The sequence below is a fragment of the Zingiber officinale genome, chromosome 11A, assembly GCF_018446385.1.
Source record: "Zingiber officinale cultivar Zhangliang chromosome 11A, Zo_v1.1, whole genome shotgun sequence".
Taxonomy (NCBI): Eukaryota; Viridiplantae; Streptophyta; class Magnoliopsida; order Zingiberales; family Zingiberaceae; genus Zingiber; species Zingiber officinale.
Window position 1 is genome coordinate 4,771,233 of NC_056006.1, and position 72,089 is coordinate 4,843,321.

Consider the following 72,089-nt stretch of genomic DNA (forward strand, 5'->3'; position numbering starts at 1 on the left):
TTAACCTAGATAAGGATAATACTAGAAATGTCAACCCTAGAATTAACCCATCTAAGGCTAAGGAAAATCTAGGTAGAAATCCCAAATCATCTAGACATATGCCTAGGAATACCTCAAAGAAAAATGATAAATTAAAGCTTGAGGTATTAGAGAAAGAAAATCAAGTCTTGAGGTCAAGACTTGACTCTCTAGAAAAGGCTCTTGAGGATTTGACTCTAGAGTCTAGGGGTCAAAAACCCAAGTCCAAGGACAAGGAAGGTTTGGGTCACAAACCTAGGTCCCAAGTGGTCAAGCCCACTTACCATGATGTTCCATTCGATTATGGAACAAAACCTAGGACTAGGAAGACCATCACCAAGGTCACAAGGGGAGTCACCCCTAGAGTTGATCTTGATGAGTCCCAAATGGCCAAGGCTTCAAAGCCTAGGAGGGTCATTAGGAAAGTTGCTAGGGAAGTCATTCCTAGTGAATATTTAGTGAACCCAATGAGCTCAAATAGGTATTGGGTTCCTAGGAGCGTGATTTCATTACGCTAGATGAGTTAGGGTGTGCCAACCTTACTTGAATAGGTAGTTAACCTAATCATGGCAAAAGGTGGCACTTTAGGAATTTTCAAGGTGTGATCAAGCCTTGAAAATGAAATTAAGAATTATTCCTAAGGTGATTAGAATGTGCCAACTACATTTGAGGAGTTCTCTTAGGTCAGTTTAATTGGCACATAGTGATCTAAACATCCTTGGTATATGATTTTAGGTCTATTACTCTTAGGAATATAGAACCTATGGCAAAATGATAAAAATTATCAAAAATGGCAACTAAGACTAGAATTAGGTATTTCCTATACCTTTACATGTTATTTGCCATATATTGTTTGTCATATGTCATGTCATGACATCATATTTAATTTAGTATCATTTGAAATGTCATGATAATGCTTAGGTTATTTATATGTCATGCCTTAGTTAGAGTTTCACACTTTATGCCATGACATCATGACATTGGCACATGTTCCATTTATGATACTATTTTATGCCATGTCATCATCTCTTGCATTTATAATCAATTAAATTGGTTTAAGGACAAAAACATAATTTGATATGGAGATCAAATTGTTGTTTAGAAAATGCATGAGAACCTAGCCTAAGACGACCTAAACCCATATCTCACATCAAAATTGACTTGGATGTGTTTGATACACCTTAGATGTGTGTGAGATATTAGGATGATGAGTTAGGATCAAGGTGCATAGTTCTTGTACCTAGATGAGCCTAATTCTAATTGGAGGATCATAGGGAAAGCTTGTGTACAAGTCATGTACATTTAGCCCTAAGATTATGGTCCTAAATTGAAGGGTTTAAAATCATTTCAAAATTGATTTGAAAAACCTTGATGAAGCTTTTCTAGTGATAACATTCATCATTGAGCAAGTTGATACAAAGTTGAACTGAACTTGAGCTATTTCAAAGTTTTTCAAACGTTGTGTCAAGATTTAAAAATGGAAGTTATTTTCATAGAAAATTATTTTTCCGTGATAATATATGTTATGAGGAATGTATCCTCAAAATTTTACAATTTTTGAAATTTTATGTAGTTTTTGAGAGGTTTCTGAATTTCAGAAGTAGAAAAATCAGAAACTTCTGATATCAGAGTTGGGGACCGATCAGAGGGGATTCTGATCGGTCCAGGGCACTCTGGATCGGTCACTGGACCGATCTAGGGAAGTGTGGATCGGTATGGTGACCGATCCAGGGAAGGTCTGATCGGTCAGGTGACCGATCAGCACGTGCCAACTTGCTGATTTTCGACTGTTTTGTCTGAAATTTCAGCTGGGAGTTGGTGTTTTGGATTTCTAAAGGCTTGAAACTCTCCAAGACATTGTTGGTGCAATGGTCAAGGGGGAGTTTTACCTATTAGTAAAGGGGGAGTTGACTTTTAGGGGGAGTTTTTACTCCTAAAGACTTGAGTGATATGAGATTATCACTAAGTTAATTGTTGACCTTAGTATCAAGGGGGAAATTAAGGGTTTCAATGAAAGGTATGAGACCTTCATTAGAAAGAAACTCTTGACCTTGATTCACTCTTTTTGATGTGTGTCAAAAAGGGGGAGAGTGTAGGTTTGGGGAGAATGTTCAAGGAAGAACATTAGAAAACCTAAGTTAGGTTATGGTTTTGTCAAACATCAAAAAGGGGGAGATTGTTGGTGCAACCTTAGGTCAAGGTTGACCTGGTTGACCCGACTCGAGTTGACCTGACTCAAGTTGTATTTTGATGTTTGACGAGAACAGAAGAGTTGTATTTTGATGGGAGATTGTTGGTACAACCTTAGGTCAAGGTTGACCTGGTTGACCTGACTCGAGTTGACCTGACTCAAGTTGTATCTTGATGTTTGACAAGAACAGAAACTTGGGAGGTTGTGGGTGCAACCCTTGGTCAAGGTTGACCTGGTTGACCCGAGGTGAGTTGACTTGGCACGGAAAAGTCCAAGCAGGGACCTTGGCACGGGAAAAGTCTAAGCAGGGAGCTTGGCACGGGAGAAAGTCCAAGTATGGAGACTTGGCACGGAGAAGTCCAAGTATGGGAACTTGGCAAGTGGAAGTCGGAGAGGGCTCGGTAGCTCGTTCTCCGGACTAGGTCAGAGAAGGCTCGGTAGCTCGTTCTCTGGACCGGAAGTGAAAGACGGAGAGAGCTCGGTAGCTCGTTCTCCGGACTATGTCAGAGAGGGCTCGGTAGCTCGTTCTCTAGATCAGGAAGGAAGATGGAAAATCCTGGTGAATGAAGCCAGGTGAAAGTCCTGGTGAGTGAAGCCAGGCAGATGGAAAGTCCTGGTGAGTGAAGCCAGGCAGACGAAAAAGTCCTGGTGAGTGAAGCCAGGCAGATTGGAAATCCTGGTGAGTGAAGCCAGGTGAAAACCCTAGTGAGTGAAGCTAGGTGAAAGTGAAAGTCCTGGTGAGTGAAGCCAGGCAGTTGGTGAAAGTCCTGGTGAGTGAAGCCAGGCAAGGGAAAGTCCTGGTGAGTGAAGCCAGGCAGTTGGGAAGTCCTAGTGAGTAAAGCCGGGCAAGGAAAAATCCAGATGGATCAAGGCTGATCGGACATCTGGTGTTGTGAAGGTCAAGTAGGTCAAGGGAGTGACCGGATACTTGGCACGAAGAGAAAAGTCTAAGTGGGTCAAAGGGATTGACCGGACACCTGGTAGGGAGTCTTAGCAGGTCAAGAGAGTGACCACATGCTAAGCATGAGATACCAATAGGTCAAGGTTGACCAGATATTGGTTTGGAAGGCATGGGACTTGGTTTGGGGCAAAAACCAAGAGCTGGATCGATCAGTGGATCGATCCAGTGATACACTGGGTTATCTGATCGGTCTGGTGACCGATCAATAACCAAACAGTATGCTACTGTATGTTATCTGATCGGTCTGCAGACCGATCAGAAAGCGAACAGAAGTTCGGGAGAAAAGGAAGGGACATGCATGCTGATCGGTCCCTGAACCAATCAGAGGAAACTCTGATCGGTCCCCAGGACCGATCAAGGTCTTCCTGGACCGATCAGGATATGTCCTGATCGGTCCAGGTATATCCGTTGAGATTCAACGGGTATCTCCGTCTTCTTCGCTGTCTGCTTTGCAGGTGCAGTTGCAGGTTCAAGCTATATAAAGGAGATCGAGGGCTGCTACAGGATACTTTTCTACTGGTTCGAAGCTTCTGCTTCTTCTTCTTCGCTGCTGTGATTTGAGCTCGCTTCTGCTTGAAGCTTCGTGTGAGCTTCATCGGCTGGTTCCTGCTGTTGTAGGCGTCTTGTGAAGCTGCTGCTTCATCCAGTCGAAGAGAAGAAGGCAAGCTAGTGTTGTTACATTTATGTTCTTAGCTTCTTGCTGTACTTGTACTTCTGCTTGCTGTTGTAAAGTTTGTGGCGAGGTTTCTCCACCCAGAAGGAGTGTTTATTAGCCGGTTCTCCGGGGTCTCATCCACCGACGGATTGGTAGGCTTCGTCCACCTTACGGACACGCCGAGGAGTAGGAGTTTATCTCCGAACCTCGTTACATCGCTGCGTGTTGAGGTTTGATCTTCTTGTCTTTGTTTCTTTGTTTTATTTTCCGCTGCGCTAACGTCAACTTGTAGAAAGAAACGAAGATTTGGGGTCGGCTATTCACACCCCCCCTCTCTAGCCGCGACCATCGATCCTAATACGGAGGACCAATATTGGGGACCCTTTCCCTGGCCCGACACTAACACTCTTTATGTTGCAAGACAGTGCGGAATCTTCGTCGAGTCAACATTGGAGCCTCGTTTTCAACTTTAACGTCTTTACCGTTTTCAGACAGGATCAAATATGAATATTGAATTATCAAATAATAATAATAATAATAATAATAATAATAATATAAACTAATTTTATTGAATTAAACACAAAATTTATTTATAAATATTTAATTTATTTATAATCCTAAAAAATAAAAAATAGTGAAGATAATTCAAACATTTGTTTTTTCAAATGGAACTTTATTAAAAATCTCAAATTTTGTACAGAAATATTTTCATCAACTTAATCAAAGCTCAATAACAAAGTAATTATCTTCAGTGGCGTGTATTATATAATTCATTCAATGAAGTTCAGGACATCCCTTGGGGATGTAGGCGTCGGGCTCGGTGGGGCATTTAGCAAGGGGACAATAGTCCTCGGTGACACCTCCCCACCAGTTGATAGAGTAGATGTTATAGTTCCCGAGGGCGAAGAAGGCGACGACGCCCATGAAGCTCGTGCCGGCGTCGAGGGCGGCAGACATGACATAGGCGTAGCGCCCCCACCACTGCTTGTGGTGCTTGAACACCCAGTAGTTGACGACGAAGCCGACGATGAACCAGCAGTTGTAGTTGATGGCCTTGTTAGGGGGCATGCTACCGGAGGAGCCGAAGATGACGGGGAAGTTGATGAGCGGGATCCACTTCTTCTCCGGGAAGAGGCGGTGGAAGAGGTAGACGACGGCGGGGGCGAGGAGGCCGAGGAGGAAGAAGTAGTTGAGGCCGGCGTAGATGGAGCCGGGGCCGAACATCCGGGCAGGGCCAACGACGCCCCAGATAACGGAGGCGCTGAAGAAGACGGAGTCGCTGGGGCACGTCCATGGGGTGTCGTCTGGCAACTGGTTGGTATCGCAAATGTGGGGGACGTCGGTGAGCAGCCACCACGCCGTCCAGAAGTAGCTCGCGTTGGCGATCACCGAACCCACCAACTGAAACAAAAATAAAGGTTAATTAAAAAATAAAATAAATAAAAAAAAGAACATATCACCTTAATTATATTTAATTACCTGAGCGATGAACATGGATCTAGGAGGAATCTTCATGTAGTAACCGAGCTTGAAATCGCTGAGAAAGGTGATGGCTTGGGACATACTCATATAGCCGTAGGTTTTGAACACCACATTGGCCAATGGCTTTCCCGGCATTATGTAACCGATCACCATCTCTGTTATTATGTTCAGTCCAGGCGTCTGCATATATATATCATCCACAAAATATATAATTCATTTACTACTGATCGATCGATCAATTCATCATCGATGAATATCGGAATTAATATTTCAATTAATATAATAATGCTTATGAGTAATTACATACCGTATTGGTGGTGGCGGTGATGATCCCGACGGGCAGGGTGAAGACGAAGGCCATGGCCATGGCGAGGAAGAGGCCCCAGTAAGGCAGCTGCAGGGCGCGGCCGAAGCCCTCGCAGGTGTAGATGGAGAGCGCGGTGACGACGACGAGGAGGAGGTGGAACCACCACTGCGGCACTGCGGCGTAGTTGGCCTTCATGATCCGGCCGTGCACGTCCAGGAAGTTCACGTTCGCCTTGGACGTCGCCTGCCGCCACAGCTTGAGCATGTACTGGCCGTCGAAGAGGAAGACGTGGGAGAGGGTGGCGGTGAGGGTGGCGAAGCCGATGCCGTAGGCCATGGCGAAGAAGGTGCTGATGTAGATGCGGCTGTAGTTCTCGTACTCCTCGACGTTGAGGGTGAAGGTCTTGGTGTCGAGGACGCGGCTGAGGTCGTAGGGCTTGCCGGAGCGCTCGAAGAGGTGCGAGCTGAGCAAGGTGAAGCGGCGACCGTCGTAGAGGTTGTTCCAGTAGCAGAGGGGCATGATGATGTAGACTAGGATGACGTAGCCGGCGAGGACGTTGAAGAGGACGAAGATGGGCGCCGCTATGGGGCTGCAGATCATGGCGGCGGTGGCCCAGTCGAAGGCGATGGCGCCGACGCCGAGGCCGCTCATGCCGGAGCCGATCTGGTGGATGGTGATGGAGTCCTTCCAAATGAAGCAGAGGATCGAGATGCAGGTGATGGTCGGGAAGAAGTAGTTGGGGACGACGTAGTAGCAGAAGCTGCAGGCCATGCAAATGAGGAAGAACTGGAGCCGCGTCACGCCGCCCTTTGGCCGCCGTTCTTCTTCGTTCAGCGCTCTGCATTATTTATATTCCACACAGCAGATTGTATAATTAAATAGGGATGAGCAATTAGTTTAAAATATGAATCAATCAAATCAAAATCGAACTAGTTAATTCGATCACTCTTGACATAAATTCATATACACACCTGAATAGAGAGACCTGAATGAGATTGGCAGGCCACCACATGTAAGGAGAATCCACCAAGAATTTTCTGAACAATCCAGCCCAGCCGAATCCTAACAACTGAACAAAAACAAATACAAAATTTAATCGAAAATAATTCGTTTTAAATTTATAGATTTGGGTGTACGTAGAGATGATTACTTGAGTGGTTTGTGTGAGGAGGATGGCGGCCATGACGTTGATGCCGCGGTGGTAGAAGGCCTTCACGATGGTGACGATGCCGACGGCGTAATCGCCGCCGGCGCCGGCGCTGGCGATGATGGTGAGGAGGACGTGCTCCTTCATGTTGAAGGGGCCGGGGTTGAGGGAGAAGGACCAGTTGAGTAGAGGGATCCGGATGATCGCCGGCGGGAGGACGCGGGCCATCCAGCGGCCGATGGGCAGCGCCAGGATCTGGACGCAGACGCTGGAGATGGAGAGCTGGTTGGTGCGGTAGCTGAAGAACTGGTTGACGAAGGAGAGGAGGACGCAGCTGAAAACGCCGATGATCCACGTCCGGATCGTCAGGCATGGCAACGACGGATCGTCGGTCGTCGGCACCGTCATCCGCACCTGCTCGATCGGGCTGTCATCCTTGTTCTCCACTTCATCTGAGCTCAAACAAGAATCAAATTACGATATCAACGACGACGAAGAAGAAGAAGATCAAATTAAGAGAGGCATTCGATTGAAGAACACAGATACCATTCGATTTCTGAGGATTATTATCGGAAACTGAAGCAGCCATGCTAAGGAGATTGAAGTTGAAGGTTGATTGAATGGAGATGGTTCTGGGGAGAGCAGAATTTATAAGGCAGTGTGACAGTTTGGATTCTCCAAATAAAGGGATTTTATTTTGGTCGCTAATTTAACTGTCCAAAACAACTTTTTGATATTCTTGCAATTGTCCCAACGATCTTCTTAACCGGACGACTGTCTTGTAATATTCATATATTCACTAAAAAAAATTTAAAATTTAGGGACGAATAATATTTATTCCAAATTTACAATAGTTTTTTGAACGAAAAAAATTCGTCGCTAATTAGCAACGAAAATAGCAACGAAATAAATTCGTCAGATATTAGCAACAAAAATATTTTTGTCACAAAATTCGTTATCAATCGAAGTATAAATTTTGTTAGAAAATTTATGCAATTATGTGATTAGGAGATCGATACGAACCTATAGGAACTTGTTTCATGTGATTCCGAGCTCTCTAGGTCAATATTCCGCATTTTAAACGTATTTTTTTTTTTATTTTTGAAAAAATTAATTTTTGCCACGAACTTGGAAATTCATCCCAAATTTGGGACAAACCAGAAGTTCATCACAAATTAGGGACGAAATTTCAAATTCGTCCCAAAATTTTGTTTTTTAGATTAAACTTTTAAAAAATGGGAAGATGACCCCAGAGTGCTTGGAATGACACGAAACAAGTTTATATGAGTTCGTATCGATCTCCTGATCTTAGTAATCAGCTCAAACATAATTTATAACCAATACACTGACGTTTATAAATTTTTGGAACAAGAATAAAATATTTATATGTCGTTCGGGGTAAAAAATTTATAATAATTAGTATATTTGTTAAAAATTAGGTTTGCCCCCATTAATAAGATCAAGAGAATGATATGAACCCATAGAAACTTGTTTTGTATCATTCCGAACTCTCTAGGGTCATCTTCCAATTTTTAAAAGTATAATTAAAAAAAAAATTGGGATGAACTTGTAAATTTGTCCCAAATCAGGGACAAACTTCTGAGTTCGTCCCTAATTTGGGACGAATTTTCAAGTTCGTTGCAAAAATTAATTTTTTTTTTCAAAAATAAAAAAATTACGTATAAAATACGGAAGATGGATCTAGAGAGCTTGGAATCACATGAAACAACTTTCCATGAGTTCGTATCGATCTCCTGGTCATAATGATGGACTCAAATAACTAATAAAATTTTGTAATCGTAATAATAATTAGATGGAGTCTCTAAACCACATAGACTATTTGAGAGTTTAATCACATAGACCATATTAGAACATCCAATCTATACTTAGAGAAAATGGTTCGTGCGACAGTAAACATACTGGGATATAATTGCTAAGAAAATTGTTATGCCTTACATAACTGCTTGCTGAGCGATCAATGCTAATAAAGTTGTTACACTTTACTTAGCCGCTCAAATAAATTAGAGACACACTCTGCATGACACATAGTCTCTTTCCTGGTAGCATATAGCCTTTATCCAGGATTCATCCAATCTCCAGTGGCCCACAACCATTATCTTGGAGATATTCATGTCTTGCTATTTACCCATATTAAATAATTTTCATTTACATCAATATGAACATCTCTAATCCCTTATAATGACCATTATGTCAAGAGCATGTTCCATATCCAATATTCACATTCATTTCTATACATAATTATATAAATATGTCGACCAGTGAATAACATCTAATGATATAAATATATTTAATCTTCCTTTTTAGCTAGAATCTATTCATACTTATCAGTCACTTTCCTAGTTATGTTCCATAGACCGAATCATACATAGTCATAGGATACATGCTAAAGTAGCAGATACTGATTAGAACTTCAAGTAAATGTTGGTGCGGGAAGCATCCGACGATCGAACATTAGTTTTGATAATGGCAAAGGATTCAAAGTTAAGTTAGTGTGTGATCTAATACGTTTGAATAAGTGTTTCATGAAAGTCCTAGCTGCGGTTAGGCAGGTGAAAAACCCTAAGGGGTGGTAACCTTAGGTCCTAGGGGGTGGTAACCCTAGGTGGAGGAAAACCCTAAGGAGCGGTAACCTTAGGTCCTAGGGGGCGGTAACCCTAGGTGGAGAAAAACCCTAGGGGGTGGTAACCCTAGGTCCTAGGGGGTGGTAACCCTAGGCGGTAAGTCCAGTCGGTCTGGAGGATCGGACTGGCATCAGGTAATCTCTCCTGAGGGGAGTAGGTGAGGACGCGTTCCCCGTAGAGGGAACAGTAGGCGTCGGGTCGACCTAGGGTTTCCGGTTGGAAATCCGAAGTCAGACTCGGACAGTCCGAAGACTGTCAGTTATTCCTTACTTTGTTTTATCAGATTCTAACACTGTCTTGCAGGGTATTTTGCTCGGACTAACCTTTGTTTGCAGGTGAGGAACTTGCTGGAAAAAGGTGGTCCGGGCGCCCGAAACAGGTCCGAGCGCCCGGGATCAAATTTTATCCCTGCCGCGACTTCGCCACGTGGAGCATCCTGGTTGGTTGGCCACGTCACACTCCAGGCACCCGGAAAGGATCCAGGCGCCCTGAATGTCATATAAAAAGAGGGTTGAGGTGCAGCTTCAAAACAACGATTCAACAAGCTTTCCTTCTGCTTTGTGCTGCTCAAGAAACGACTCTAAAGTGCTGTTACAGTCGCCGACGACCTAAAGCTTCAGTTATTATTTTGTTGTCGGTATTATTTCAATTCTAGTTGTACTTATTTCCTTGTACTTATTCATGATATTATAGTTGTTGCCCACCGGAAGCGATCAAGGATCGCGGACCTTCGAATAGGAGTCGCCTTAGGCTCCGAACGAAGTAATTCCCTGTGTCTCTGTGTTTGACTGTCTTTATTCCACTGCTTATTACTCTATTAGTTTCACGTACGATTTACGGATTTCGAAAAATGAAATAGCCATGAGCGCTATTCACCCCCCCCCCCTTCTAGCGTTTTCGATCCATCAATTGGTATCAGAGCGGGGTCATTTTGAATCGGTGCAACCACCATTCAAAATATTTTTGTCGTGGTATTTTTTTTCGGAGTCGATTAGAATTTAGCCTCATAGCTATATTCTAATTATTTTTCCGTCGAATCGGTTTTTCTCGGAATTGGTGCAACACCACCCGAGTTCGTGATTCATTTTTTTCCTTCCGCACTACTAAGCCAGGACCAAGTCCTGGGACATTTTTTTTGTGGTTGTTTTTCGCTTTAGGTAAAACTGAAATGGCCCTTCAAGAAGGCTACAGTACTGCCCGCCCGTCGCTATTCACCGGAGACGACTTCGGGTACTGGAAGAGTCGGATGGAGGCGTATCTCCAGACTCACTTTGAAGTCTGGATGATCGTCAAAACCGGGCTTCAACTGCCAATTAACGGCACCGGCAAGCCACTACCGTACGAGAACTGGGACGTGAACCTTATCAAAAAGGTAGAAGCAAACGCAAAAGCAACGTATACACTTCAGTGTGGCTTAACGAATAAGGAGCTGAATCGCGCCGGCCCATTCTCAAGTGCCAAGGAGCTATGGGAGAATCTGATTGAGTTACACGAAGGTATTCCTGATACAAAAACAGGTAACCATGTTTTAATAAATAAATTATTTGAGCAGACTAATACTAGTCCGGCCGAGGAAGGTGTTGCGTTATTTGCAGGAACAAGCAAGACGAAGAAGGCACTAAAGGCAACATGGGACGAGTCTTCCTCCGAGGAATCCGACGACGAAGAACTAGAGCAGACTAATTTTCTCGCATTGACAGCCCGGGACTACACCAACGAATCCGGAAGCGAGGACGAATCGGAAGCCGAGTCCGAGAGAAGCCACGGATCCGCATTCGTTTCCGAAGGGCCAAACCCCTCTGTAAGTCAAAATAGGTTATATGACATAATTAATTATTTAATGCATAAAGTAGCTAAGTCCAAAATTCGAATCAAGTCGCTTCTAAAGGAGGTAACACTCCTTAAAGAGACGACTAATAACGAATCCTTGACTGATCCAGTTCAGACTGGAACCTCAACTCAAGTTCAAAAACTTGAGGAAGAGAATTCTAACCTGAAAAGTCAAGTCAAGGATTTGAAGACAACCTTAGAACGATTTTCCTTGGGATCCAAGAATCTTGACATGATTCTTGGAACACAAAGGGCAATCTACAATTGAACTGGACTAGGATACAAAACAAAAACCAAATATAGGTCATACCTATCTCTCATACAAAGAACAAATAGAAAAATGGTCCAAGCATGGGTTGCCAAGTCCAACCTGATCAATCAAGTTGGACTTGGACATTATTAGGTCCCTAAGGATCAAATACATTACCTCAATAAACCTTATCGAGGCTATGATCCAGGGGGAGCCAAAACAATAAAAATTCGAAATTAATTTAAAAACTCAGATTTTAAAAATTCGAAATTAATTTTAAAAACTCAAATTTAAAAATTCGAAATTAATCTAAAACTCAAATTTAAAAATTTGAAATTAATCTAAAACTCAAATTTAAAAATTCGAAATTAATCTAAAACTCAAATTTAAAAATTCGAAATTAATTTTAAAAACTCCAATTTAAAAATTCGAAATTAATCTAAAACTCAAATTTAAAATTAATCTAAAACTCAAATTTAAAAATTCGAAATTAATCTAAAACTCAAATTTGAAAATTCGAAATTAATCTAAAATTCAAAATTCGGAATTAAAATTTAAAATTCAAAACTCAAAATTCGGAATTAAAATTCAAAATTAATTCAAAATTCGAAATTAATCTAAAAATTTAAAACTCAAAATTCGGAATTAAAATTTAAAATTCAAAACTCAAAAATCAAATAGAAGGAGGGTCCAGAATAGCTGGCAACTCCAAAATCTATTTACCCGACAGGGTAACCGAACTTAACCTACCCGAAATGGGTAAACAAGAGTAGATTACCCGGCAGGGTAATTAAGGTTAGATCAAAATGGGCTAGGTTTAACTTGACCCACAGTACTGGTAAAGTTTTTGGATGATAGTACGTTAGGGAAGCTTGGGCATCGCATGCCTAGGAAGATATGGCTTCGACCTGGTGCATTTGGCCAAGTGGAACTGACCGAAGCTACCCTTAAATGAATCCTAACTAGTTAGACCAAGGTTTAATATTAAGTTCAATGGGTAGGACTATTTGGAAAACCTCGAAGGCATGGTTACTTTAATGAGTTCCTTGTGACTCACCATAGCCCAGAAGTTTATCCAAAGAACGCTTACTTGTTGAACCCAAAGCTAAACCTGAATCCAACACAAAGTTAAACCAGACCCTAAAATTCAACCATAGCTCATCTCACAACAATTATAGGATTCCCTGATTGAAAATTTAGATGGGTGAGATGACTAAGGAATTCTAAAAAAATTCAAACTGATAGTTATTCAAAAAAAATTTTTAAAAAAAAATTATTTGAAAAATCCAAAATCAGTTCAAAATCTTTAAAACTTAATTTCAAAATTCTTTTAAAAATTATTTGAAAAATCTTTTCAAAATCAGTTCAAAATCTTTAAAACTTAATTTCAAAATTCTTTTAAAAATTATTTAAAAAATCTTTTCAAAATCAGCTCAAAATCTTTAAAACTTAATTTCAAAATTCTTTTAAAAATTATTAAAAAAAAAACTTTTCAAAATCAGCTCAAAATATTTAAAACTTAATTTCAAAATTCTTTTAAAAATTATTTGAAAAATCTTTTCAAAATCAGCTCAAAATCTTTAAAACTTAATTTCAAAATTCTTTTAAAAATTATTTGAAAAATCTTTTCAAAATCAGTTCAAAATCTTTAAAACTTAATTTCAAAATTTTTTTAAAAAATTATTTGAAAAATCTTTTCAAAATCAGCTCAAAATCTTTAAAACTTAATTTCAAAATTCTTTTAAAAATCATTTGAAAAATCCCTTGAAAAATTAATTTCAAAATTATTTCAAAAATTATTTGAAAAATCATTTGAAATATCCTCTAAAAAATTAATTTCATAACCCTTTTCAGAAGTTATTAAATTCTTTGAAATTCTAAACTCAATTAATTTTTAAATCTTCAAAATAATGGTCACCTATTTGGAATTCTAACTGATATTTTCAATGTTGTAAATTAAAGTAAACTCCATCTCACACTCACTCATATGCTAAACATGCTTGTTAATCTAGAATGAGTGAGATGGAAAATTAGGAAAATAATTTTTAACCTCTCATGCTTGAACTCCTGAACTCAAAAATTTATTAAGGCATTAATTAAGGGGGAGTGATTTTGAGTCGGTTTTAAAATTAGTTTTTCTTTAAAAATTTTGACTTGACCTCAAAATTAAAAATTATTTTTGGCATATCTTCAAAAATTCAAACTTTTTTTTAGCTTTAAAATTAAAATTATTTATGACCTGACCTTCAAATTATAACTTCTCTATAAGCTAAATATTTTCAAAGCTAAGTACTTAATTAAGTTTTCTCTAACTAAACTTAGTTAAATTAGTTTTTAAACTTAGCTAATTGGCAAGATGTTCTCTAGAGGCAATATTAAAGTTTAAGCTTGTTTGTACTTAAGGGCTCTGATACCTGATCAAAACCAAATCTTGACTCATACTTGGACCTTAGGGCTCTGATACCTTACTAAAACAAAATTTGTAAACTATTAAACACTAAGGTTATCGCTTCTCCTTTGCCTTAAGTATTCTTGAAATTCATTTCAAAAACATGCCTTAAACAACTTTTCAAAAACTTCTCCAAATTTAAAACTTTCAAATGTCCTCTATTTTGAAAATTCTTTTTGGAATTTTGTTAGAAAATTATTTAAGCTGAAACTTTTTCAAAAATTCGTTAAGTTAAAATTTTTTTATTAAGATTCTTTAAAGTTTGAAAAATTTTGTTAAGCTGCAATTAACTTCTTTAAGTTGAAAATTTTCCTTGGAAATTTTCTTTAAACCTGAATATTTTTCCAGAAAATTTCTGAAGTTGAAAATTGTGTCTTGAAAATTTCTCTGTGAAAATTTTTGGAAACTCCTCAAAATACACTAAGTTAAAAAGAGCTCCTTTTTGCTATATCTCTTTAAGCAAAATCAATTCTAAGGTGTTGCCTTTCACTTGCTCCTTGCCTAAGTTAAAATGTTTTCTGCTAAATTCTGTCTTGAAAAGTTAAGTTTTTCAAAACTAGCTCATTTTTGATATATGGCAAAGGGGGAGAGTAGAGAAATTCAAAGAAAAATTCAAAGAAAATATTTTAAAGGGAGCTTGTATTAAGGGGGAGCTATGGCTATTAGTAAAAAATTCAAAGAGAATAACTTATATTAAGGGGGAGCTATGTTTATGCTTATCTTGCTATCACGCTTATCGTGTTTCTTGTGCTTATACATAACTACATATTTTTTACTTAACATTGAATTTCGGTTGCCATTATCAAAAAGGGAGAGATTGTTGGTGCGGGAAGCATCCGACGATCGAACCTTAGTTTTGATAATGGCAAAGGAATCAAAGTTAAGTTAGTGTGTGATCTAATACGTTTGAATAAGTGTTTCAGGAAAGTCCTAGCTGCGGTTAGGCAGGTGAAAAACCCTAAGGGGTGGTAACCTTAGGTCCTAGGGGGTGGTAACCCTAGGTGGAGGAAAACCCTAAGGGGCGGTAACCTTAGGTCCTAGGGGGCGGTAACTCTAGGTGGAGGAAAACCCTAAGGGGCGGTAACCTTAGGTCCTAGGGGGCGGTAACCCTAGGTGGAGAAAAACCCTATGGGGTGGTAACCCTAGGTCTTAGGGGGTGGTAACCCTAGGTGGTAAGTCCAGTCGATCTGGAGGATCGGACTGGCATCAGGTAATCTCTCCTGAGGGGAGTAGGTGAGGACGCGTTCCCCGTAGAGGGAACAGTAGGCGTCGGGTTGACCTAGGGTTTCCGGTTGGAAATCCGAAGTCAGACTCGGACAGTCCAAAGACTGTCAGTTATTCCTTACTTTGTTTTATCAGATTCTAACACTGTCTTGCAGGGTATTTTGCTCGGACTAACCTTTGTTTGCAGGTGAGGAACCTGCTGGAAAAAGGTGGTCCGGGCGCCCGGAACAGGTCCGGGTGCCCGGGATCAAATTTTATCCCTGCCGCGACTTCGCCACGTGGAGCATCCTGGTTGGTTGGCCACGTCACACTCCAGGCGCCTGGAAAGGATCCAGGCGCCCTGAATGTCATATAAAAAGAGGGTTGAGGTGCAGCTTCAAAACAACGATTCAACAAGCTTTCCTTCTGCTTTGTGCTGCTCAAGAAACGACTCTAAAGTGCTGTTACAGTCGCCGACGACCTAAAGCTTCAGTTATTATTTTGTTGTCAGTATTATTTCAATTCTAGTTGTACTTATTTCCTTGTACTTATTCACGATATTATAGTTGTTGCCCACCGGAAGCGATCAAGGATCGCGGGCCTTCGAGTAGGAGTCGCCTTAGGCTCTGAACGAAGTAATTCCTTGTGTCTCTGTGTTTGACTGTCTTTATTCCGCTGCTTATTACTCTATTAGTTTCACGTACGATTTACGGATTTCGAAAAATGAAATAGCCACGAGCGCTATCCCCCCCCCCTCTAGCGCTTTCGATCCATCAGTAAACAGCTAAATAGTTACTAAGGTAAAAAATTGAGATTAACTTATAATCTCAAAGGTCTCACATAGTAGAGAAACAAGAATCCATTCTCTTATTACCTTTATTGTCGCAATAGCACATGTGGTATGAATTACGTGTTACGATGTTATTCTCTTTACTAAAAAGAGTGCATGTTTTTCTCAAATTTAACATCGTACAGATTTTGATCTAGACATACCAATGTTTAATCCTGAATTCAACATATGAATTCTAATATGACCTTCAACAGGTTCAGTAAATGGTGGGTTCATTTTACTTCGATCATTATTAACATATAAATGATCTCATCTTGATACAATTATTAATGCGACTACAACTTATAGATCTGTCTTTAATTTCAACTACATAAGCTATTCCATAAGTAACGGTCTTACCTCTATTTGTAATTAACAAACAGATATAATTGTCTATGTGAGTAAACCAATCTCAACCTGCCAACATGCTCACTGAGATCTTATATGAATGTAACAAATATAACATATACACTGAATAAATTATAACAAATGACATAATCAAATCACAAATTCTAGTTGTTATTTCAATACTGTTACATTATATGAAATCCCAAAGACTTTACATGTTCTTTAAATGACTCTTTAGTCATTGGCTTAGTAAAAGAATCTGCAAGCATAGCACGTGTAGGGACATACTCAAGAATTACTTTTCTTTTAGCCACAATATCACTCACAAAATTATATTTAATTTCTATGTGCTTGCCTTTGTTGTGATATTTGGGATTCTTGGAAAAAACTATTGCAGCTTGACTGTCACAGTAGATAGTTACTGGACTCCCACTATCCTTAGTACTTTTTAGATGCTTCAGGAACCTTCTCAACTAGATTGCTTCTTGCACAGCAGCTGAACATGCCACATATTTAGCTTCCATAGTCGATAAAGTTACACAAGCATGTTTCTTGCTGTTCCAAGAGATGACACCACCATTCATCAAGAATGCATAGCCTGATGTGGATTTTCTATCATCCAGATCCCCAACCCAATTTACATCTGAATAACCTTTCAGACTCATATATGATCCTTGAAAATAGAGACAACAATCTATTATCACATTCAAATATCTGAATATCATTTTCATCGCCTTCCAGTGTCTCGATCCTGGGTTTGACTGGAAGCGATTGGCCAAGCCCACAACATAGCTGATATCGGGACGTGTACACAACATAGTGTACATCAAACTACTAATAGTACTGACATATGATTTTTTTATTCATCTCAGCTATTTTCTTTGGAGTTTTATGACACATACTCTTTCTCAAAACAGTACCTTTCATAATAGGTGTATATTCTACTTTGCAATTTGACATGCTGCAATGATGTAACATCTTATTTATATAAGACTCTTGTGATAGACTCAAAAGTCTTTTAGGACGATCTCTTATGATCTTCACTCCTAAGATGTATTCAGCTTCTCCCATATCCGTTGTATCAAATTGTGATGACAACCACTTCTTAACTTCATTCACATATCTTATGTCATTTCCGGCTATCAACATATCATCAACATATAATGACATACTTTCTTTTTTCCCTTTTCAGGAAAATACAATGATCCTCATTGATCATCTTGAAACCATAAGATAAAACGACTTCGTTAAATCTTATATTCCATTGTCTTGATGCTTACTTTAGCCCATATATAGACTTTCTAAGTATACATATTTTCTGCTCTTGGACTTTAGCAATGAAAGCTTCTGGCTGAATTATATAGATTTCTTCATCAAGATCACCGTTAAGAAAAGTGGTTTTTTACATCCATTTGATATAATTCCAAGTCATAATGTGCCACAAAGGCCACAATAACTCATATAACACAAATTTCACTACGGGAAAAAATATTCTTCAAAGTCAATACCCTCCATTTGGGTATATCCTTTTGCAACTAAATGAGCTTTATATCTGTTAATCGACCCATCAGTTTTTCTCTTTATTTTAAGAATCCACTTATTCCCAATACCCCTTTGGCTTGGAGGAAGATCGACTAAGTTCCAAACATGATTCTGAATCATGAACTCCATCTCTTCAACCATTGTAGCTTTCCATTTTTCTTTAACTCTACATCCCAATGCTTCCTCAATGGATTGAGGTTCGTCGTCGTCAATTGGAAGTGTAATTAATGCCTCATTCTTAATATCAAACCTCTTCTTATGTTTGATCTTATGAACACTTCTTCGTAAGTTAGGTTATTGAGAAATCAACTCATGACTTGGCATATCACTCCCACTCGGTTGACTAGACTCAGGTATCCCTTTTGACACCTCTCATATTAATAATATCTCATCCTCCTCAAATTGGGAACTCTGCTTTGAAAGTCGCATCTCTCGAGTCTATTTCGGATATGGTTCCATCTAGTCGTTCATCTATGAAAACATAACCTTTGAAGGTTTCATGATATCTTGTAAAGATACATTTCTTACCCCTACATCCTAGTTTTTCTTACTTGTGAGAACTATCATGAACATGAGCAGTTGACCCCCAGGGTCTCAGATTACTTAAATATGATTTTCTGCCTATCCAACGTTCATATGAGATAGATGGAATTGACTTTGAAGGTACTTTATTAAGTATATAGGTTGTAGTTAATAATGCATCTCCCCAATAGAAGATTGGCAAATTAGCTTACGCCATCATAGATCTAACCATTTCAAGAAGAGTCCTATTTCTTCTTTCAGCTACCCCATTTTGCTATGGAGTTCCATAGATTGTCAGTCATTTTATAATCCCTCTATCATTACATATTGTCTTGAATATATCAGACAAATATTCCCCTTCACGGTCAGTACGTAAAATCTTAACTTTACATTCCGTTTAATTTTCAACTTCGTTCATATAACGAATGAAACAATCCAATGCTTCAGATTTGTGAGAAATCAAATACACATGACCGAACCGAGAGAAATTATTAATAAATATAATGAAATAGGAAGCTCAATGTCTAGCCTTCACATTCATTGGACCACAAATATCTGAATGAATTAATTGCAATGTTGATTCAGATCTAATAGTCTTACCAAATGGTTTCCTAGTTGTTTTCCCACCAAGATAATGCTCACATATGGACAAGTGAATCTTAGCTCGAGTGCCCATTAGACCCTCCCTAGCCAACCAATTCATACGTTCTTATCCTATGTGTCATAATCTAGCATGTCAAATCTCATTAGTTATATCTACATCACTAGTTAGAGAAATGTTTGAAAAATAACCACCAATAGCATAATTGACATCTGGTTCTGTTGGGACTTTCGAGCCGCAAAAAACGCTTTTTGCGTTGCGGAAACCCCGAAGTCTTGGCACCGGATCCGTGCGAAAGTTAAAAATTTTACATATACATGTTTGTAATCCTAGATCTACCTTAGATCTACATGAAAGGAAGTATACCTTTGAAGCGAAGCCCTTCGTAAATCCTGCTCGTCCAAAGTTCTTCGGATCTCAAGTGTGTTCAAGTGTACACACCTTTAGAAGTATCCACACGGGACAAGAGATGGAAGAAAAACACCTAGGGTGTGCTAGCACTCTTGGATGTTTCAGCCAAGGAGGATGAGAGGGAGAGAAGAGAAGAGAGGAGGAAGAAGGAATGAATGAGCACACAATGCTCTTAATTCCTCAATTAAAGTGGCCGACCACTTATTGGAAGGTTATAAACCTCTATGGAATATCAAGAGTCAAGGCTCTTGATCTCCCTCATTAGGTGGCACACCTTGATGATGTGGAACACCATGATTGGCCAGCCCATGCTAAGTGGTTTTGGTCAAGTCAAACTTGACCAATGAAGTGACATTTGGTCAAGTCAAACTTGACCCTTCACCTTCCCTCTTAAGTCAAGTCAAACTTGACCCATTTATCTCCTATGGTTGATCAAATCCAACCATTGATTCAAGCCAATTTGATTTAATGAATCTCTATTCATTAAAGTAAATTGACTCAACGAGTCATAATCTAAATTAGACTCATTCAACATATGAATCAAATTGAGTCCAACTCAATTAGCCTAATTTGGATTACTCTTAATCCAATTTGGTTTATCATATGAACCTAATCCTCTTGGTTCATCATATGAACCCATTCTCCATCTAATCGCCTTTTGTGTGTGACCCTATAGGTTCTTGTAACGTTGGCAATGCTCCTAAACCTATTTAGAAGCATAAGTAATGAGCGGTATCTAGCAACACATCATTACTACCCAAGTTACAAGAATGTTGAGATCCAACATCACCTTGTGACTATTAATTGTAACCCTTCACAATATATGATAATGTCCTTCTATCCTTGACATCTAGATTGATCAATGTAAGGCATAGACCTGTAGGACCGTTGCGGCCGGCTAGAAGGGGGGGTTGGATAGCTTGTAAAATCAAAAACAAAACAACCCTTCTCGAACTCTTAAACTGACACTTGCATAAAATTAACTTAAACAAGAAAAAGCAAGAAAAGGAAGAGGCACCGGATTTGACTTGGTTACAACTGGGGTGGTTGTTAATCCAAGAAAGATGATCGCACTATCAATCTCCTTCAGGCGGAGAAGCCTCTTACAGCAGTGAAAGCACAAAAGACTGAAGCTAAACTACAACAGAAGCGCACAAGTGTTTGGAATGTAAATTTCTGAGTTTATTCAAAGCTTCTGGACCAATGCTATATTTATAGTATTGATCGGGGTGCCTGGAAGGATTCCGGGTGCCCTGGGGGGATAAATTTTATCCCCCAACGTTTAGATCGAGTCAAAGCTCGATCTGGTCAAAAACTGACTTCCGGGCGCCCCGGGCTTGTCCGGGCGCCCCGGATGCTGAGTCAACTCTGGTTAACTTTCATCCGGGTCCTCTGCTCCGGATCCGCTTGATTGGGTGATCTCTACTATCCGGAATAGGGCTCACCCGAACCCAAGTTCCGATCTTCTCGAGCGGGCTTCCCTCCAGCTTCTCGTCCCTCGGAATTGCCGTGTGTTCCCTTCTCGTCCGCCGGCGTACTCATCCGCAGTCTTCATCCCTCGGACGCACCACGTGCCGTCCTTCTCGCTAGCTGCGTCTCTTGCTCCCCGAGTAATCTTCTGCTCCAGCTTTCGTCCCTCGGAACCACCGCACGCCTCCTTCTCGTCTGCCAGTGTACTCTTCCGCAGCACCTCGTCCCTCGGACTGTCGTCCTTCTTGCTAGCTGCGTCTTCCGCTCGACTACCTGTGCTCCTAAGCTCCTGCACACTTAGACACAAGGTTAGAAACACACAGGACCTAACTTAACTTGTTGATCACACCAAAAAAACCTTGGGGTTCCAACAATCTCCCCCTTTTTGGTGTGATCAACCCAAGTTAAGATAGGGTAAAATAGACATTAAATAAACTTAAGTAAATTAACTTAATTTGTAATGTAAGTGCAAAAATAAAATTAGTTAATATTTTGGTCTACCTCCCCTTAGACTTATACTAATCCTTCTCCCCCTTTGATCACACAAAAAATGGGGTTTCAAGAAAAAAATCTAAGGGTTAAAGACTTAGAAAATTTTGAAATAATTTGCAATAATTGGAAAAAATAAGTAAAATTTTCTAAGGGAAATTATAAGAAAATCTAACTTAGGCATTTTTAAAAAAAAACTTGAAGCGAAAATTTTCAATTTCATTATAACCTTTAACTAAAGACATCTTCTGAGAATTTTTTTAAGTGTTAAAGAGAATTTTCAAAAAATTTCTAAGTAAAAAAAATTTTGAAAAAATGTTTGAAAAAACTTTGAAAGCATTAATTAATTCTAAATTTAATGCTTTGACAGAAAGTTAATTAAACATTTATTTCAATATTTTGGCTTCCAGGTCGTGGCGAGGCACTAGGCTTTCTTGGTTATTGGAGCAACAACCACTTCCTTAGATAAAGCCTCATAAATAAATTTATTGTTTAATTTTCTCACTGAAAGCGCTAACTTTTATTTAGATTAAGCAAGATTTAGGAACCCAATAAAGGTTCCAGCCTACTGGGTTGATTAAAAATTTCTTAGGGACATATTTTCTAGAGATATTCTTAATTTGTCCCTGGTGATATCTATAGTACCAATTTAAATTATTAAATCTTCTAACATTGGTTTTAGATGAACATGCATAGTTTTTCAAGTTATTTACTTGACTTTTCAAATCATCATTTTCAAGTTTCAATTTTTCATTTGCTAGTTTTAATTTATCTAATTCTTCTAAGGGACAAGACTTAGCTAGAATTACTTTTAAATTTTTATTTTCACTTTCAAATTTGCAGCAATCTTTTGTTAAAAGTTTAACGAACTTAAATATTTTATCGGGAGGAAGAGATCGTACCTGACTTACCTTGTCGATCTCGTTATCCGTTTCTCCCCCTGAGCTGCTGCTTTCTTCCGATGAAGCTCCCCCTTCATCGATGCTTTCGATGCTCATCTCGGAGGAACTTGAATCGCAATCGTCGTCTTAATGACTCGCCATCAGCGCGAGTCCAGAGAATGCTTCGACTTCCGATTCGGACGATGTATCATCCCACGTCGCTTTTAGGGCTTTGCGCTTTTGAACAGGCTTTTTCCCTTTATCTTTATCCTTGTTCTTTAGCTTGGAGCAGTTGTCCTTGACGCGCCCTTCTTCGTCACAATGGTAGCAGCGGATCGTTCTTTTCTTTCTACCCTGTGGATGGTTAGTTTTTCTAGAATTGTATAACTTCTTAAATCGTCTTACCATCATTACCATTTCCTCGTCGTCGAGAGAAGATTCCGACTCAGGCTCGTCTCTCGACGCTTTGAGGGCGATGTTGTTCTTGGGCTCCTTCGAACCTGCACATCTTGATTCGTGCACTTCAAATGTCGAAAAAAATTCTTCTAAAGAAACTTTTTCTTGGTCTTTTGAAATATAAAAGGCATCTACTAGTGATGCCCATTTTGAATTTCTCGGAAAGGAATTTAAGCGTACCTGAGCGAATCTCGGTCACTTACCTCTTCTCCGAGATTCGAAAGTCCGGTGATGAGCTCTTGTATCCTTGAGTGTAGATGTGCAATTGTTTCACCTTCTTCAAGACGGAGGTTGGTGAGCTGGTTGCGAATTAAGTCCCGTCTCGCAAGCTTGTCTTCGGATGTTCCTTCGTGTAGTTCAAGGAACTTCTCCCAAAGCTCCTTTGCCGAGTTGTAAGTGCCGACACGGTTGACTTCTTGTGGCGGAAGTACGCTTAGCAAATGGAATTTTACTTTCTTGTTTGCCACGTACTCGGCCTGCTCTTTCTTTGTCCATGAATTTTTTGCTTTGCCCTCGGGAGCTTCAAAACCGAGTTCCATTGTAAGTAATAAATCGTATCAGTACCGAAAAATACCTCCATGTGTTTCTTCCAGCTTGCAAAGTCCCCCTCGAATTTTGGCGGGTGGATGTTAGATCTGGCCATCTTGTTGCTTCGTTCGGCGGTTAGTCCTCCTGAAGCGTCTCGGCTCTGATACCACTTGTAGGACCTTTACGGCCGGCTAGAAGGGGGGGTTGGATAGCCTATAAAATCAAAAACAAAACAACCCTTCTCGAACTCTTAAACTGACACTTGCATAAAATTAACTTAAATAAGAAAAAGTAAGAAAAGGAAGAGGCACCGGATTTGACTTGGTTACAACTGGGGTGGTTGTTAATCCAAGAAAGATGATCGCATTATCAATCTCCTTCAGGCGGAGAAGCCTCTTACAGTAGTAAAAGCACAAAAGACAGAAGCTAAACTAGAACAGAAGCGCACAAGTGTTTGGAATGTAAATTTCTGAGTTTATTCAAAGCTTCTGGACCAAGACTATATTTATAGCCTTGGTCGGGCCGCCTGGAAGGATTCCGGGCGCCCTGGGTGGGATAAATTTTATCCCCCAACGTTCAGATCGAGTCAAAGCTCGATCTAGTCAAAAACTGACTTCCGGGCGCCCGAAAGGGTTCCGGGCGCCCCGGGCTGGTCCGGGCGCCCCGGGCTGGTCCGGGCGCCCCGGACAGTTCCGGGCGCCCCGGATGCTGAGTCAACTCTGGTTGACTTTCGTCTGGGTCCTCTGCTCCGGATCCGCTTGATTGGGTGATTTCTACTATCCGGAATAGGGCTCACCCGAACCCAAGTTCCAGTCTTCTCAAGTGGGCTTCCCTCCGTCTTCTCGTCCCTCAGAATCGTCGCGTGTTCCCTTCTCGTCCGCCGGCGTACTCATCCGCAGTCTTCATCCCTCGGACGCACCACGTGCCGTCCTACTCGCTAGCTGTGTCTCTTGCTCCCCAAGTAATCTTCCGCTCTGGCTTTCGTCCCTCGGAACCACCGCACGTCTCCTTCTCGTCCGCCGGTGTACTCTTCCGCAGCACCTCGTCCCTCGGACTACCGTCCTTCTCGCTAGCTGTGTCTTCCGCTCGACTACCTGTGCTCCTAAGCTCCTGCACACTTAGACACAAGGTTAGAAACACACATGACCTAACTTAACTTGTTGATCACACCAAAACAACCTTGGGGTTTCAACAAGACCGTGTCATCCTCTAATAAATCTAAATCTTGAACTCCAAGTAGACTCACTCTAATCAAATGAGCTCAATATCTCATATTGACTCATTTGGGCATGGCCATGCACTTAGTGGTCTCACTCTATCAAGAATAATGATGTCACTCTCATCATATAGGAGGGATAGATCCCATCTACATCACTCACATCCCTCCGCATAATTTGTCACATACCCAGTAATCGCCTTTATGGTCCACCTAGTTACGGGTGACGTTTGACGAAGCGAAAGTATGTAACTCCTTATGTAGGGAACCATGGTGACTTCAGGTCCAAGGACTAATAGTCATACTAATAGCCACATGAGAAAGTATATGACACTCATATAATGATCCATGATACTTTTTCATGGCGGGTCATTCAGTATACATTCTCCAATGCATACCTATGTGTCAAGTTGATATCTCTATATCCATGACTTGTGAGATCAAGTCATCGAGTTAACCTACATGCTAGTCTCGTCGCATTAATATTGTCCCTGAATGTTAATACTTGACTAGGAATGATTAAGAGTAGTGTTCTCTATATCATCTCACTATCGATTCAACCAATCGATTGATATAGATAAGAACCTTCTACTCAAGGATGTTATTATACTTAGTTATTTGACACCAATACAAGTAAGTATAATAACCATAAAAAAATATCTTTATAAACATAGGAATATGATACAATGAGTCTATACAACAATCATCATATGATTAGCTCTAGGGCTCTAACTAACAATCTCCCACTAGCACTAGTGCCAATCAGTGTAGGGTCTAATACCCAATGACCTAGTGTGACCATCATGCTTGCTCTGTGCCAAAGCCTTGGTCAAGGGATCAGCGACGTTAGCCTCTGTGGGTACTCTGCAAATCTTCACATCTCCTCTATCGATGATCTCTCGAATGAGATGGAAGCGTTGTAGTATGTGTTTGGTCCGCTGGTGTGAGTGAGGTTCCTTAGCCTGCGCAATTGCTCCATTGTTGTCACAATAGAGCTCAATAGGATCTGCAATGCTAGGAACCACCCCAAGCTCAGTAATGAACTTGCGGATCCAAACTGCCTCCTTTGCTGCTTCTGATGTAGCAATATACTCGACATCTATTGTAGAATCAGTAACTGTTTCTTGCTTCGAACTCTTCCAGCTCATAGCACCACCATTCAAGCAAAACATGAACCCAGACTGCGATTTATAATCATCCTGGTCACTTTGGAAGCTAGCATCACTGTAACTCTTTACAACTAGCTCATCATCGCCTCCATATATCAAGAAATATTTTTTAGTCCTTCTCAAGTACTTAAGAATATTCTTGACCACTATCCAGTGACACTCACCTGGATCTGACTGGTATCTGCTCGTCATGCTCAAAGCATACGAAACATCAGGACGAGTATATAGCATAACGTACATGATAGATCCTATGGCTGAAGCATAAGGGATCTTATCCATGCGGTTTCTCTCATCTCTAGAAGAGGGACTTTGAGTCTTCGAAAGACTCACACCATGTGACATCGGCAGAAAACCTTTCTTGGAATTCTGCATGGCAAACCGTAGTAATACCTTGTCAATGTATGTACTCTGACTTAGGCCAAGCAATCTATTAGATCTATCTCTATAGATCTTAATGCCTAGAATACAAGCTACTTCACCTAAGTCCTTCATTGAGAAACAATTCCCTAGCCAAGTCTTTACAGACTGCAGCGAGGGATGTCGTTCCCAATGAGTAGTATGTCATCCACATACAATACAAGGAAGACAACTGTGTTCTCAACAACCTTCTTGTAGACACAGAGTTCATCTTCATTCTTGATGAAACCAAATTGTTTGATTGCATCATCGAATCGAAGATTCCAGCTCCGAGAAGCTTGCTTTAGTCCATAAATGGACTTATGCAGCTTGCATACTCTGCCAGTATGCTGTGGATCTATAAAACCCTCAGGTTGTGTCATGTACACATTCTCGAGCAAGTTTCCATTCAGAAACATAGTTTTGACATCCATCTGCCAGATCTCATAATCATGATATGCTGCTATAGCAAGCATGATCCGAATGGACTTAAATATCGCTACTGGAGAAAAGGTTTCATCATAGTCAATACCATGAATTTGCTTGAAACCTTTAGCTACCAAACGACTCTTATATATCAGTCCATCCATGTCAGTCTTTCTCTTAAAGACCCATTTACATCCAATGGGTTTGACGCCTTCAGGTGGATCAACCAAAGTCCATACTTGGTTGGTGTACATGGATTCTATCTCGGATCTCATGGCTTCTAGCCATTTCTCAAAATCTGGACTTATCACAGCTTCCTGATAGGAGATAGACTCATTCTCAACGAGCATAACATCATCATGGTCAGATACGAGAAATGAGTATCTCTCAGGCTGTCGACGTACCCTATCAGACCTGCAAAGAGGTATGTCTACTTGAACTGATTATTGTTCCTCAACTTCTTGTGGAACAATCTCATCATCCACAACATTTTATGGTTCCAGTTCAACTTCCATCAAGGCTTCAGTGCTATGGTCCATATCTTGAACTTCTTCAAGATTGAACGTACTCCCACTAGTTTTTCTAGAAACAAAGTACCTTTCTAGAAATACCCCAGTTTTAGCCACAACTACTTTGTGTTGACTGGGAATGTAGAAGTAATATCTCTTCGTTTCCTTGGAATATCCTATAAAATAGCACTTATCGGATTTGAGTCCCAGTTTGTTCGAGACTTGACGTTGAACGTAAGCCTCACAACCCCAAATCCTCATAAAAGACACCTGGGCATTTCTCCCAATCCATATCCTATATGGTGTCTTTATCATAGCCTTGGATGGAACACGGCTGAGTATGAAGACTGCTGTGTCCAGAGCATAGCCTCAAAGTGAGATATGAAGATCGGTGTGACTCATCATAGACTGTACCATATCTAATAGGGTACGATTCCTCCTTTTGGATACACCATTCCACTGTGGTGTTCTAGGAGGAGTGAGTTGGGATAGAATCCCACACTCAGCTAGATAGTCACGAAACTCATGGCTAAGGTATTCACCACCTCGATCTGATCGAAGTATCTTAATACTCTTGCCAAGCTGGTTTTGCACTTCATTCTTTAAATCTTTGAACTTTTTAAAGGATTCTGACTTATGTGTCATCAGATATACATAACCATATCTACTGAAGTCATCAGTAAATGTAATAAAGTACCTATAACCACCTCTGGCAGCGACATTGAAAGGGCCACATATATCACTATGTATAAGTCCTAACAAGTCAGTCGTTCTTTCGTTGTATCCACTAAAGGGAGTCTTGGTCATCTTGCCTAGTAGGCATGACTCGCATGTCTCATATAATTCAAAATCAAATGAGTCCAGCAAACCATCTTTATGGAGTTGGGATAAGCGTTTGTCATTTATATGACCTAAACGACAGTGCCAGAGATAGGATTGGTTCATTTCATTTAATTTAAACCTTTTGGTATTTATGTTATAGATGGAGTTCTCTAAGTCTAGAATATAGAGTCCGTTCATCAGAGGTGCACTACAATAGAACATATCATTTAAATAAACTGAACAACATTTGTTCTTTATTATAAACGAAAAACCTTTCTTGTCTAAACAAGAAATTGAAATTATGTTCTTAGTAAGAGCAGACACATAACAACATTCATCTAATTCTAGTACAAGCCCAGAGGGCAGAGATAGATAGTAAGTCCCTACAGGCACAGCAACAACCCGTGCTCCATTGCGTACTCGTAGATCCACCTCGCCCTTCGTCAATGCCCTGCTATTTCTCAATGCTTGCAAATTAGTACAAATGTGAGAAGCACATCCGGTATCTAATACCCATGATGAAGAAATAGATAGATTGACTTCGATAACATATATACCTGAAGTAGAAGTCTCACTTCTCTTCTTCTTAAGATCTTCCAGTTAAACTTTGCAGTTCCTCTTCCAGTGTCCAGTCTAACCGTAGTAGAAACAGGTAGCATCCTTGGCGACCCCTCCTTTGGGTTTCAGTGTCTTGCCTTTGCCCTTGGCTTGGGAGTTTCCCTTACCTTTAGGCTTGCCCTTGTCTTTGTGCCTTTGCACCATCAAAATGGAGTTGGGCTTAACCTTCTTAAGGTTGAGCTCAGCAGTTCTCAACATACTCAGAAGCTCAGGCAGTGGCTTGTCAATTTCATTCATGTTGTAGTTCATGACGAATTGACTGTAGCTCTCTGGCAAGGATTGCAAGATCAAGTCAGTGGCCAGATCTTGGCCAAGTGGGAATCCCAACCTCTGTAGGTTCTCTATGTGCCCAATCATCTTGAGTATATATGGGCCTACGGGAGTCCCGTCTTGCATCTTGCACTGAAATAGTGCCTTAGAGATCTCGAATCTCTCATGCCTTGCTTGTCCTTGATATAGTTGACGAAAATGTTCAACCATATCATAAGCACCCATCAACTCGTGTTACTTCTAAAGCTCAGAGTTCATGGTTGCGAGCATGAGACATGACACATCTAATGTGTCATCTTGATGCTTCTTGTAAGCATCTCGGTCAGCTCACGTGGCAGTGGCAGGAGGTGACTTGGGAATGGGCTGCTCTAGGATGTACAGTTTTCTTTCTTGAGTGAGAACTATTCTCAGATTCTTGTACAGTCCAGGAAATTAGCTCCATTGAGCTTGTCCTTATCAAGGACAGAACGCAGAGAGAAGGTATTCGTGTTTGTCGACATGACAATCTACAACAAAAAAATACAGAAAATAAATATCATATTCCACTAATCATTTAATTAGGTCTTTAATTAAACGATGCTCCCACTGAATTATATAACTTTTGTAGAATCGAGTCATGGATGTGGTCAAACCACACTCATTAGATTCTAACCAACTAGCTATAATTCTTGCGGGAGAAGATCTACATCATACTATGCCTTGAGTTAGCTTTGGCTAAATCGCCCAAGACTTAGTATGATCGGTAGGTAACTAATTACCAATTACATCTCTATGCAACTCTTGTTTATAGGATCAAGATCCGCATGTATATTAAAGCTTGAGTTAGCTTTGGCTAAATCGCCCAAGAGTTAATATAAATATGATTTTGACCTATCTTCCAACCATTGAAAGAATGCCTATAGTTAAACCCGATCCAATTGAGTTAACTAGTTTTACTCAATCTAATTGAGTTTGTTCTCACCCAAGCTTTGATAGGCGGGACCAAGATTGTCCCTCCGCACCCTACCAAGATAATATGCGTTGCTCTGCTTTGGCAGATTCAACAACAACATGTGATCGAGGTAGTGATGGGTATCAAAACGTGGTAGACATTTCGAGTTGACGCGATTAAGATCTAATCTAATCGTTAATGTGTATCATATACGCGATTAAGATCTAATCTAATCGTTAAGATGTATCATATACGCAATTAAGATCTAATCTAATCGTTAAGGCACTAATTAATTACTCTACTCTAGCATGCATCACATACACACAAGAAATTAATTAAATTTTGATTAGGTCATGGCCCTACTATGATCTTCTCAAGCCAATGAGAAGATCGGACGGTTAACCTAGGGTCAACAGCTTCTCCAAGCTCCTCCCTTTGACCACTATGTGTTGCTCGCACCCTCCTCGTCGTTCCTTCTCGAGTGGACCTTCCACCGCTCCATTTTTTTTGTACATTACAGAAATGAAACTCAAGTTACATTCGAGTCTGAAACTATTTTACAACAGGAATATAAAAGAGAGGTACGACGCGCAGGTCGCATATAACAAATACAACACGCACAATCACACAAAATGACGCGCAGACCATATTATGAATTACAACATATTTAGTCTAATCAAATTGGGTTTTTGGGCCATGACCATCACAAAATCATACATAATTCTAAATTATATATTTAATATAAATTTATGCAATTTTACTACTATTTTTACAATTTTATGAGTTACAATTTTCCGACGGTCCCGTTTAGCAATTTTCGGGCGCGATCGCGGGACAATGCCCCTTGCGGGGTTAGGGGCAGCGCCACTTCTCGTGAAATGAGTCTCACGAGTGTCCTACTACGATCTTACAGCGCCTTAAGCCACTGTCCTAAAACTATTTGGGCGAAACCTTGCCGTTTCGGAAGGTTTTTCTCAGTATACGAAGCCTACAAGTGTTAAAGCACTTGTTGCTTCGCATCTCCAAGAAAAATACTCATAAAATCTATAAAAATGTAAATTTACATAAACTTATAGATCTGATATTTTTCATAAAAAATACGAATGAAACATGTACACGATTCGCATGTGGCTCTGATACCACTGTTGGGACTTTTGGGCCGCAAAAATCATTTTTTGCATTGCGGAAACCCCGAAGTCTTGCCACCAGATCCGTGCGAAGGTTAAAAATTTTACATGTACATGTTTATAATCCTAGATCTACCTTAGATCTACATGAAAGGAAGTATACCTTTCAAGCGAAGCCCTTTGCAAATCCCACTAGTCCAAGGTTCTTCGGATCTCAAGTGTGTTCAAGTGTACACACCTCTAGAAGTATCCACACGGGACAAGAGATGGAAGAAAAACACCTAGAGTGTGCTAGCACTCTTGGATGTTTCGACCAAGGAGGATGAGAGGGAGAGAAGAGAAGAGAGGAGGAAGAAGGAATGAATGAGCGTACAATGCTCTTGATTCCTCAATTAAAGTGGCCGACCACTTATTGGAAGGTTATAAATCTCCATGGAATATCAAGAGTCAAGGCTCTTGATCTCCCTCATTAGGTGGCACACCTTGATGATGTGGAACACCATGATTGGCCGGCCCATGCCAAGTGATTTTGGTCAAGTCAAAATTGACCAATGAAATGACATTTGGTCAAGTCAAACTTGACCCTTCACCTTCCCTCTCAAGTCAAGTCAAACTTGACCCATTTATCTCCTATGGTTGATCAAATCCAACCATTGATTCAAGCCAATTTGATTTAATGAATCTCTATTCATTAAATTAAATTGATTCAACGAGTCATAATCTAAATTAGACTCATTCAACACATGAATCAAATTGAGTCCAACTCAATTAGCCTAATTTGGATTACTCTTAATCTAATTTAGTTCATTATATGAACCTAATCCTCTTGGTTCATCATATGAACTCATTCTCCATCTAATTGCCCTTTGTGTGTGACCCTATAGGTTCTTGTAACGTTGGCAATGCTCCTAAATCCATTTAGAAGCATAAGTAATGAGCGGTATCTAGCAACACATCATTACTACCCAAGTTACAAGAATGTTGAGATCCAACATCATCTTGTGACTACTAATTGTGACCCTTCATAATATATGATAATGTCCTTCTATCCTTGACATCTAGATTGATTAATGTGAGGCATAGACCGTGTCATCCTCTAATCAATTTAAATCTTGAACTCCAAGTAGACTCACTCTAATCAAATGAGCTCAATATCTCATATTGACTCATTTGGGCATGACCATGCACTTAGTGGTCTCACTCTATCAAGAATAATGATGTCACTCCCGTCATATAGGAGGGATAGATCCCATCTACATTACTCACATTCCTCCGCATAATTTGTCACATACCCAGTAATCGCCTTTATGGTCCACCCAGTTACGGGTGACGTTTGACGAAGCGAAAGTATGTAACTCCTTATGTAGGGAACCATGGTGACTTCAAGTCCAAGGACTAATAGTCATACTAATAGCCACATGAGAAAGTATATGACACTCATATAACGATTCATGATATTTTCTTATGGTGGGTCATTCAGTATACATTCTCCAATGCATACCCATGTGTCAACTTGATATCTCTATATCCATGACTTGTGAGATCAAGTCATCGAGTTGACCTACATGCTAGTCTCGTTGCATTAATATTGTCCCTGAATGTTAATACTTGACTATGAATGATTAAGAGTATTGTTCTCTATATCATCTCACTATCGATTCAACCAATCGATTGATATAGATAAGAATCTTCTACTCAAGGACGCTATTATACTTAGTTATTTGACACCAATACAAGTAAGTATAATAACCATAAAGAAATGCTTTTATAAACATAGGAATATGATACAATGAGTCCATACAACAATCATCATATGATTGACTCTAGGGCTCTAACTAACAGGTTCTACATCAAGAATCATAAAACCATTTGTTAAAAAACCATGTCCGATTGACATTGAGTCTATCTTAAGTTCAACACACCGACTGTAAAATTAATTTAATATCCTAAATCAAGAAGACACGTAACGGAAACAAGATTTCATCGAATTTCAGGAGCATACAAGACATCATGTAGAAACAAAACACTACCACCACGAAGGTTGAGTTTGCAAGTGCTGACTTCTTTGACTTCAACTCTTGCATTATTTCCTACATAGATCCACTTATTGCCCATTGGTACCTGACAGTACTCAATAAATGTAACTTATTCCCAAGCTACATGGTTGGTTTCTCCTGAATCTATAATCCACAAAGAATAAGAATCAGCTAACAACACTAAACTAGCAACAAAATACTCAGGAAAAGAAGACACATTTGGATTTACCTTTTTTGGCTCAGTGCACTCCCGAGCGAAGTGGTCCTTCTTGTCATAGTTAAAACAAGTCAACTTGTTTTTAGGGTTTTTTCCAATCTTCTTTACTATCTTCTTGATTGGACCCTACCCCACAATAGCAGCCTCTTCTTTCCCTTCCCTTTCTTGATCCATTTCTTTTTCATGGATCCAGATGATCCAGCAGAACCTACTACCACATCGGCTTGTCCAGAAATCCTTGCGGATTCAACTCTTTCCGCCTCCAATTCTACATGGCATGAGACATCAATGAAAGTCTTGATACTCTCACTGTGAGTTAGGGTCTGCTTCATGGTCTCCCAAGAATCTGGAAGTGAACGAATAATTGCTTGAACCTGTTATTCATCAGTCAACTCATGACCAACAGTTTTAAGCTCCCGAATCATGTTCGACATCTCCCTGAGGTGTTGAACCATTAATACATTTAGACACTTCTTGTAGCTGTCAAACTTGATTGTCATCTATCGAAACTTGCTCAGACTTACTCCACTGTATTTTTCTTTAAGGGCTACCCAAACTGCATGAGCCGAAAGATATGACTCATACTCAAAAGCTAGGTCATCTACCATTGAACTAATCAATATGCCCTTTGTAGTGGAGTCCTTTTTCTTCCATGCTTTATAGGCATCAAGATCTCGTCTGTGTTGTGCAGTAGGACCATCTACAAGTTCTACCATAACTTGATGTACAGCTTTCAGAACTTCTTATTCCTCAAGTACATATTGTATCCTGAGGTGCCAGATCTTATAGTTATCCCCATTAGGTTTTTCACCCTTGTTGAGTTCAACTATAATATTTTTTATTTCCATAATTTATCATAAATAAACACATTATTTAGTATTCAGTGTAATTCATATGCATGTAATTTATGATTGACTCAATATTAATTTGAGTTGGTTTTCAAAATCAAGTGACAACAATGCCGTCACTCATCATTCGTATGACCAATCAAATCAATATTGATCAATTCTATTACATACATCCCAACAAATGAACTAATCATTTATAATTGTTGGTCCCTTTGGAGGCTGGCAAGAGGGGAGAGGTGAAGTGCTCTACAAAAACAAATCAACCCTTTCTCGACTTATAGCTTGAATAAGATCACTTGTAATTAAAAATAAAGAGACTAATAAAAAAGAAAATAGACATAAGAAATTACTTGGTTTGCAATCAGAAGATTGCTAATCCACGGAGAATGAAGCGTACTATTCTGAAGATCTCCTTCGGGGGGAGTAGCCTCTTACAACGTTCACAGCTCACAAATAAAAGTAGAACAAAAGAAATTGAATTACAAGTTGTTGTTCTAACTGTTGAAATTAATGCTATATTTATAGCACTGCTCCGGACGCCTGGAAGGGTTCTGGGTGCCTGGGGGGATAGAATTCTATCCCCAATGCGTCAGTCAACACCCACATCATTGCTGATAAGATTTGAGTTCCGGGCGCCCGGACCACAAAAGTCAACAGAATTGACTTTTTACAGTTCGGTTCCTCTACTCCGGTTGTGCTTGTTTCGGTCCGGGTCTTCCGCTTCAGCTCCACTAGCTTGGGTGATCTAGGCCATCCAGAATAGGGCTCACCCGAACCCAAGTTCCAGCCTTCTCCTTGAGCAGCCTTCCTCCCTGGTTTCTTGTCCCTCAATCGTCGCGTACGTTCTTCTCGTCCACCGGTGTACTCTTTCGCGGCACCTCATCCCTAGAACACACCGAGCCCGTCGGCTCTCTCTCCGTGCCGTCCTTCTTGCTAGCCGTGTGTTCCGCTCGACTTCCTGTGCTCCTAAGCTCCTATACACTTGGACACAAGGGTTAAACCAAATAAGACCTAACATAACTTGTTTAATCACATCAAAACAACCTTGGGGCTCCAACAATTTCTCCCTTTTTGATGTGAACAACCCAAGTTAAGTTAGGGTAAACAAATGAAAAAAAATACAATGTAAAGACAATTAATTTTACAAATAAGTGAAAAAAGTTTTTTCTGTTTAATACCTCCCCTAGACTTAATATCCTTCTTCCCCTTTGATCACATAAAAAAATGGGGTTCCTTAATAAGTCTAAGGTTAAAAAAAATATGCAATAAATTAGAAAGTCTTAAGTGTTAAAAAAAAATCTAAGTGAAAAACTTTTAAAGAAGAAAATTTCTAAGTTAAAAATAAATTTGCAGGAGAAAGAAAAGAAAAAAAAATTAATAGAAATAATTTAAATGAAGTCTACTATATAAAATTTGCTGAGTTAAGAAAAAAAATTTCTAAGTGAAGACCTTTTTTTTTGGACGAAATTTTAACAAATGTTAAACCATTGACAAAGATTGAAGGCAATTAATTTTTATACTTATCAGTTTGTTAATTAAATATTTAATTTAGAAATTGACTTCTAGGTTGTGGTGAGGCACTAGGTCTTCTTGGTTATTGGATCATCAACCACTTCTAGACAACGCCTTTTAATGAATTCAAATATTCAATTTTCTACCTGAAAACCCTAAGTCTAATTTCATTTTCAATTTAAACAAGTTTTTAGAACCCAATATAGGTTCTTTCCTACAGGGTTAATCAGGTATTTTCTAGGTATATAAGCTTTTGATATTTTTCTGATCTGACTTTATTTGTGAAACTTGTTGGTGCAATATCCCTTAGGTCAAGGTTGACCTGGTTGACCAAGCTTGAGTCTTGGTTTAGGTTTCGATGTTTGATAATATATTGGGTTTAGATGATATGGACAATGCAGGTGCAGTTGTTCATTTGGGGAGATTGTTGATACAATTCTCGTTTGGTCAAGGTTGACCAGTTGAGATGTGAAGGAGAGTTAAGTAGGTCAAGGTTAACCGGATACTTGACTGGAAAGCCCTGGTGAGTGAAGCCAGGCAGAAGCAAAGTCCTAGTGAGTGAAGCTAGGTAGAAGGAAAATCCTGGTGAGTGAAGCCAGGCAGAAGTAAAGACCTAGTGAGTGAAGCTAGGCAGAAGTGAAAATCCTGGTGAGTGAAGCTAGGTGAAAATCCTAGTGAGTGAAGCTAGGTGAAAGTCCTGGTGAGTGAAGCTAGGTGAAAGTCCTGGTGAGTGAAGCCAGGCAAGGGAAATCCAGATGGGTCAAGGTTGACCAAACATCTGGTGGAAGTCCAAGTAGGTCAAAGGGATTGACTGGATACTTGCCACAGGGAAATTCAGATGGGTCAAGGTTGACCAGACATCTAGTGGAAGTCCAAGTAGGTCAAAGGGATTGACCGGATACTTGGCATGAGGAGAAAAGTCCAAGTGGATTAAAGGGATTGACCGGACACTTGGTGAGGGAGTCCTAGTAGGTCAAGGGAGACCAGATGCTAGGCATGATGTACCAACAGGTCAAGGTTGACCGGATGTTGGTTTGGGGGGATTGGGACTTGGTTTTAGGTAAAAACCAGCATCGATCGACTGATCGATTGGCTGGAGCCCAATCGATCGGCCGATCTATTGGGGAGTCCCCGCGAGAAGCCTTCGTCCCAATCGATCAGTGGATCGATTGGGAGGCAGTCGTGAGCGCACAGAAGCCTGCTGGATCGATCGGCTGATCGATCCAGAGGTCCCAATCGATCAGTGGATCGATTGGGAAGCTGCGATTTGTCGCGATAAGCCCTGGATCGATCGGCCGATCGATCCAGGCAAATTCCCAGAGCACAGAGGCCCTCTGGATCGATCGGTTGATCGATCAAAAGCCTCCCCGATCGATTGGGAGCAATCCAATCGATCGGGATCCGACCGTTGGCGCAGATAAAGGTCGTTGGCGCGCGTCTTCTTCGGTAGACTTTGCACTGTTCACTCTAGATCCTCGACAGCAACTCCACAGCTCTCTCTAAGCTCTAGATCGCCAGTTCTTGAAGGTTCTTGGAGGCTTTTCTAAGTCAAGAGGCGGATCAAAAATAAGAAGAAGAAAGCTAGGGCTAGGGTTTCTTGTATTCTTTGTAAGCTTTACTTATACTTTTGTTCCCTTTCCTTTCTTTCTGTATTGAGAGTCTTGTAGGCTTCTCCGCCTTCGGTAGTTACCGAAAAGGAGTGTTTATTAGTGGAGGTGTGTGTGTGTGTGCGTGGATCCTTGGACTAGTCGCCTCTTGTGAGGTGGATACCAAGTAAAATTCATGTGTTAGCATTGTTGTAGTTGTTTCTTGTATTACCGCTGCATATCTTTGAAGAAACAAGCAACGTCAAGCATGAAGAAAGTATCGAGCTATTCACCCCCCCTCTAGCTACACAATCGGTCCCAACAAGTGGTATCAGAGCAAGGTTGCTCTTCACCGGAATTATCGCCGGAAAGGGAAAAGAGCTAGAGGGTGTAGAAGTTGGAGCAAATTCTATCAAGTCAAAGACTTCATCATCAAGCTGAACTTCAAGATGCAATTCCAAGATGGACTTGGATTTGACACAAGGGTGGCTCCACCGTACACATCTACAAGCTTCGATCTTTGGAAATCAAGGATCGAAAACTTCTTAATGGCGAAGATAAAGCAATGGTTTGCTCTTATGGAAGGCTTCGAAGCTCCAACGAACTCCAAGGGAAAAGTCCTCAAGAAAAGCAAATGGAGCAAAGAGCAGATTCAAAGGAGCGAGGCAAATGATAAAGTGACCAAGCTTTTAGTCAACTTATTGCCTAGCCACATTTTGGCTAAAATTGGAGAATTCAAGGATGCCAAGGAGCTTTGGAGCAAGTTGGCAACTATTCATGAGATCCCCTCCACTGTACCAATCCAAGAAAAATCTAAAGAGGGTGACTCATTGGAGCAAGACCAAGAGGAGGAGAATTCCGAAGTTGAGAGATGCTCAACTTCCGTAGAAGAGGTCCAAGAATCCTCATCCTCAAAGGAGTGCAATCAAAAGAGCAAGGAAGGAGCATATTCCTTATTTCATGCACAAGAGGATGAAGAAGAAGGTGAATCCTCCACCTCTAGGATTGAGGGGGAGCGACCTTCGGTGGCACCGGATCAAGAAGAAGGAGAAGCTTCTATATCCGGGTCAAATGAAGAAGAAGCTTCCACCTTCACAAGTCAAGCAAAATCAAATGGAGGAGTATCATCTTCGGATCAAGAGGAAGTCTCTACTTCCAAGTCAAATGGAGGAGCAAGTACCACCCTTACACAAGAAGGTATAAATAGTGCATTTAAAAATAAAAATCATATCATATGCTTTGAATGTAGGGAGCATGGGCATTACAAGAGCAAATGCCCTAAATTGGCCAAGAAGAAGGGCCAAGTGGCACAAGAGGGCAAGGAGAAGCCCAAGGAGACCATCCCCAATACAAAGAAGAGCAAGGAGCACATTGTGTGTTTCTCTTGCAATCAAAAGGGGTATTACCGAAGTTAATGCTCTAAGGGGAAGAAGGTGGTCAAAGTCAAAGGAGGAAGCACAACTCAAGGGGGAGCCTCCAAGGTAAAAAGGAAGGTATCATTCATTGAACTTATCCCCTTAAATAATGGTAAAAAGCATGATAGTTCTAATTTATATCATTTCAATGCTATTTACCATGAAAATAGGAGGCATGATAAAGTTAAGGAAAATCATGTAGCTTATCATGCTAAAACCTCTCAACCTAGGTTTAGAAAGGTAGATAGGAATTTAGGTAAGAACCCTAAGGATTCTAGGTATTTGCCTAAGAAGAAGAAAAATCAAGGTTATAGTGAAAAACCTAAGGTTGAAGAATTATGGAAGGAAAATCAAGTCTTGAGGTCAAGACTTGACAAATTCGAGAGGACTCTTAGAAAAATCACAAATATGACACAAAGGTCCAAGAGTCAAAACCTAGGTCTAGAAGTATCAAAGTCATCAAATGGTCATAAGGGTTTGGGATATAAACCTAAAACCAAGAAGGATGTAATTTCTTACCAAAGGGTTCCATATAGCTATGGAATCAACCCTAGGCCTAGTGGGCAAGCCAAAAATACTAGGGAGGTCATCCCTAAGAGTATTTTTGCAACAAATGTGACTAAGACTTCTAAGAAGTCTAACAAAGTCACTAAAAAGGTCACAAGGGAAGAAATCCCTAGGGTTAACCTAGAAAATGTGACCAAGGCTTCTAAGAAGCCTAACAAGGTCACTAGGAAGGTATCTAGGGAAGTTATCCCTAGTGAATACCTAGAGCATCCAAGGAGTACCAATAGGTTTTGTGTTCCTAGGAGCATTTTCTCTACCCCATAGATGGGTTAGAGAGTGTCAACTCTAAGTGGAAGGGTAGTTAACCCAATCATGATGAAGTTGACACTCATGGAGCATTTTCAAGGCTATTATTAACCTTTGAAAATGAAATGGATTTATGATTTACTCTTGCTAGAGTAAAATGTGTCATATTTTGAGAAATTGGATGTAATCTTAAGTGACACAAATTGGAAAAATCATAAGAACTACCAAGTTGAGATTTTGGTATATTCTTAGGAAATTAAAGGCATTCTAGGCCTTAACTCAAATTTGTTACTCTTGGAAAGAGTAAAATGTGCTAAAATTGAAGATATTGATATCATTTAAATTGGCTCAAGTTGGGGACAAGCTTAAGAAATACCTAGGTGGGATTTTGGTATTTTCTTATGATCACCCTTGTGGAAAAATGAAATATGCCAACATTTGAGGAATGTTTAAATTTTTAATTGGCATAATTAATTCAAGAGATTAAAGAAATGCCAAGTTGGGTTTTGGTATTTTCTTGAGAAAATTGGGCAATCTAGGGTTTAAGTTTTAGGATTAGCTATGTGCATAAAGATACTTAGATAGATAATCTAGGTATACTTTATTTATGCTAAACCTTGCCATGATTGTTTACCCATTATATGCTATGACATCATGTTTTATTTTTTGCACTCATGCCTTATTATGAAAATACAAAAATACCATGTCATGCCATACATACATCATGTAGTTATAGGAAAATTTTCTTTTAAAAATATTTCATTTTGATGTATGCCATATCATTTCATGCATTAATTTTTAATTCCTTGCAATTAAGGACAAATGACATATATTCAACAAGTAACATCCTTGGTGGATGTTCAATATCTCAAAAATGCCTAGATAGAGATGCATGATTCCTAGATTAGGGCAAAACCAAAATCTACATCTCACAATGAACTATAAGGTGCCTTGTATGTGTTTTCATACACATTAGATACAAGTGAGATGTTAGGAAGATGAACAAAACTCAAGATGTTGATTTAGTGCATTCTTTTGAGTTTTAAGTTCATCAAAACACATAGTTATGTGTGTTCCAATCATTGGGAAAGCTAATGTACAAGTCATGTGCATTGAGCCCAAGGAACATGGTTGGATATTGGTTTTGAAAATCATTTTAAAACACTTTTGGGAAACCTTGGTGAAGACTATCTTTTGATAGTGATCATCATTGAAGAGTTAGGCACAAAACTTGGAGAAAACACTAAAGTTTTTACAAAGTTTTCAAGTTTGTGTCCATCTTTGAAAATATGATGTATTTTCTTAAAAAAAATTATTTTCCCATGATAATATATGCCCTAAATAATGTCTACAACAATTTTTATGATTTTTGGAATTTTGTAGATTTTTCTAAGGGTTTCTGAAATTGACTGAAATTGAATTTCAGCTTTTTCAGAGCTTCAATCGATCAGTGGATTGATTTAAGTGCCTCAATCGATCAGTCGATCGATTGAGAGCAAGTTTCTCATGAACAGAAGCTTCCTGGATCGATCCACCGATCGATCCAGCCCTACTGAATCGATCAGTGGATCGATTCAAGTAGGTTCAATCAATTAGGACCAACTCCAATCGATCGAAGATGCTGATTTTGGCTAGGAAGGCCTGATTTCAGCATCTTTGAACCATGGTTAGTCTATGTAACCATTCCTAACCCCTCATGACATGTTTGTATACATTTAGAGGGTGTTTTCATGATGAAAACAAGGATGAATTGGTTAAGGTAGACTAGGTAGAAGTTTAAGTGAGGTTTGCTTAAAATTTTGAACATTTGAACCTCTAAACTTCTAAATTTGGGTTTCCTAAAGGTTTAGGGATTCCAAGTCATTGTTGGTGCAATGACAGAAGGTACGACTATGTATTTAGGGGGAGGTACTCATTAAGGACATGAAAATTATTTTTTTCATAAACCTTGGAAGGTGGTTAACCTTCTTGCGTGAAAATGCTCAAGGTTGAGCATTTGAAATTAATGGAGAGTGGATATCCTCATTGTTTAAGTGGTGTTTGCTCATGGATGAGCATTCGATACAAATGAAGGGTATGAGACCTTCATTTGGGTTACTCAAGTGGTTAATGCTCAAGGGTGAGCATTGATGATAATGAAGGGTATGAGATCTTCATTATCATGTTGATCACAACGAGTGAAGTTATGAACAATGATAAGCAACTCTTCAGGGGGAGAGGTTGTGTTTGATGTGTGCCAATAGGGGGAGAATGTGTGGTTTAAGTTAGGCCTTTATTTCCTAAAAAGGAAGGTTACCCTCTAGGAAAGGAGGAGAATGAAGGGAACCATCATTCATACTTTAGCATGAAGAGAGTTAAGACTATGGGATTAGCTTAACTCAAAGGTGTCCTAACTTAAAGGTATTGTCAAACATCAAAAAGGGGGAGATTGTTGGTGCAATATCCCTTAGGTCAAGGTTGACCTGGTTGACCAAGCTTGAGTCTTGGTTTACGTTTCTATGTTTGACAATATATTGGGTTTAGATGATATGGACAATGTAGGTGCAGTTGTTCATTTGGGGAGATTGTTGATACAATTCTCGTTTGCTCAAGGTTGACCAGTTGAGATGTGAAGGAGAGTCAAGTAGGTCAAGGTTAACCGGATACTTGACTGGAAAGCCCTGGTGAGTGAAGCCAGACAGAAGTAAAGTCCTAGTGAGTGAAGCTAGGTAAAAGGAAAGTCCTGGTGAGTGAAGCCAGGCAAAAGTAAAGACCTAGTGAGTGAAGCTAGGCAGAAGTGAAAATCCTGGTGAGTGAAGCCAGGTGAAAATCCTAGTGAGTGAAGGTAGGTGAAAGTCTTGGTGAGTGAAGCCAGGCAATTAGAAAGTCCTAGTGAGTGAAGCTAGGTGAAAGTCCTGGTGAGTGAAGCTAGGCAAGGGAAATCCAGATGGGTCAAGGTTGACCAGACATCTGGTGGAAGTCCAAGTAGGTCAAAGGCATTGACTGGATACTTGGCACAGGGAAATTCAGATGGGTCAAGGTTGACCAGACATTTGGTGGAAGTCCAAGTAGGTCAAAGGGATTGACCGGATACTTGGCACGAGGAGAAAAGTCCAAGTGGATTAAAGGGATTGACCGGACACTTGGTGAGGGAGTCCTAGCAGGTCAAGGGAGACCAGATGCTAGGCATGATGTACCAACAAGTCAAGGTTGACCGGATGTTGGTTTGGGGGGCTTGAGACTTGGTTTTGGGCAAAAACCAGCAGCTGGATTGATCAGTCGATCGATTGGTTGGAGCCCAATCGATCGGCCGATCAATTGGAGAGTCCCCGCGAGAAGCCTTCGTCCCAATCGATCAGTGGATCGATTGGGAGGAAGTCGCGAGCGCACAGAAGCCTGCTAGATCGATCGGCTGATCGATCCAGAGGTCCCAATCGATCAGTGGATCGATTGGGAAGCTGTAATTTGTCGCGATAAGCCCTGGATCGATCGGCCGATCGATCCAGGCAAATTCCCAGAGCACAGAGGCGCTCTAGATCGATCGGTTGATCAATCCAAAGCCTCCCCGATCGATTGGGAGCAATCCGATCGATCGGGATCTGACCGTTAGCGCAGATAAAGGTCGTTGGCGTGCGTCTTCTTCGACAGACTTTGCACTGTTCACTCTAGATCCTCGACAGCAACTCCACAGCTCTCTCTAAGCTCCAGATCGCCAGTTCTTAAAGGTTTTTGGAGGCTTTTCTAAGTCAAGAGGCGGATCAAAAGAAAGAAGAAGAAAGCTAGGGTTAGGGTTTCTTGTATTCTTTGTAAGCTTTGCTTATACTTTTATTCCCTTTCCTTTCTTTCTGTATTGAGAGTCTTGTAGGGCTTCTCCGCCTTCGGTAGTTACCGAAAAGGAGTGTTTATTAGTGGAGGTGTGTGTGTGTGCGTGGATCCTTGGACTAGTCACCTCTTGTGAGGTGGATACCAAGTAAAATCCATGTGTTAGCATTGTTGTAGTTGTTTCTTGTATTTCCGCTGCATATCTTTGAAGAAACAAGCAACGTCAAGCACGAAGAAAGCATCGAGCTATTCACCCCCCCCCCCTCTAGCTACACAATCGGTCCCAACAAAACCTATAGTACCAGTTTAATCCTTTATAGTTTCTAAAAGTAGAAATATTTGAACAAGCAAAATTTTTCAAGTTTTCTATTTCTTTTTTTAATTTATCATTTTCAAGTCTTATTTTATCAAAATCTTCTATTGATTTTGCTAAAATTCTTTTCATTTCTAAGTTTTCATTTTTTTTAATTTATTATTTTTACTTTTGAATTTGTACATAGATTTTTCCATAGGCTTAATTTCAAAATAAAGTTGATCAGGAGGTAAGAGGCATACCTCACTTACCATATCAGACTTGAAGTCTGACTCTCCCCCTACTTCGCTGCATTCATTTGAAGTCATTCCCCCCTTCATCGATGCTGGCTTCTGATGTGCTTTCCTCTTCATAGTTCGTCATCAGTGCTAGATCGACATATTCTTGTATTTCGGACTCAGATGATGAGTTGTTGCCCCAAGTAGCTTTTAGAGTCTTGTACTTCTTGGGTATCTTGACTTTATCCTTTTTGAGCTATGGGCAGTCTTCTTTTAAGTGTCCTTCCTTTTGACACTGGTAGCATCGAACCCTTCTTCTATTTCCTGGATTTTTCTTATTCTGCATTTCTTTAAATTTATTAGATCTAAAGAAGTTTTTGAAATTCCTTACCAGATAAGCTTCTTGATCTTCTTCTGAGTCTGACTCGGGTTCATCTTTCTTGGTTACATTTAGCGCCATGATCTGGCTTAATTCTTTTGTTGTCCCTGCACATATGGTTTCATGCAATTCTAAAGTGGAAAAAAAGTTCCTCTAGGATACTTACCTCCAGGTTTTTTGAGATGTAGTAGGCGTCGATTATTGAGGTATATTCTGGAGTCCTGGGAAAGGCATTGAGTGCGTAGTGTATCGTGTCTCGGTTGGTTACCGTTTCACCAAGGTTTTCAAGTCTGGTGATTAGTTCTTTTACCTTCGCGTGTAGATCGGCTACCTTTTCCACCTCTTTCCAGATGAATGTTCATCAATTTATTCCAAAGTATGTCTCTTCTTGCGAGCTTGGCTTCGAATGTGCCTTCGTGGAGTTCCAAAGAATTTTTCCCAGAGTTCTTTGGTTGATGAGTAACTCCCGATGCGGTTGACTTCTTGAGGTGGCAGCACGCGCAGCAAGTGATACTCCGCTCGATTATTCGCTACGGAATCATTTTGCTCTTTCTTCATCCAAAAACTCTCTTCTTTTTCCTCTCCATTTTGATTTGTAGGAGCTACAAAACCATATTTTATTATTAAACGAATCTCAAAGTCTGTTTTCAGGAATACCTCCATACGACGTTTCCAGTGTACGAAGTCTCTCTCGAATTTTGGTGGAACGATGCTTGGTCCGACAATTGGTTGCTTTGCTTTGGTCGACGGTTAGTCCTTCTGAAGCGTTCTTGCTCTGATACCACTTGTTGGTCCCTTTGGAGGCCGGCAAGAGGGGAGAGGCGAATTTTCCTAAAAAACAAATCAACCCTTTCTCGACTTATAGCTTGAATAAGATCACTTGTAATTAAAAATAAAGAGACTAATAAAAAGGGAAATAGACACAAGAAATTACTTGGTTTGCAATTAGAAGATTGCTAATCCAAGGAGAATGAAGCGCACTATTCTGAATATTTCCTTCGGGTGGAGTAACCTCTTACAACGTTCATAGATCACAAACAAAAGTAGAACAGAAGAAATGGAATTACAAGTTGTTGTTCTAACTGTTGAAATCAGTGCTATATTTATAGCACTATTCCGGGCGCCTGGAAGGGTTCCTGGCACCAGGGGGTGGGGGATAGAATTCTATCCCCGACGCGTCAGTCAACGTCTACATCATCGCTGATAAGATTTGGGTTCCGAGCGCCCAGAATGGCTCCGAGCGCTCAGACCACAAAAGTCAACAGAATTAACTTTTTGCGGTCCGATTCCTCTACTCCGGTTGTGCTCGTTTCGGTCCGGGTCTTCCGCTCTGGCTCCACTAGCTTGGGTGATCTCGGCCATCCGGAATAGGGCTCACCCGAACTCAAGTTCCGCCCTTCTCCTCGAGCAGCCTTCCTCCCCGGTTTCTCATCCCTCGAACGTCGCGTACGTTCTTCTCGTCCACCGGTGTACTCTTCCGCGGCACCTCGTCCCTCAGATGCACCGAGCCCGTCGGCTCTCTCCCTGTGCCATCCTTCTCGCTAGCCGCATCTTCTGCTCGACTTCCTGTGCTCCTAAGCTCCTACACACTTAGACACAAGGGTTAAACCAAACAGGACCTAACTTAACTTGTTTGATCACATCAAAATAACCTTGGGCTCCAACAATAATATCATAATTTCTTTAATTAAATGAATTGATCATTTAATAAATCATGAACTAATCATGCATCATGTCGAGTAAACAACATAAATAAATGAACATACCATTAACATAAAATTATGCTATATATTGTTAACATATAACCTACTGACATAAACGAAATGGACTAATATTATTCATATATAATGAACATAACAATAACAAAACTCTAATAAACTAGATAGGCTATTACTACTCCCACTAGGACAGACACTAGTGTAGTGGAAAACATTATCCCTTTCAGTCTGGACTTATTTGGGGTAATTTCAAGCAAGACAGCTTCAGGATTCTCTATGGGATCCTCAATTGGATCCTCTTCTGGATCCTCCTCGATCATTTCTGGATCCTTTTCGAACTCTTCAGGATCCTCTTCAGTCATATGGTTAAGCAGTTCCTCACATAATACTGAATATGTGACGTGTCCTTGATGGCACCCTCAAATATAGTCTGCTATCATCCTAGCAATGAACGCATCAAAGCCCAGATCTTATAACTGTCCAGGACTGGAAACTCTTCTCGCTCAAGTTTCCAAAATAGATTATCAAGCCATCCAACGTGTTCGTCGACTCCATAAGTAGAGTTATACTCTATCTTCTGAATTTCCTCCTTGAGTTAATTTTATCGCACTTCGCGATGAGTCAATGTGGTAATCGTCCGTGTCATCTGAAAAATTGAAATTAAATAAGTCAGTATAAAATCCACTAACCAGCATAAAACTGACTTAATTCAATTTATACAGGTATAGTACCAACATAATAAATTAAGAAAAATAAATCTTCGCGATTTTTAGGAGTCTAAGTCGACTGACCCATTGAATCAGTTGATTAGGAATCCAGATTTTAAGCTAGGTCCATTATCCATAATTAGAACTGATCTAATTGGATAGAGATCTTTGTATCTATGTTTTCTTACTGTTTAATCTAAGTCTATTTCAATTAATTTCAGACTTATTGATCAAACTCAGGTCCGTTTGATCAAACCAATACTCATTGGTTTAAGTCTGACCAATTAGAACAAATATAATCATTTAATCATATTGGGTCCAAGCCCAATTAATTAACCCAAATCGATTCCGGTTTGAATCAAATTGGTTCAATTAAACCAACTAAAAGTTTAAATCTAAACCAGGTCTAAGTGAACCAAAATTGGTCTGGTCTGGTTCAGTGAAATAGATTAAGATCTAAGCCCAATTAACATAAATGGTAAATTAATCTTCCAATTAACTACCACATGCACACAAACATTACCACATGCACAACCATTAATCCTATAGTAAGCATCTATGGGAAAATTTCAACAGTGCGTTTTTGTTTTTGTTTTTAATTTAAATGAAACTTATCCATTCAAAAATATATATATATATCACAACCACTGTGCTTCGTCTTCCGCTGCTTTCGTGGAAAAATAGAATAAAAATAAAAATTAACAAGTAGAATAAAAATTATAGAAAAAATAAAAATATCTCTTAGACTTTTACTTAGATATACTTAGAAAAAAGATCAGGTTATGCAACGATGAAAATAAACAAGAATATTTATCAAAAACATATGATCCTCTTTTGAATGACACATATCGTGGAAAAATAAACAAATTCTATTCACATATAATCATGAATCATTTAATTATTTCGAAAGAAAATTCCACAAAAATAATTTGAATAAATAAGTTTCATGGGCTATTTTCGATTTCTAATAATTATCAAGAATTTGAACATTAAAAAAATCGATCCATATGGTTCGATTTCACAATGATGGAATGTATATTCTGTTCACTGATCATACTTGACTAATCTGTTATTTACAAAAGGAACAAGAGTTTATTCATTGCATTTTGTTTGTTTGATTACACTCCATAGCCATTGCGTTTAGTTAAATTGGAGCAAGGTTAGTCAATTCAAGATCCAATATGTATGATATAAAAAGTTGGTATAGATTTTTTTTTAAAGAACTATTTTTTTGTAAGTGGGTCTTCATATTTGTATTCCTCTGTGCCACTTGCAAGTTGTGCATATGTTATGCCACTTAATTTTCTTGTGATGATCTCTTTTTGAATATCATCAGCCCTGAAAACTTGGTAACATGATGTTGTGCTACAACCTTTGGTCTATCTTTGCTTTAACAGAGCAATTGTTCTTTTGATGATTGTCAGTCCAGTGCTTTCTTTTGCTTATGTGTTTCATTTGGTAGTATAACATAATCTTATTTATTTCATTCTTTCCTTGATAGCTTGGAGCAACACACGAAAGGGAGAAGAATCTATTGCAAAAGTTTTCGGCAAAAGTTTTCAGCAAAAGTTTAGAAATTTTATCATGTTGGTCATATGAAGAAGATTGACTAAGTTCCATCAATTGCAATCTCTCCTTAGTCCTTGTCTTCTTGCAAAGAGCACTTCCATCCAATGCAATCTCTTCATAAATATTTTGTTATTGAACGACACAGTGCATCTTTAAAGATCTAATCATCTACAATAATTTAGGTACTCTAAAAGCATATGGCAAAAGGTGATTCGCTCGTCTCAGTGTCCCGTCAATTCATCCCTAGGTCAACAAGGAGAAGGTAAATCACGGATGATTACTAGCCATTAGTGCAAATGGCCAAGATATAGGAGAGATTATGTTTGATCACGCCGAATTACTCTAAAAGCAGGACGAGGCGGCAATGGATGTAATGATTCCGTTGATAATGTGTAAATGTTATTGATAGACAAGTTTAAATGAGCAATTAAAAAACGTTTTCTTAATGTCAAATTAATAACTTCATGTTTTTAAAAAAAAAATATCTTCATTTAATAAAGTCCAGTATTACTAATATTATCCATGAATGGTGATTTAAAATGACATATTGAAATTTTAATTTCCACTAATAATTAATATTACATTTTTACTAAAAGTATTAACTGCCAAAAATTAATAGTCGTGTTATTTATATTATAACTATATATATTTTAGAACAATTTAAATAAGGGAAAAGGATAATAGTTGTGTTATTTATATTATAACAACAGTAATTCTGAAATATTTAATGTCATGAATATTATTAAATCATGACTTATCTACCTAATTTTAGTTGTTGACATAGTTGAATTTGGCAAAAAGGATAATTTAAAATGAATATGATGGATAAATAAATAAAATGATAACAGCGGCAAAGTAAGCATGCCACTTATTTGAAATTTATTTAAATTCTTACTATTTTATTTTAAGTATTTTGAAAAGGATAACATTAAATTAATTGATGGCACATTAAATGCACCAAATAAATTTGATCAGATTCTATTTTTAGTCGATCGGCCTAGAGCTTTCTTCTCTATAAATTGCTCACTGGTTCAACTCACGAATCAAATTCCTCTTCCCTTTGCCTTTTGGGACAATCATCCATTATCCATTGTCATGGATGATCCTTACCGAAAGCATAGTAGATGGTTGGCTGGGAAGGATGGTTCTGATGGCGGAAACACTTCTTTACAAACGAACTAAGATAATGTACAAAAGAACTTGTAAGTACAAGACTTAAGTGTGTAAGAAAGGAAACTTAGAATTAAAATTTAGAGAGCAAACTTACAGAGAACTCAAAGAAGAACTCAAAGTAAGACTTGTGTCGTGAACTCGACTTGTGTCTTGCAATGAGATTTCTAAGGACTTATATAGAGGATAGATGGAGAATCGAGTGCTCATTGGCCCCATCACCATTCTGTCATCTCCTCTATAATAGTTCTTTATAGAAAGACTAGTGGTAGGCTTACTCAGCAACTAGTAGTAGGCTTACTCAGCTTCTTATCCTTTGAGACAGGTGGACGGCTCCCCGGGACTCAATCCATCGACTCAAGGGAAAAGTTACCTTTATTAAAGGAAATTGCACAAGACCTTGAATTATTGGGCTCACCATCGCTCCTACTTTTATGGTGGGTTGTCTTTTATCCCTTGGATTATTGTTTGGAGCCGAATAAAGGTTTCCCAGAGGTCCAATCTGTTGGAGATCTTGAGGCCGACTTGAAGGGGGGTTGGATAGCTAGGTCACCCCCAAATCGCTTTCTTCTCTACAAAAGGTTAGTGCGTAGCGGAAATACGAAAACTAAAGCAATTAGAAACAAATAAGAATACAAACGCTAACACGCTCGATGTAACGTGGTTCGGAGATGATGCTCCTACTCCACGACGTGTCCTTGAGGTGGATGAGCGCTTGATCATTCGGTGGATCAGTCCCCGGCAATCTCCGGCTAAAGCTTCTCCTTTTCGATGGAGCAAACCTCTCACAAAGGTTCTCTTCCTCTTTACAAGATGGAGTTTAGATTGGGAGGAAGAGAATTGACTTGGGAGCTTTGGGCATAGAATAGGAGTTAATCTATATGCATCAGAAACCTCCTTAATGCCTCAAAGCTCCCCTTAAATAAGAGAAGAGAGTTGATCACAAATTAACTCAAACCCCGACACCAGTCGACTGGTCCAAGCACCAATCGACTGGTGTGCTGTTGGACCCAGCCAACAGCTCTCTGCAGAAAGTCAAATTCTGCCAACGGCTATGTACCAGTCGACTGGTCTCAGGATCAGTCGACTGGTCCTCGTAGCCGACAAGCACAGAATGCTTCTGTGCATTCTGTGAAGCTGGATCAATCGACTGGTCCCATTACCAGTCGACTGGTCCCAGTACATTCACTCCTCTCATCCTTTCCGGAGTCGCCTTTGAAGTCCTCTTCCTCGGCCTTCGTCCCTCAGATGCACCCGAGCCCGCGACTCCTCTCCGTGCCATCCTTCACGCTGCCTTGAAGTCCACTTCCCTCGGCTCCACTCCATTGCTCCTCGTCCAGCGGTCCCTCGGATGTCTTCCACACCATCCTTCACCGACTCAACGATCCGAGCCCTTGGATGAGCTTCCCACACCTGACCGCACCAAGTTCCTCATGTGTTTCACCAAGTCCTGCAAGACTCAAACACATATCAAATACATATGAAAGCCTAACTTAAACTTTTTGACACACACATCAAAACCTAGGTCGATTGCACCAACACAATCGAGCTTTTGTGACAACTGGTAAGGCATCTTTCCAGTAAGTGCTTTGTCCTTCATGATGTCTCCATCGTCTAAAGTCTGTTTCTTTAACTTGGCAGATAAGTTCCATTTCTCGGAGGTTGTTGATGATGTTGCGGCTTGCCGTCCATTCGATGTCAGCCATATGGGATCTTTTGTCGTGTTCTTCTGGGTGGAGGATGCTCGTTCGTCCTGAGTTGGCCAACTCTGCGTATTATTCCAGGAGAGGATAAGGCCCGCTAGGTGATGGGATGCTTTCATATTGGGCTTTGCCTGGATTTGTAATAGTGCTTCTTCTATCTGGATTAGTAGAAGAAGATCCCTCTCCGTCGGAGTCCATGGTCCTGTAATATGACAAACCAATCGAGAGAGAGCGTCAGCAAGTAGGTTATCTTTACCTTCAATGTGTTGAAATTGAACATCAATGCCAAGTCCTGTGATGTAGTCTGTAAAGGATAACCATCTGACCCTTGATGGCTTGTTTTGTGCTGTTTTATTGAAGAAGCTTATAATCGCTTGGCAATAAGTCCGTATAATTAACTCGGGCTTGTCCAGATAATATATTTTGAAACTATCCATGCTATTCATTACAGCGTGGATTTCAGGATCAATTGTGGACTTGATCGGGTTGTATTTGCAGCTTGTGTAAGCACATATCTTCTCTTCTGTTTTAGGATCATACCTGTGAGGTTTCCACTTACATATGCCTCCCCATCCTTCCATTCATCCATCAGTTTCTAATATGATATAACATTCTTCTGGTGGAATTGCAAGGTCAGGTAGGTCAGTAATCATCTTCTTAATTTTATGAACTAAGGCCCAATCATGGGAATTCATCTTTCTTTCACCATTTGGCTAGTCTTTGAATATAATGGGCCTAGTAATCTACCAAGGTTAGGTATATAACTTCGACAGTAGTTAAGGAGACCTAACCAGGAACGAAGGCCCTTTGTATTTGTCAACTCTTGATCTTTGAAATTTGCTATCTTTGAAATAATGTGGGCTTGAAGCTATATTGTTGATGGCCCAATAACAGCACCTAGGAACTCAATTGTAGGGCTACCAATTTTCATCTTTGTAGGGCTCAGAATGAGCCCATTCTTCTTACAAATTGATAACATCTCCTTTAAATGCCCCTTGTGTTCTTCTTCTGTTTTGGAAAACACAAGAATATCATCAATGTACACTGCAATAAATTTTTTCGTACCTTTAAAGCACTCATCCATCTTGCGCTGGAATATAGCAAGGGCATTCTTTAAACCGAATGGCATAACCAGCCATTCGTATAAGCCATCCGGTACCCAGAATGTTGTCCATTCAATAGACTCAGGTTCCATTGCTAATTGGTGGAAGCCGAATTTAAGATCAAATTTGGAATAAATATTGTTTCCTCCTATACGTTTGATAATTGTGTTGATCCCCGGAAGGTTGTATTGGTCTTTATGAGTATTGTCATTCAGTCTTTTTTAGTTGAATACCATTCGCTCCTTGCCCTTAACTTCACGTTTGGTCACGGGGTCAACTGTTGTGCCAGAATGAACAATTATTGCTGTGGTACGGTGACGACTCTGGCTTGGTCGTATTACCTTGAGATCCAAGAGGGCTTGACCATGTCTTTTGAAGGCATCTTGCATTTGTGGGGTCACATGCTTCAGTGGCCTGTCTTCTATTGTTAGGTCCGGATTTTTGATGGAAATTTTGCATTTGATTTGATTTTTCTCCCAGTAGCGCATAGGATTATTGCCGATGTATCCCGTATTTGATAATTCCTTTATAATGCCTTCTATTTTGGTCCAAGTCTGCCAGGTGCAAACTTACTCCTTTATCTGGTAATATTCTTCTTCCTCTAAGTCTAGTTCTTCAATGGTGCCTGCTGCAGAAATAGTTTGATGAGTTTTAATGGTAGTAATATTCTTGTAGAAAGTTACCTCATCTCCTTCAATTTTGATGCCACCATATAGGGATCGAATGAAATTACATCCTATGATCATAGTAATGTTACCACCGATTGATAAAGGAAATGCATGTGTATGGTATCCTGAAAGAGTGTTCTCCAATTCTCATATTGCCATTCTTTAATTTCTTTTTGGTCGTCATCTTTGAGTTGATACCACTGAAATTGACAATAAACGTGTTATCTTCAATAGCATCTTCTGGGACTGATGTCTGGTCAATGCAACAAGTGGTGACTCTTGTGTCAAGGATGACATTTACTTTGATTTCCTTAATGTCAGGGATGGACAAATAAACGTCAAGGTTGAATAGTCCATTGGTCCTCTTCTTTGGCTGAGCCACTTCTTCTGCCGAGAAAACTTTCTCGGTTCCTTCCGTAATTAATGCGTTCACTTCTTCTAGAAATTCTTGCTGCTGCTCCTTTTGAAGTAACCTTTTTAGGTCCAGATTTTCTAATTCTAGAGCATCAACCTTTAATCTTAACTCTTCATTTTCAGTATCCAACTCCATTTTGTCTGCTGAGAAATTTCGCAAGAGCTCTTCTTCTCTTAATGAGAATTCTTTCTTTTGTTGCTCGATTTGGAGGTCTGCGCGTGGCTTTAGCAGCTTCTATTTCTTGTTGAAGTCTGGTAATTTCTGCTTCTGCCCATGCTATATAGGTCTGTTGCTCTTGCATAAGGCTGACTGGGTTATATGGTGTTGGTGCTGAACGCTGTACAGGTATAGTCATATCAAAATAATTACTTGTGCACATACCACATGATGTGACTTTGCATATGCTGCAATGGATGCGGTGCTTCTTCATTGTTTCTTGTTTGCAACAGTGACACAGTTCATAGGGTGGTGGTATCTCATCATTAATCATCCATATATGGTTGCAATCATGTTGTTCTTTTGAGATTCGTACCATTGGTTGCCAGCCACCAGTTTTCCCTATCATGTAGCAATTTCGTTGTTCTATAAAAACAAATAATGATTCTGTTCCAACAGTAAGTACCTGCTGGTCCTCCCCTTCTGAGATGCTATAGATCGCATCAGACTGGTCATCTCCTTCTTGAACAGACATTATTTCATATTCTTTTGGGAGTTCTAGCCCTTCAAATATTGCAACTCTTTTTACATTCTTGTATTCTCGGGGGCAATCTCGGGCAAAATGCCTTTCTTCTCCGCAAAGAAAGCACTTGCATTTTTTGTTTATGATAAGATTCTTTTTCTTCTCTATTTTTGCGTGTGACTGATGCGGCTTTCCTTTGTAGGTTGTAGATCTTCTTACTCCATACTTTCTCCTTGTATCCTGATAGTAGCCTGGGATTGGTATCTGGCTGCAGAATGACAAGTCTTTGAGGGATCTACTGAAAGCTGTCTTCTTGCATTCTTCTTCAAGGTGTTTGTAAGTGAATACTACCCGAGGGTGTACTCCCATTGTATTTCCTGGATACATTTCCTCAAAGGCCACTTTTATTCTTCTACCGAGATCTCCAGGAAGTTTTAGCCAAAATTTTTTGGATAATTTTGGCCTTGTAAATAATTGTCCTGTCTTGGCTGCAAGATTCATATATTCATTTATAAAGGGTATAATATCATTTATTTGGGGGCATGTTAACCTTTCTAAATCTCTGTATGCCCTATCCTGCATGTCAGTGGACCCTTGAAAGGGGTCTTCAAGAATAAATATCCTTCTAATTTGAGAGATTATGTTTTGCGTACCGTTGCGGCCTTCTGCTGATTTTACTAGATCTTGATATTCATTTGGGAAGGTCATTCGCCATTGGATCCAGGTCAATCTTTCAGCTTCTCCCAGCAGATTTTCGATGAAATCTTCTTTATCTTGAGTGTCTGCAAAATTTTGCAGGGACACTACGTTCTTGATGATTGCTTCCCATCGGAGGAAAACATCCTCAATCTTTCCCAGCTGGGTTGGTAAAGTAAGGATTGCTCCAGTATGTTGTTGGGCGGACGGTAAATTCCACCATTCAGATTTATTGTCTTTCTTGAAGTTCCCATTTCTTCTGATGTTAATGCCAGGCTCAGCTGCTATGCTTATAGGTTCAGGTTTGGGTCGCCTTTCCGTTGGAGGATAACCAACCGAGTTCATGGTAGCATCCGCAGGAGGCCTATACTGGGAAACTGCTTCTTGAGAATAAATGTGCTCCGATATTTGTTTTAGTTGCGGGTATTCCATTAACCACTCGGGTTCATCGGTGGTGCCAGCGACAACAATATTTTGAGCTGCAGTTTCATCAGGTTGTTCAGCTTGTTCAGCTTCCTCCTCCCCACCACTTTCTGCTGCGAAAGGGTTATTAAAGTCTTCCGAAGAGGTTCCTGTAGGAAGGGTGTTGACCAAACGAAAACTCCTTGTTATCTTGTGTGACAAAGGAATCGTTAGCAACCAGGCCAAGAAAGAGATCCCGGCATAGGTCTTCCAACGCTCAAGTTAGTGATCAGTTTGAAAATAAATAGTTGAATGAACAGTAGCTACGAGCGTATGAAATTATGTAGCATCGTATATATGTACCTGTAGATAGAGACCCCTTTTTATAGTGTCACTGTTTGTATGTGCACGAATGTCAAAGCATGTTCTGAAAAGGGCAAACCATAAAAATGCTCTGACATTTTTGCTAAAATGGATCCGCAATATCTGCATTTGTTAGAGAGGAAACTTCTAATGTACAGCTTGGATGCAGAATATTCTCTGTCCTCCATAGCACAAAACGTTAAAAGAGGAATATTGAGTCGATGGACCATTAATGCACAATGAGGATGAGTCGAATGAGTCCCCTCCAGTGTCCAGTCAAACCTTGCTCTTGGATGGGATTGACTCGGCTAAGAAATGTTAACCATTATGAGGACTTGGCCTCTATAAGGACTCGGTTCTGCCAGGAAGAGTGGTTCATTGGTCGATCAGCCTTGGAAAAGTGGCGGATCGGTCTATTGGTTGGCCTTGGAAGAGTGGCCGGGTTGGTTGGTCGGTCAGCCTTGGAAGAGTGGCAGATCGATCGGTCGGTAGGTCGATCGGCCTTGGAAGAGTGGCAAATCGATCGATCGGTCGGCCTTGGAAGAGTGGCCGGGTTGGTTAGTCGGTCAGCATTGGAAGAGTGGTGGATTAGTCAGTTGGTTGGTCAGCCTTGGAAGAGTGGCCAGGTCGGTCAATCAATCGGCCTTGGAAGAGTGGTCGTGTCAATCAATCAATCGGCCTTGGAAGAGTGGCGGATCAGCTGGTCGGTTGATCAACCTTGGAAGGGTGGCTAGGTCTGTCTGTCGGAAGAGTGGATGGGTGTTGGGGTTCAATTAAAGTCTCACATTGGAAAAATTTGATAAAGATCATGGGTTTAAAAGGATATAGGATATCTCCATTGGCATGAGACCTTTTGGGGAGAGTCCAAGAGCAAAGTCATCAGGGTCTAGGCCCAAAGTGAACAATATCATTCCCTTATGGAGATATGTGAACTAGGGATGACAATGGGTTGGATTTTATATCCTCCGTCTCCATATCCATCGGGTATAGGATCTAAGATGAGTATATTCATACCCATTAAATAATCGGATATTTTCTATAGTTATAATTTTTCTTCTTTCTATCCAACTATTATCATTCAACAAAAATATATTAAAATTAACAACCTATATATATAATTAAAAAAATAGATTAAATATCTATATAGTCTCTTCCTAATATTAACAAAAATAGTAAGTTGATTTTAGTAAAAGAAAATTTTCTTTAATATATGTATATATATTATTTAATCTGGTATTCGGGTCGGATATGGGGTATTGGTAGTCTCTCCATACCCTCTTTCATTCGAGTCGGATGTCGGATCCTCCATCGGATTCGGGTGAAATTGTCATCCCTAATGTGGATATCCATTGAGTGCAAACTGGGTCAGTCGATCGATCTTCTTTAGAAGAGTGGCCGAGTCGGTTGGTAGGTCAGTCAGCCATGGAAGAGTGGTGGATCGGCCGGTCGATCGATCGACCTTGCAAGAGTGGCCGAGTCGAGTCGGTTGGTAGGTCGCTCAGCCTTGGAAGAGTGGTGGATCGGCCGGTCGATCGATCGGCCTTGGAAGAATGGCCGGTTATGTTGGTCAATCGATCAGCCGTAGAAAAGTTGTCGGGTCTGTTGGTCAATCGGTCAGCCTTATCGACCAATCAATTTAGTCAAGAAAAGATGATCATTAACCTCCCTTAACTTTATCACAACTCCACTATCGATTTGGTCGTCTTCTTCCTATTCTCCATATCAACAGGGATAAATTGCAAGGAGGAGGCCGTCATACATGGCTCCATGAACTCATTGTGATTTTCCATTATGTCCATGAGGATTTCCTCATCATCCATAAACCAATTATTGCAACACAATTTCCCTACATGGATTTCCCTACAGCCAAAGAACATATATAAGTAATTACAGAAAATGAGGTAATTAACTTCTACCTTAATTTCTACAAACCACTTGAATGTACAATGTGAATGTGAATGTGAATGGAGCAGGCGCAATCCATATGCTCAAGTGTTCTTACATATGGAAAATCACAACGAGTTCATGGGAGCCATGTATGACCGCCTCCGGCCTCCTTGCAATTTATCTCCATGCCAATGGATGATTCAGTCCCAAAAGCCAAAAAGGGAAGAGGATTACGATTCGTGGAGTTGAATCTGTATTGAGCAATTTATAGAGAAGAAAACTTTTATAGTCATGACCTTTCAAAATACTAACAATTTAAATAAATTTTAAATAACCGTCGCATGCTCACTTGGCACCTGTTATCATTTTATTTATTTATCCATCATATTCATTTTATTTTTTATTTTTTTACCAAATTCAACTATGTCAACAACTAAAATTATGTAGATATCATGATTATTATTAAAATATTAAATATAAAACTTTATTTGTCAATAGTAGGACATGTGTTATCTAAACTTAAATATTTATGGTATTTATAATATTTTTATTACAAAAATCATATTAAATTTAGGACTTTCCATTAAAAATAACTAATATATGTTATATTTATGACATTAAATATTTCAGAATTATTGTTGTTATAATATAAATAACACAACTATTATCCTTTTCCCTTATTTAAATTATTTTTAAATATATATAGTTATAATATAAATAACACGACTATTAATTTTTGTCATTTAATAATTTTAGTAAAAATGTAATATTAATTATTAATGGAAATTAAAATTTCAATATGTCATTTTAAATCACCATTCATAGCTAATATTAGTAATATGATATTTAAAAATATCATTTAAAAATGACTTTACTAATGTGACTTTATTAAATCAAATACATGAAGTTATTAATTTGACATTAAGAAAACGTCAATTGAAAAATGAGATTTTTAATTGTTCATTTAAACTTGTCTATCAATAACCTTTACACATCATCAACGGAATTACTAGGGCATCCATAGGTGTGAGAACTCTATAAGAGCATCCATAATAAGAACTCCTATGTAATATGAATATTTTGAAGGAGTTCCTTTCGGTACTAGAAGGATCATTAAGATACCAAATCTACTTTCTCTTTTTTTTTTCTTTTTTTTTGAAGGAGCTCCTTTTCATAGTGGGAGGGAGCTCTTTCGTTGATTTTGACGTTCTAAGAGTCGCTTCTTCCTTCTTATTTGTACTTTTTGTACGTATGCACACTACTGGATAGTGTAAAGATTGCACAACCGTTACATGTAGCAAGTATTGTGATTAGGAAAACTACACTCACACCAATATATGTGCGTGTGTACAAGTGAAGGGGGGAGGGGAACGAAGTTGCTGAGAGACTGAACGTGAAGATTTCTGCAAGAGAAGAACATCCAGTACCAAGAGGAATTTGATTTGTGAACTATGAAAGATTGTTCTATCTCGTAATTGCTCTCCCGACGATAAGCACAAAGAACAAGAATAAGATCAACAAAGAATCACTATAAGTATTCATATTTTTTTTTTCATGCATTTGATTTACAATGGTATCAGAACAGTAGTTTTCAATGCATGAAATTCCCTTTTCATTGAAATTCTTCTGCTCAGGATTTTGTTGTCGAAATTCGATAAAGAACCAGATGCCTTAAGGGCATCTCCAATGGTTAAAGTCCTACAAAAGCTTATTTTATGATTCCAATATGCCACATCATGCCACATCAACATTCTAAAAACCTATTGAAACAACTCCAATAGTTAGAGTTCTAAAAAGTTCTAAATAATTTTTAAGTGGTCTAATTAATAACATGTAATTGCATGGCTACATGCATATTACATAAATTTCAAAGAAAAAAATAGCTTTGAAATTTCACTACTGCTCTTAAAATACAAAGCTCAAACCTTGCATCCACAATAGTTAAAACTTTTTTTTTCAGCTTTTTCATTTTTCAAACCTCTTTAAAAACCTTGGGAGATGCCCTAAGGTGACTGTTCAAGGTAGGAGTATCACTGACAGAGTTTCCTATGTTGCGTTCTACAGTTGCTGACCGAAATCACGACCATGTCGCAATCTGCCGTCGTCACCGGGCCCCTAATGTCTGGTGTCTGGTCCTCTTGGACTTCCTTGCCTAGCCGCAACTAGGACTTCCTGCCTGGTGTCTGGTCCTCTTGATCCGAACATAGGAGCCCCCACTTTCTTTGTTCGAGGTCAAAATTGTACTCACATGGTTCAATCAGACCATAGCTCTTGTGCACAGTCGGCGGTTAAACCTTCTGGCAGTCCGGGCTCTAATACCAATTGTAGGATCGAAAAGAATTTAGATATCTCCACAATAACATGATATTGTCCACTTTGGGCCTAAGCCCTCATGGTTTTGCTCTTGGGCTCTCCCCAAAAGGCCTCATGCCAATGGAGATATTTTTCTCTTATAAACCCATGATCTTTTCCATGTGTTTTCAATATGGGACTATGTTTGCAACCTTGCAACCCCAACACCTAACGCAGCAACCAATGCCACAGAGATTTCATTTGATTATGGCTGACAGGCAACAAGGGGGGTCGCATGGGGGTGATGAGATCGCGGGGCTGGTGGAGAAGACAAAGGGTTTTTTTAATGAATGCACGATGAAATCATTTTAGTTTCATGCTTCAGTAAGGGTTTCAATTAATTGGAAAATTGGGTTTGGACAAAGGCCCAGATTTGATTAGATGTCCTCTGAGTGAAGGGGATATCATTTGTTTGAAAACTTCTTTTTCCATCTTCATAAAATCGAATCAAAGTATATTAGCAGCAGAATAACAGTTAAGATGAAAAAACGTAATCAATTTTACTTGGTTCGTAGTCCAGCCGACTATTATATATCCAAAGCCCGCGATCTTTGACTGCTTCGATGGGCAATCCACTATAGTTCTTCTATTCAAAACTTTTAGAGACAAATTAAAGCAAATTCGTATAATGAATGAAGGTGGATAGTAACAAACTACTATCACCTTAAATAAATGCAAGTAATAAAACAAATATAACGACAAACAATCGAAGAAGTAGAAGATTAAATGTAGATTGTCGAAGATCCTCTCAATGTCGTAGCAGTAGCACTTGCATGATTTGAATAACAAAAATAGTGTGAGATGCGGAAAGAATTGATGTTGAGCCTCAGACCCGAGTCTCTTTTATAACCTTTTTATTTGGTCGACTGATCCTTTTTTAGTTAACCGACCTCCAGAATGTTCCCAGCTTCACGTCCAAGTTCACGATCTTCCCAGATCGTATCTTCCATGAAATCTGCTTTTATCGGTTGATCGACTCCCTGTTCAGTCGACTAAACCTCTAAATTTCCTTTTGCTTCTCGATCCGATCTTTTCTAATCTGCTCTTACCAAATGTGTTCAGTCGACCAATCCCTTTGTTACTTCTTTTGTCGTTCGATCTGGACTTATTTGATCTTTGGTTACCAAAATAGGATCAGTCGACGGATCATACTATCGGTCGATTGAGCCAACATTTCCTTCTTTGGCTCAATTTAAATATGATCTCATTGCGTTACTAGGATCGGTCAATTAAAATACTTGGTTCAGTCGACAGAACCTTTGAATCATGTCGAACTTCATTTTTCTATAAAACTAAGTTAGCACGATATAATAATAATAATTATGATCCTGCAAAATAGAGTTAGATATAATATGCATGTATAAAAAAGAGAGGCAGACGAGACCATCAATCTTGACTAATGTTTGTCCAACTGGGACACAACCTTACTGCACTCCACTCAGAAGTTTACCTTAACTTACCCGTTAAAGATCTAGTTCTCCAAACCTGTTTTGACTTTTATGGTCTTGCTTATTGTCTGATCGACTAAGATTTTTCTGTAACATTGAGTTAGCACAATAGATATAAAATTGTAAAATAAAGTAGTGTTAGCAACATTGAAGATTCGCTAGTCTGGTTGACTATGCATAGTCAATCAAAAACCATTCAGTCACACTAGCTTAGAGTTTATTCCTCCAAGAATCTTCTGTTGGTGCAGCGGGGCCGGCAAGAGGGGGGTGAATTGCCTGTAAAACAAACGAGTATACCCTCCTCGTTCTTTCAACTCAAAATAGTAGCAACAATTATAAAATGAAACAGAACTAAAATGAAAACAGAGAAAAGAAGACTCAGTAATTTATTTGGTTACAACCAAGAAAGTTGTTAATCCAAGGTAGTAAAAAAAGCTCTAAAAGATCTCCTTCTCTGAAGGCGGAGAAGCCTTTTACACACTAGAAGCTTAGAACTATTGTTAGAAATGAATACAGAGTTGATTGCTTGATTGATTTATATTTCCTAGCTCCATGAGTCATTTTATAGCTCCTAAAAATCTTATCTCGAAGGTCCAAGGTGCCTCCAACAGAGGTCCAAGGCGGCTCCAATGAGTGGATGGATAAAACTTTATTCATCGCGCAAACGGTCGTCCTTGACCTGTCTGAGGTGCCTCCATTGAGCAATGAGGGCGCCTTCAAGGTGAAGGCGCCTCCATTGATCAATGAAGGCGCCTCGGGCTTTACTTCTAGCTCACTTTCTCCTTTATTTTGACTTCCGAAGCTCCATGCATTTGGGCAATTCCGGCCAACCAAAATAGGGCTCACCCGAACCCAATTTCTGGCCTTCTCGAGAAGGCTTCCGTCCCGACTTTACGTCCCTCGAACGTCGCGCACATTCTTCTCGCCCACCGGTGTACTCTTCCGCAGCTCTCTCGTCCTTCGGACGCACCGAGCCCGTCGACTCCCTTCCCGTGTCATCCTGCTCGCTAGCTTCGTCTTCCGCTAGATTTTTTGCGATCCTAAGTTCTTGCACACTTAGACACAGGGATCAAATAACAAGCAGGACCTAACTAACTTGGTTGATCACATCAAAACAACCACGGGGTCCAACAATCTCCCCCTTTTTGATGTGCATCAACCCAAGTTCAAGTTAGGGTAAAACAGACAAGTAGTAATTTTAAGGAAATTACTAAACTAACATTTTTAAGCTCAAAAATTGCAATAATATGATTCGCAACATAAGTTAGAAAAAAAACAAATTAAAATTTTTAATTTTCTTAACTCCCCCTAAACTTGTACCTAACTCTCCCCCTTTGATCACAGCAAAAAGAACGGCGTAAGAAGTATAAAGTAAAAGTTTTTAAGTTTGAAAAATTTTAAGTGAAGTTTAAAATCATTTTCAAGAGGATTTCAAAAAAAAAATTTGAAAAAAATGTAAGAAATATTTTTCTAAGTATAAAGAAAAAAATGTTTTAAAAAACTTTTCAAAGCATTAGTTAATTCTAATTTTAATGCTTTTATCAGAAAGTTAATTAAACATTTTATTTCGATATGTTGGCTTCCAGGTTGCAGCGAGGCACTAGGCCTTCTTGGTTATTGGAGCAACAACCACTTCCTTAGACAAAACCTCATAAAGAAACTCACTGTTTAATTTTCTCACTGAAGGACTAAAAAAAACTTAATCTAGCAATGATTTTGGAACCCAGTAAAGGTTCCTTCCTACTGGATTAATTAGAAACTTAGGGGGTACATAGTTTCTAGGAACTTTCCTAAGTTGTCACTGATGTTTTTTAATGTACCAATTTAATTTCCCATAAATTCTTAGTTTTGATTTTGGAAATTTATTTAAGCGTGCATGATTATTTTTCCATAAAACTTTATCCATTGCGCAAACGATCGTCTTTAACCTGTTTGAGGCGCCTCCATTGAGCAATGAGGGTGCCTTCAAGGTGAAGGTGCCTCCATTGATCAATGAAGGTGCCTCGGGCTTTACTTCCAACTTACTTTCTCCTTTGCTTTGACTTCCGAAGCTCCATGCATTTAGGTGATTCCGTCCAACCAAAATAGGACTCACCCGAACCCAATTTCCGACATTCTCCTCGAGCAGGCTTCCGTCCCGGCTTAATGTCCCTCGAACGTCGTGCACATTCTTCTCACCCGCCGGTGTACTCTTCCGCAGCTCTCTCGTCCTTCGGACTCACCGATCCCGTCGGCTCCTTTCCCGTGTCGTCCTTCTCGCTAGCTGCGTCTTCCGCTCGACTTTTTGCGATCCTAAGTTCCTGCATACTTAGACACAGGGATCAGATAACAAGTAGGACCTAACTAACTTGGTTGATCACATCAAAATAACCACGGGGTCCAACATCCTCATCTGTCTAACCTCCAATTAGAACTAGTCACTCGGTAGACTTCTCACCACTGTTAAATCTCTAGTCACTTTGACTACTTGAACTTTCTAGTCACTCAGTAAACTACTCACCACTGTCAAGCCTTCAATCACCTTGACCATTTGGACTTGCTAGTCAATTGGTAGACTACTCATCACTGCCAAGCCTTCAGTCACATAAATCACTTGGACTTCATTAAATATATTGTCAAACAAACATCAAAACCTTGAGGTTGATTGCACCAACAATATGTTTCTCAAAAATTATGTTCTTATGAGGACATTAGAGCAAGCCAGTTTCTCAAGGAAGTGATTATTTGCCCCCTTTATTGGTAGAATGTTATCAGATAGGTAAAAAAGAGGCCCATTGTATCCCTCATAATCACCCTAATTAAGTGTACATGACATAGTCGTAATGTGATGTGATATGCCATGGGTGATGTGGTTGTTGATGATGTTTAGTCGGCATGTGCATTGCTCGTGTGAGTGCATGATGACGCTTGGGATGATCGAGAGGAGTCGGTCACACTCAAAACAACTTGGACCACTTGGGATCTAGCTTCAGAGTTAGTAGTACTTGATTGAGTTATCATTAGTCAACTGGTACACTGCATGTGTACCAAATAACTGGATTTCCTAAAATCGATAAAAATTATTGACTTATGTGTTCCTAGTGTGTTGGTTCTATACCATGTTGAATTGAAATGAGCTAATTTTTATTACTGACTTGTTGGTTCTGTTAGATCGAATGCGAGCGATAGAAGAGGGGGGGGGGGGGGGGGGAATATCGCGCGTTTAAAACTTTTTCTTTAACCTTTTTAAAAAACAAAGTCGTGCAGCGAAAATAAGAAAAGAGACAAAGTCGTTTACTTCGTTCGGAGCCTAGCTCGACTCCTACTAGAAGGCCCACGGTCCTTGACCGCACCGATGGCCAAACACTATAATCCTTCTTTCCGAAATCTTCAGAAAGAAGCGAATCGTACGAGTACAAGAATGTAAGATAGTAACACTTCTACTATCTTATATAAAATTAAGTGCAATATAAATGAAATATACCGACAGTAATAATTAAACGTTGAAGCTCGGTAGGACGGTGTAGCTTGCAGGGTTGATGAAGACTTATAGCACGAGAAGTTTGCAGAAGAGAACTTAAATCGATCAGAATCACTTCTTTTGCCTCAGACTTCGAGCCTCCTTTTATAGGTGTAATGGAGGTTCAGTCGACCGATCCCTCTGTTCGGTCGACCGAACCAGCTCCCATCTTTTCCTGGCTAGAGTCTGACGCTGGCTCGATCTCTGACATTAACTGATCTTTAATGGTTCGGTCAACTGATCCCGTTTTTTGATCGACCGAACAAGTTTTTTCCTTGTTCGTTGAAATCTGCCGAGATCTTCAATTAATGCAGCTTTAATGTTGATTGGATCGGTCGACCGGACCCTGGGTTCGGTCGACCAATGGGCTTCTTTTCCTTTTCTGCTGATCGGTGCTGATGAGCTGGCTGAGCTGAGTCATCAAGGTTCGGTCGACTGATCTTACTGTTTGGTCGACCGATCATGCTTTGATCTAGCTCGGGCTCTGTTTTGGTACGATCTGAATACTGAACTGAACTTGCCTCGTTCGGCCGACCGATCAGGTGGTTCGGTCGACCGATCGAGCAAAACCTGCAAAACAGTGTTAAGCAAAACACCCTGCAAAAACTGAGATTAGCACAGTAATATAAAATACATGAGTAATATGAAAGACAGTAAAACTGTCTTGATCTCAACTTAGAAACCTCCCCGGTTTCTTCAATTGGATCAGCGACCTAAGGTTGTTCCCTTCAGGAACCCGACCTTACTGTCGCTCCCCCAGTTTGTTTACCTCAACCTACCTACCAAATTTTGATCCTCCAGATCCAGTTTGGACTTTTCACTCAGCCTTGATCGGCTCCCCAGGACTTTTCTCTTGATCTTTGGTCTTCCAGACCTCTCAATCACACTGCCAAGCTTCGGGTCCCCTTGACCTTCTTGGACTTGCATCTGGATTCCATGATCTGTTAAGATTTCTCCTGCCTAGCCTCCAACTAGGTCTTTTCCGATTGAGTAAACATCCTGCACACTCAGTCAACTTGTTAGATCATAACAAAACTTAACTTGAACCTTTGACAACATCAAAACTTAGGTTTGATTCTAGTGCAACTTGCACCAACATGTTCTATACTGACTTTATTATTTCTTCAATTATAGATGGCACGGATGATATACACTATGACTCGTCATAATGTGATACAAAAAAAACTGAGTGATTCTGTCCGCAAGCGTGAAACTGGAAAGCCGGGGTGGGGTGGTAACAGTTCCGCTGACTGGATAAAAACCTCGCTTTCTGCAAAACAAAATCAAATTCAGGAAAGGGGTCCTTGGCATTGGCCCTCTGATGCTCAAGTCATAAACAGGAGAGGAAAAAGTGAGTACCAAGGATAAAGATTTTTTCCTTTTTTTTCTTCATACCTAGCGTGCCCCTTTTATACCTTTTCTGGTGACCGTCTATCTTTCCCTGTTTAATGATATTGATTACAGAAAGAGGATATCTTTGTGTGGACTTCTTCTCATTTAATGATAGATGGAGTGTTCTATTTGATTTTCTATTTTCTTTATTAATTATCTATCTTTTCCTCTTTTATCATTTTATTGCCTCATTAAGTGTATAATACTAACACCATTCTTCTAGCCAGACAGGTGGCCCACTCGGTTTGGACTTTCGGCTTGCGTAGCTTGTTCTCCTGCCGACCAGACTAATTATGTTGTTTACTCATATGGTCGATCAGACAAGGGTCTCTCCGATCAGCCAATGATCCGCTTCCCGGCGTTGACCACATTTGACTTTGACCTACACCGTGGCAATTAACTCATGCTAGGTAGGTTCTTCCTTACCGCCACATCACAAGCCTCCCCTTCAAGTCTAGTCGAAGGAGGCTACAAGTTTGACTGACTGAACAAGATGTCATTGGTGACTCAGAAGCCCGTTCAACCCAAATGTTATAGTGTCCGATCAAACTGTGCTCGATCTGTAATCGCTTGGTTGGCCCACTAACCCACGTCGCTCGGCTTCATTTCGCCGTTGCCGGGTTTAGTCTTGTGGCTCGTTCCTTGCGCTAATCGAGAAGATGAGCAGCAGCATTTGGCAAATTATCTTCCGTTATGTATCCTAGGGCGAGTCTGGTGATGACTGACATCATCCATATTTCTTGAAGACCGTACAAATCCCTGCTAAATATGGCCGAGCACGTGACCATACTCTTTTAAATAAGTTCATTAAATGCTATCTGGTGACCGCAGGACACGTGTCCCCTACTGCTACCGCATGCTCGATGTGACAGGCGGGCATTCGCTTGTGACGAGACATGCGCCTTTTCAAAATCAACGGTTGAATCTGCTTTTATTGTAACCCTGGATCGGACGGCTGAGGTCGATCGACCGCGAGGTTTATATACCTCGCATGCTTCACCGTCTTCCTCACTTTGCGTCTTCATCTTCGTCGGTGAGCATCTCAGCGACACTGCGTCCTCCACCTTTTCCGTCCATCTCAACAATTTCTCTAGTAAGCTCTCATATCATTTCAATCGAATCTGTCCATGGTTCTTTCTTAGTGTCCTTTCTGTTGGGACCTTGATACCTGCTAGAGGGGGTGAATAGCGACTCACCCAATGTTTGCTTCCTACAATGGTTAGTATGCACAGTGAAATACAAAAACAAATACTAATAAGAGAAAGCAAACCTAACACGTTGATTTAACGTGGTTCGGAGATAAAGCTCCTACTCCACGGCTGTCCGTAAGGTGGACGATCCCAATCCGTCGGTGGATAACTTCCCAAAAAACCTTCGGCTAACTCATGTAGCTCCTTGTGGGTGGAGAAACTTCGTCACAAACTCGCACAAGCACGCCAGGCACACAAGAGAACTTTGGAGACTCTAATAGTGGTTAACCACCTCTATTTTCGTCAACCATGGCTAAGCACCCCAAGCTCTCTTAAATAGAGCTCGGGAGGAAACACCTAGCTATGTTTCTCGCCACCAGTCGACTGGTACAATGTAACGCCCCAAATTTCCTCAATTAGAGTCCTAAAAGTAATTTTAAAATATTTAAAAATACTATAGAAATATTCTAGGGATTTTTAGAAATTTTTAGAGTATTTTTATGTAATTTTTGGAGATCATTTGGTATTTTTATTAAACGAAGGAAGTTTCGACAAAAAAATGTCCAAGCCGAGAATAGAACCCGCGACCTTTGACTCGGTCAAAACACGACTGACCAGGTGGGCAAACAGATTTTTCTGTTTAGAAAAGATAGCGAATTTATTTAAGATAGTTAACAGAATATTGGATTATAAAAGGGATAAGTTGATCTTGGATTTGTTTGTTTAGAAAAGGTAGCGAATTTATTTAAGATAGTTAACAGAATATTATAAAAGGGATAAGTTGATGTTGGATTTGTTTGTTTAGAAAAAGTAGCAAATTTATTTAAGATAATTAACAGAACATTGGATTATAAAAGGGATAAGTTGATGTTGGATTTGTTTGTTTAGAAAAAGTAGCAAATTTATCTAAGATAATTAACAGAATATTAGATTATAAATGGGGATAAGTTGATGTTCTGTTTTCCCGTGACTTAAACTATTCTCTCCTTCTCTTCTGCGTACGATGGCGGAGCTCGGGCATAAAAATGAAAGGGAGTTAGGGTATCATCTCCGGCGAGCGGCCAAGGTCCTAGATGCCCTTTTTGTTCGGTTGTGAGTCCAAGAATCAAGGTAAGTGTTTCTCACCTGCAGTAGGAGTAGTTTCGGACCTTTGTTCTTCTTGAATTCGAAGCATAAGAAGCGCTTATAGTGCAGATTTTTTTAATTAAGCTTATAGTGCAGATTTTAATTAAGCTTGTAGTGCAGATTTTTAATTAAACCTATAGTGCAGATTTTAATTAAACTTATAGTGCAGATTTTTATGTAGGCTTATAGTGCAGATTTCTTAGAGCTTAAAATGCAGATTTCTTTAGAGCTTGTAGTGCAGATTTTTGGTGGAATTTATAATGCAGATTTTTGGTGGAACTTGTAGTACAGATTTTTTGTGGAACTTATAGTACAGTTTTTAAAGAAAAAGATTATAGTGCAGTTTGGTTAAGTATTATAGTGCAGAATTTATGTTTGCATAGTATGCAGAAATAGTGTAGCATAGAATGTAGAATCTTGATTAGTATAGTATGCAGAATTTTGACTAGCATAGTATGCAGATTTTAGATAAGTTTAGTATGCAGATTTTAGATAAGCTTAGTATGCAGATTTTAGATAAGCTTAGTATGCAAATTTTAGTTAAGCTTAATATGCATATTTCTGTTTAAACTTGTATGCAGATTTTGTTTAAGCATTTCAGTGTTAGAATTTGTTTAAACATTTCAGTTTTGTAAGAAGCATTCTTTTATAAAGAAAGTATAAGAAAGATTAAGAAAAGAAAGAAAAAGGCCAAGGCCTTAAGTAAATCCCAAAGTCAAGACTTTAGGGATTTTGGCACACAAGGTGCTTATTAAAATGCTAAGGCATTATATATTAGAAGTATTAAAAGATAACAAGTATTTTACTTTTATCAGTGGCACTGTACTGGACTTTCAGTAGTCCTTGGGCTGGGCTCCCTAGGTTTAGATAACCTAGTAGTAACGGCTCGGCCGACGGTCGACGGTCGAGTCCCTAGGGTAGCCAAATGGGCCGTCAAATGGGTCGGGTCGTTACAAAAGTAAAAGCACAGTTGACGGACCCAAGAAGAAGTTGATTATTATTTTGAAGTATTATAAGTATAAGTTTTTGAACAAGTAAAGCAAGTTTTACATAAGTATAAAGTATTTAAAGAACAAGTCTTTAAACAACTGAAATAAGATTCAGAAGGTGTTTTAGAATTTAGTAAGCTTAGTTCTTTATGCTAGCATGATTGTATAGATTTACTCTACATGTTTAGCCTTTCAGTATGTTTCTTTCACTAGTAGATGAGCATGAGTAGATTTCCTTTTGAGCATTCAGTTTTAGATTTCAGTATATCCTCATGCATATCGAGATTTTGTGAGTTAGATAGCGCTTACTAAGCAAATTTTGCTTATAGACTACACTTCCTCTTACTGCAGATACAGGAAAGGAAAAGATATAGAAAGGAAGGCGACAAGGAGGTGTTCGAAGGATGTGTGATGCCAGGACTATAGAAGCCTTGGGATTTAGCATAAGAATTTATTAACAAAGAGTTGAGTAGAATGTATTAGATGAGTCATTTAGTCTTCCGCTGCTAGTTAATTGTAAGTTTTGAGTTCTCTGAGAGTTTTAGGAATTACTATCAATATGTGAACAAGGATAGTTTAGTAAAGGTAGTAGTCCAGTAACGCTCCGCCCTCGCAGACTAGTAGCGAGGAGGGTGGGGTGTTACAGTTGGTATCAGAGCAGTTCCTATTCTCCAGCATCACACATCAGCACCATCTTTGCCGTCTTCAAGTAAGAAAGTATTTAAGTTTTTTTCTTCTATACTTTTCTTATTATTTGTAGTATAGAGTATTTGCTTAGAAATGTTTAAGTAAGATAGAAGTTCTTGATTTCTTTTGTTTACATATGTATATATGTCTAGAAAGCATAGGGACGATTTTAAGTTTCTCTACATAACTAGATGTCAAGAAGAGGACGTCCCCGTACCATTAGGACCGATCACAGTAGAATGAAGAGTCTAGAATAGTTTCCAGGACCCGATATGGACACTACGAAGTTATAGTCATGCCATTTGGTGTAACCAATGCACCTGTGGTCTCCAGGGACCTTATTACAAGCCTTCCAAGGACCCCTAATGGGTACGATGCGATATGAATAATAGAGGACCGAGAAGTTAAGAGACTAAGGAACAAAGAGTACCATTAGTGAAAGTCATTTAGAACCAGAAGCACGAGGAAGTTACTTAGGAGCGTGAGGACAGTATGAGACAGAGATATTCAGAATTATTCTAAGTTCGAGGACGAACTTTTTATAAGGTGGGGAGAATTATAACGCCCCAAATTTCCTCAATTAGAGTCCTAAAAGTAATTTTAAAATATTTAAAAATGCTATAGAAATATTCTAGGGATTTTTAGAAATTTTTAGAGTATTTTTATGTAATTTTTGGAGATCGTTTGGTATTTTTATTAAACGAAGGAAGTTTCGACAAAAAAATGTCCAAGCCGAGAATAGAACCCGCGACCTTTGACTCGGTCAAAACACGACTGACCAGGTGGGCAAACAGATTTTTCTGTTTAGAAAAGGTAGCGAATTTATTTAAGATAGTTAACAGAATATTGGATTATAAAAGGGATAAGTTGATCTTGGATTTGTTTGTTTAGAAAAGGTAGCGAATTTATTTAAGATAGTTAACAGAATATTATAAAAGGGATAAGTTGATGTTGGATTTGTTTGTTTAGAAAAAGTAGCAAATTTATTTAAGATAATTAACAGAACATTGGATTATAAAAGGGATAAGTTGATGTTGGATTTGTTTGTTTAGAAAAAGTAGTAAATTTATCTAAGATAATTAACAGAATATTAAATTATAAAAGGGGATAAGTTGATGTTCTGTTTTCCCGTGACTTAAACTATTCTCTCCTTCTCTTCTGCGTACGATGGCGGAGCTCGGGCATAAAAATGAAAGGGAGTTAGGGTATCATCTCCGGCGAGCGGCCAAGGTCCTAGATGCCCTTTTTGTTCGGTTGTGAGTCCAAGAATCAAGGTAAGTGCTTCTCACCTGCAGTAGGAGTAGTTTCGGACCTTTGTTCTTCTTGAATTCGAAGCATAAGAAGCGCTTATAGTGCAGATTTTTTTAATTAAGCTTATAGTGCAGATTTTAATTAAGCTTGTAGTGCAGATTTTTAATTAAACCTATAGTGCAGATTTTAATTAAGCTTATAGTGCAGATTTTTATGTAGGCTTATAGTGCAGATTTCTTAGAGCTTAAAATGCAGATTTCTTTAGAGCTTGTAGTGCAGATTTTTGGTGGAATTTATAATGCAGATTTTTGGTGGAACTTGTAGTACAGATTTTTTGTGGAACTTATAGTACAGTTTTTAAAGAAAAAGATTATAGTGCAGTTTGGTTAAGTATTATAGTGCAGAATTTATGTTTGCATAGTATGCAGAAATAGTGTAGCATAGAATGTAGAATCTTGATTAGTATAGTATGCAGAATTTTGACTAGCATAGTATGCAGATTTTAGATAAGTTTAGTATGCAGATTTTAGATAAGCTTAGTATGCAGATTTTAGATAAGCTTAGTATGCAGATTTTAGTTAAGCTTAATATGCATATTTCTGTTTAAACTTGTATGCAGATTTTGTTTAAGCATTTCAGTGTTAGAATTTGTTTAAACATTTCAGTTTTGTAAGAAGCATTCTTTTATAAAGAAAGTATAAGAAAGATTAAGAAAAGAAAGAAAAAGGCCAAGGCCTTAAGTAAATCCCAAAGTCAAGACTTTAGGGATTTTGGCACACAAGGTGCTTATTAAAATGCTAAGGCATTATATATTAGAAGTATTAAAAGATAACAAGTATTTTACTTTTATCAGTGGCACTGTACTGAACTTTCAGTAGTCCTTGGGCTGGGCTCCCATAGTCGGTCCCTAGGTTTAGATAACCTAGTATGCAGGACTCTCAGTAGTCCTTGGGCTGGGCTCCCATAGTCGGTCCCTAGGTTTAGATAACTTAGCAAATCCTACTAGATTTGGGACCAGCTATCTCGGGTCTAGTTAGGGATGCGCGCATAGTAAGTACAGTTGACGGACCCAAGAAGAAGTTGATTATTATTTTGAAGTATTATAAGTATAAGTTTTTGAACAAGTAAAGCAAGTTTTACATAAGTATAAAGTATTTAAAGAACAAGTCTTTAAACAACTGAAATAAGATTCAGAAGGTGTTTTAGAATTTAGTAAGCTTAGTTCTTTATGCTATCATGATT

The 72,089-nt window shown here is 39.4% G+C and overlaps 1 protein-coding gene across 1 annotated transcript; it reads right to left on the bottom strand.

Moving 5' to 3' along the window:
- Positions 1–4,599: 4,599 nt before the first annotated feature.
- Positions 4,600–45,914, bottom strand: LOC122032858 (oligopeptide transporter 5-like). The gene is made up of 7 exons (XM_042592173.1): positions 45,766–45,914; positions 7,308–7,393; positions 6,765–7,213; positions 6,586–6,683; positions 5,615–6,452; positions 5,305–5,487; positions 4,600–5,226 (listed from the first exon to the last, which is right to left on the bottom strand). Exons 1-7 carry the CDS (start codon positions 45,912–45,914, stop codon positions 4,600–4,602), a joined length of 2,430 nt encoding a protein of 809 aa, XP_042448107.1.
- Positions 45,915–72,089: the final 26,175 nt, after the last annotated feature.

Bases quoted from the DNA above. Each gene is read 5' to 3' on its own strand.
- LOC122032858 (XM_042592173.1), bottom strand. From the start codon at position 45,914: ATGACTGAAGAGGATCCTGAAGAGTTCGAAAAGGATCCAGAAATGATC. The intron at 7,214-7,307 runs GTATCTGTGTTC...GTTTGAGCTCAG, and splicing joins TAATCCTCAGAAATCGAATG to ATGAAGTGGAGAACAAGGAT. The intron at 6,684-6,764 runs GTAATCATCTCT...GTTTTTGTTCAG, and splicing joins TCCTCACACAAACCACTCAA to TTGTTAGGATTCGGCTGGGC.